This window comes from Procambarus clarkii, unplaced genomic scaffold, assembly GCF_040958095.1.
Source record: "Procambarus clarkii isolate CNS0578487 unplaced genomic scaffold, FALCON_Pclarkii_2.0 HiC_scaffold_99, whole genome shotgun sequence".
NCBI classification, from domain to species: Eukaryota; Metazoa; Arthropoda; class Malacostraca; order Decapoda; family Cambaridae; genus Procambarus; species Procambarus clarkii.
In genome coordinates, this window is record NW_027189132.1 from 4,288,916 (window position 1) to 4,361,004 (window position 72,089).

The window sequence follows — 72,089 nt, forward strand, 5'->3', positions numbered from 1 at the left end:
GCTCTTCCAGGCCGCTACACCATGAAGTCTTCCTTGAGCAACAATGGTGCTTCACCATTGGTATCACAAAAGCGTGTGAAACTTCATTCTACTACTCCTCTTCTCACAGCTTGAGGTTCTTTTCCTCACTATATGCCTGCTCTCCCACAGAGCTTAGTACCTTCCACAATCTTGGAGTCTCATCAACTACTCCCTCTCTGCTGGCTTCGACGTTCTCAGCAACTTCTTCCCTTGACAAACCTGCAACCCATTGACACGCCAATAAAAATGTTTCCCTATGAACACATAAACGAAATAAACCACACAATATGTTTACACCCAACATCTCTCTGCTCTCTTCATGCTGTGAGTGTGGACTGACGTTTGGGCTGGTCCATCCTCCGCCCGGCCCAGCGGCCCTCGAGGCAGCTGTCCTTCTCAGTTGCTCTCCAGTGGTCGGAGTGGACAAACATCGCTCCACCCTCCAGGATGTTCTTCCATCTTTACTCTCTTATTTTAGGTCTTCTGCATTAATAACTTATGCCTAATGTATCAATAAACATTCGTTACGACCGCTGGGCACACTATCAACTATAGGCAATCACTGTAAACTGGTTAAAATTATGCTTACCACAAAAAGGTCTCCTGCAGGGCGCTCCTCGATGGGGCGGCGGCACTTAGGGCGCCTCAGGCTACCCCCAGAACTGCTTTAACTGCTCCCTCAACACCTTCTGCAGTTCCTGACTTGAACTGACATGCCTCCGAACTTATTCCTCAGTCGAGACGTCTGTCCACTTCCTTCCTCTTGAAGGTATATCAAACAGGGGGTTTCTCTTTAACAAGGGGTTAAACGGAGCACGCCCTCCCCTCACGATTTCTTCAGCTCAAGTGAGCTCAAGCTCCTCTCAAAGCTTGACCGGTGCTGCCAGAGAGGCATACACCCAATTGTCACTGGAAGAGTGCCAGGATTATGCCACAGTGAAGAACAGCATATTGCGCTCATTTCAGTTGACCTCAGAAGCTTATAGGAAGCGCTTCAGAGAGATGATGAAAGTTGGAGCATGTACGTTTGCCGAGACAGCAAGGGATCTGGAAAGACTATATCAGAAATGGATTGAAGCTGACAGAGTTGGATCTTACACTGACCTGAAGCAATTGATGGTCATGGAAAAGTTCTTAGAAATGATGCATCCCAAGACAAAGTTCAAGATCCAAGAAGCAGGGATAAAGGAGTTGAGACATGCTGCAGATAGGGGGTATATGATTACGGAAGCATACAAGAGATTTAAGGGAAAACAGAGTGAAGAATGAGGTGAGACGCAGCAACGGCAGACCCAGTGCAGTTTGGGGAGGAAGAAGTTTTGGGGGACAGACAAGCAGATCAGCTAATTTTAAGCCCGAGGAAGGAAAATTGCCGAGTCTGCCTGCTGGAGGTAAGCAGAAAAATAAAAATGTGCAGGAGACAAGAGTCCAGTGAAGCTCCACAGAGTACGAGTAGTACGTCTGGCCCGAGGAACTCCAATATGAGTTGGCAGAGTCAGAGCCACTCAGGGGCGTATAGGAAAGATTTCTCCCAAATGAAGTGCTACAAGTGTAACAGATTAGGTCACATGATGCGACATTGTCGGCAGGGCAAGAGAGTCGTGATCCTGACCACGTGTGATCCCCCGGAAGAAGTACGTCGATGTACAACAAGACAAGCCACAGAAGGTAGATTTGATGAATGAGCATTATAGGCCGTTCATTTGCAAAGGATGCGTCGGTATAGAGGGTCAGCCTGAGGTGGAGGTTTGTACCCTCAGAGATACTAGAGCCAATCAGATTTTGATTCTGAGAGGTCTAATAGGAAACAATCGACTGTTAGCTGGCAGTAGGAGGATAAAGGTTCATGGGTTGTTGTCTATGAGTGACATGCTCGTGTGTGCTGTCCAGTTGAAGTTAGATTATTTGTCGGCGGAGGTGATGTTGGGAGTGTACCCCAACATACCTGTTCCTTAGGTCCAAGTGATCCTGGGGAATGACTTGTGTGGGTCCAAGGTGTTGCCAGAGCTGATAGTAAAAGCTGTGCTGGAGGAGTACCAGAATGTCTGCGGTACTTGTCCTAGTCAGCATCCTCGAAGATGAAGCAGAGGACAGTCAAGTCATTGTATATCCGGCCTCAGTAGTGACAGAGTCGGATGTAGCCGCCGAGGATGACACTGGAGATGATGTAGCAGTGTCGACTCCACCAAGGGAGGTCAACGTGGACATGTCTGGGTTGTTCGGTGAAGGTCCAGCTCAGAAAAAGGAAGGTTTGAGGAGACAGGAAGTGAAGATGACCCTACCTGAACGGTTCAGCGTGAACTGAGCGGACCTGATTAGGGGACAGAAAGAGGGGTTTATAGATCTAATCAGGGAGGCGAAAGGGGGAAACTCATGTCCGAAGTCACCCGTGTTCTACTACTTAGACAATGACGTACTAATGAGGAAGTGGCGACCCGACAAAGCTGGCGCAGATAAGGTATGGTTAGAGAAGCACCAAGTGTTAGTGCCAAAGGAGTTCAGGACGGCAGTGCTAGAACTAGCCCACTCCGTAGATATGGCAGGGCACTTAGGGGTGAAGAAGACCTTAAATAAGGTGCAGAAGCATTTCTATTGGCCGAACGTGTGGAAGGATATAAAGAGGTTTTATAGGACATGTTAGGCATGCCAATATGCAGGTAAGTCGGCTCCAGCTATACCGAAGGCACCTTTAAAGCCCATACCGGCGTTTGGTGAGCCTTTTGAGAGGGTCTTGATAGACTGTGTAGGTCCGTTGCCAAGAACCAGAAAAGGCTACGAGTATTTACTGACCATAATGTGCACAGCCACCCGTTTCCCCGATGCGATCCCCCTGAGAAGAGTGACGTCACGAGCCGTTCTGAATAGACTACAGAACTACATTGCGTGGGTAGGCATGCCCAAGGTAATCCAGACGGACCAGTGGAGCGTCTTCCAGTAGAAGTTGTTTAGGGAAACTGTGAAAGGATGGAGGGTATAGCAAGTGCGCTCGTCACCGCATCACCCTTAGTCGCAGGGAGCGTTGGAGCATTTCCATGGAACGCTAAAAAGTTTGTTGAGGGTATACTGCGCAGAAGAAGGGAGTAAGTGAGACGTGGCATTACCATCCGTGTTGTTTGCCATCAGGGATGCGGTAGTGGAACCACTGGGATTCACCCCATTTCATTTGGTGTACGGACACTCAGTGAGGAGCCCAATGGGTGCACTGAAGGAGCAGCTCACCGAAGATAGGCAGAAGGTGGATGTGGGACAATATGAAAAGACTTTTAGAGAGTGACTCTCTAGGGCCAGAGATTTGGCCAAGGAAAATCTGACAACGTCCAAAGCGGAGATGGTCAGATATCACGACAGGAAGGCAAAGGACAGGAGATTTCAGGAAGGAGATCAGGTGTTAGTCCTCCTGCCGGCGAAAGGAAGTATATAGGAGTTGATATTTTGTGAAAGCAAAATCGTATACCATCCAGAAGGCGCTAGGGGATGTGAATTATGTAATACATATGCCAGATCGTCCGAGGAAGTCACAGGTTTGCCACGTGAACATGATAAAGAAGTACTATGACAGAGATAACCTCTAGGCAAAGATGAACAGATGGAAACCCCATTGCAGACGACTGTGCTTTGTGTGGGAGACGGCAAAGGAATAGAGGAGGATAATGGTAAGTTAGAGAGGGCCGATGGCGCGAAGATATCGAATACGGAAAGCCTGGCCAAGATTAGTGAGCATCTGGGTCATTTGGAGGATGACCAATGCCAGGAACTAGTGGAGATCCTCCGGAGGAATAAATCGTTATTCACGGACGTGCCCAGAAAACACCGCGGAACGGTGCATGAAGTAAATGTATGGAGTGCTGACCCCATCAAGCAGCACCCTTACAGAGTTAACCCGGAGAAAGCAGCGGCGATGAGAGCAGAAGTAAAGTATTTGCTAGATAACGACTAGGCAGAGGTTAGCGACAGTGACTGGGGTTCACCGTGCCTCCTCGTAAAGAAGAGTGATGGTTATCTTGTGGTTATCTTGTGATGATTTCGGGGCTTTAGTGTCCCCGCGGCCCGGTCCTCGACCAGGCCTCCACCCCCAGGAAGCAGCCCGTGACAGCTGACTAACACCCAGGTACCTATTTTACTTCTAGGTAACAGGGGCATAGGGTGAAAGAAACTCTGCCCAATGTTTCTCGCCAGCGCCTGGGATCGAACCCAGGACCACAGGATCACAAGTCCAGCGTGCTGTCCGCTCGGCCGACCGGCTCCCTTGTGGTACGTACTGGTTCTGCACCGATTACAGGAAAGTGAATGCAGTCAGTCACTGACTCGTTCCTGATACCACTCATAGATGATTGCCTAGATCGGATTGGGAGTGCGCGGTATGTCTCAAAAATAGACCTGCTGAAGGGATACTACCAGATTTCCCTGTCCTAGGAAGCCAAGAGGGTTTCAGCGTTCGCGACACCCGACGGCTTGTACCAGTATAAAGTGGTATCGTTCGGAATGAAGAATAGTGGCTGTTGTTTCCAACGAGTAATGAATTAGGTATTACAAAGGATGTGCAGTGTACATCGATGATATCATAGTGATCGCTGATTCCTGGAAGGATCACGTGGATTGACCTTTAAATTTGTTCGATCGATTGGACAAGGCCAACATGACGATCAACTTAGCAAAAAGAGAGTTTGGAAGAGCCCGCCTGGAGTACCTTGGATATATAGTAGGGCAAGGCGAGGTTGCTCCGGTAAGAACAAAGGTGGAGGCAATCGACAACTTCCCAGTACCCAGGAGTAAGAAAGAATTGTTGAGATACCTTGTGCAAAAATTTCTCCACTGTAGCCGCTTATGACGAGTTTGCTATCAAAGAGCAAGAAGTGAGAGTGGAATGGAACAGCGCAAGAAGTGTTTGAAAAGACCAAAAGACTTTTGACCGAGGCGCCTGTACTAGTGTCGTCAGATTTTGGAGTGCCGTATACGTTATTTGTAGATGCCAGTGATATAGGGGCTGGAGCTGTACTGACGCAGCAGAGTGATGGAATTTATTGCCCCGTGTCCTTTTTCTCGAAGAAATTCGTTAAGCACCAGAGGTCGTACAGTACGGTCGAGAAAGAGACCTTGGCACTGGTGATGGCATTCAAACATTTTGAAGTGTATGTGAGGGGGGGCGGGAAGAGACCCAGTGACGGTGTATACAGACCATAATTCCCTAGTTTTCCTGAGAAAAGTGAAGCATGCGAACCAGAGGTTAACCAGGTGGTTTTTATTGCTCCAAGAGCACCTGATGATAAAGCACATAAGAGGACGAGACAATGTAATGGCTGATGCGTTATCTCGAGCCTAGCCACTGGGATAATTCTCAAAAACAAGGGGGAGGGAGTGTTATGATCCTAGGTAGCCGAAAAACGAGTCTCCCCTTTGAAAATTATTCTATTAGGCCTGACCTGACTAGAAGGTCAAAGAAATATAGACATGAAGGTTCATATGTAAAATAATTGGTTGGATTTGATAGATAATTTAAGAATGTGGACAGTGAATAAGAAAATAAGTAAACGACTTGATATAAGATGTGGCGAGTTTGCTGGAGGCGTTAGGCTCGCTTGAGAGGAGCTTGAGCTCACTTGAGCTGAAGAAATCGTGAGGGGAGGGCGTGCTCCGTTTAACCCCTTGTTAGAGAGAAACCCCCTGTTTGATATACCTTCAAGAGGAAGGAAGTGGACAGACGTCTCGACTGAGGAATAAGTTCGGAGGCATGTCAGTTCAAGTCAGGAACTGCAGAAGGTGTTGAGGGAGCAGTTAAAGCAGTTCTGGGGGTAGCCTGAGGCGCCCTCAGTGTCCCGCCCCATCGAGGAGCGCCCTGCAGGAGACCTTTTTGTGGTAAGCATAATTTTAACCAGTTTACAGTGATTGCCTATAGTTGATAGTGTGCCCAGCGGTCGTAACGAATGTTTATTGATACATTAGGCATAAGTTATTAAGGCAGAAGACCTAAAATAAGAGAGTAAAGATGGAAGAACATCCTGGAGGGTGGAGCGATGTTTGTCCACTCCGACCACTGGAGAGCAACTGAGAAGGACAGCTGCCTCGAGGGCCGCTGGGCCGGGCGGAGGATGGACCAGCCCAAACGTCAGTCCACACTCACAGCATGAAGAGAGCAGAGAGATGTTGGGTGTAAACATATTGTGTGGTTTATTTCGTTTATGTGTTCATAAGGAAACATTTTTATTGGCGTGTCAATGGGTTGCAGGTTTGTCTAGGGAAGAAGTTGCTGAGAACGTCGAAGCCAGCAGAGAGGGAGTAGTTGATGAGACTCCAAGATTGTGGAAGGTACTAAGCTCTGTGGGAGAGCAGGCATATAGTGAGGAAAAGAACCTCAAGCTGTGAGAAGAGGAGTAGTAGAATGAAGTTTCACACGCTTTTGTGATACCAATGGTGAAGCACCATTGTTGCTCAAGGAAGACTTCATGGTGTAGCGGCCTGGAAGAGCTGCGGAGGATCCTGGAAGATAAACCCGGAAGAACCTGGTGATGTCAGGGTAGTGAACTTCCAGATGTGGACGGGAAGTTCTAGTTGAATAATTGTAGGGAGTTGGTAGAGTGTTCGGTTGCCATTAGCGTGCAAGACGCAGTGAAAGGTATATGATTGATTACTATTTTTGTGCCAAGAAGTACTTTTACTTAAATATAGTGTTATGACCGAAGGCTGGATTACCTGCAGTGACATACATGTGTTCTAGGACTGATAGGGTGATTGATTGATCATTGTTGTTTATCAGGGAATATTTATGTTGATGATTATAAAATTATAGCCATAGGCTGAATTGCCTGCAGATATTTATATGTTCCAGAGTTGGTAGCACCATATCATATTGTACTGCATGATTTACCCACTTGGTGAGGCTGATAGTGCAATATTGTCTTATAAGACTTGACCTACTTGATGAGGTTGGTATTATTAGGTGGTGAGTCAGGAGTTAGGATACCACTTGATAAGCAGATGATAGAGTCCTGGTGGTATTGGAGTGCAACCTGACTACAATAGTTTAGAGTGTTGGAGATATATATTATTATATGTGTATATGAATTGTCCATGTGCCTTGTCCAGTAAATGTATTCAAATTTGCTGGTGTTTGCCCTTGTCCATCAGAATCTGCCACCAAATCTCACTATGCTGGAGTTGCGAAAGTCGCAGAGGGAGGATCCCTCATTAACACCATTATTCTTCCAGGCCGAGACTCAATCTGATAGTATTCCTGGGTTCTTTATAGAGAACCAATTGCTCTACCGGAGGTACCGACCCAGTAAACTAAAGGAGGATGACGATTGGGCTAATGTCGACCAACTAGTAGTTCCCACCAGCCTACGGCCCGATATTCTACACCTGGCCCATGGAGCGCTTTCTCACTACGGTTTTAATAAAACCTATCACGCCATCAGACAAGATTATTACTGGCCAGGTATGATTCAGGATGTAAAAACTTATGTACAACAGTGTCATACATGTCAGATGGCACGAAAACCCAACATCTCTTTTCCCAAGGCTCCCTTGATTCCTATCCCGGTGCCTTCGGAACCCTTTCGCAGACTCATCATAGACTGTGTTGGTCCTTTACCCCGGACCAGTTCTGGCAACGCTTATATACTAACTATCCTGTGTCCAAATACCAGATTCCCCATAGCAGTTCCTGTAAAGAACATTACGGCTGCTACTGTGGTGAAGCAACTGTTGAAGATCTTAACACAATATGGTTTCCCTCGGGAGATTCAAAGTGACTGTACCACCAACTTCACCAGTGATCTCTTCAAGAAGACACTGGAAGAATTCAACATTACTCAGGTATTGTCCAGCCCCTATCATCCTGCTTCACAGGGTTCTCTTGAGCGTAGTCACCAAACTATAAAATCACTCCTTAAGAAATTTTGCAATGAAACTATGAAAGACTGAAAAGATAATCAACTCGACATCATCATGTGTATTTTCAGAAGTCTCCCAAATGAGTCTCTAGGAGTGTCTCCTTATGAGATGCTCTACGGACGTAAGTGCCGTACTCCTCTTAAAGCTTTTAAAGACTCTCTACTTAATGCCACCTTCAGTGACCCTCAGTATGTGCCCCAGTTTCTTCAAAACTTAAAGCACATTCTAGAGCGAGTGCATAAGTTTGCCAAGGATAATTTATTTAAAGCTCAAGATAGAATGAAGACTCATTTTGACAAACATAGTAAAATCAGGAAATTTAAAGCAGGAGACATCGTTTTAGCATATTTTCCGATCCCTGGTTCTCCATTGCAAAATAAGTTTTCAGGACCTTACCGCATCAAGGAGTGCAGAAACAACCACAACTACGTTCTTGAGACTCCAGATAGGCGGCGGAGGACCCAGTTGTGCCAGGTCAATCTTTTGAAGAAGTATAAAGGTACACCCCCACTGTATTAGTATCTCTCTCCACCTTTCAAGATCCATACCTCCACAGTGAGACCTTCCCTGCTTCTCCTCCTGGAATTACTAACTCTGAGTTAGTACCTTCCAACTCGGAAATTCTTACAGATCTTCCTAAATATTTGCAGGACTGTAACAGTGCTCCTCTCATCAGAGTATTCCAAGAACATCAGAAGTTGTTCAGTGATGATCCCAGGAATGTAATGTGGTTCAACACGACATCCAGCTACTTTCCTGATACCCGGCCGATTCGTCAACCCTTCTACCGCATCAGCCCGTACAAAAAGGAAGTTATGCGTGCTGAGGTACAGTACCTTCTGAATCATGGGCTGGCCACCCCTTGTGAGTCCCCTTTGGCCTCACCCTGCATCTTGGTGCCGAAACCTCACGGTAAAGTACGATTATGTACAGACTATAAGAAACTGAACCTCGTGACCGTCAAGGATGCTTACCCTTTACCTCGTATAGATGATATCCTTGACGCCGTAGGTAATGCTACTTATCTTTCCCAGATTGACTTGTTAAAGGGCTACTATCAGATTAGTCTCACAGAGCGGGCTAAGGAAATATCTGCCTTCACCACTCCTTTTGGCCTGTACAGATATGAACGCCTTCCTTTTGGACTGTGTAATGCCCCGGCCACCTTCCAGCGAGCTGTCAACTGCGTCATCCATGGCCTAGATCACACCTACGCCTACTTGGATGACATCATTGTGGCAACTGACACCTGGAACGAACATCTGCTCCAGCTGAAACGATTGTTCTCCAAGCTCCTGACAGCCGGCCTTACCATCAACTTGGGCAAGTCCGCCTTTGCTAAAGGTAATGTGCGTTATCTTGGTCATGTGATAGGAAATAGCAGCCTAGCTCCTTTAGACATTCATACTCAAGCTATCCAGCATTACCAACAACCTTCAACCAGGAAGCAGCTCCTGCGATTCCTTTGCCTTGCATCTTACTATCGTAGGTTTGTAAAAAGTTTCAGTACGGTAGCGACACCACTGATTAATCTGACAAGCCCCAAGCAACGGTATCATTGGACCATTCAACAGACCGTTGCCTTTGAACAACTAAAGTCTCTGCTATGTTCTAATCCCATTTTCGCCTCTCCAGATATTACGAAGCCCTTCATCATCAATGTCGGCGCAAGTAGCACGGGCATCAGAGGTGCTCTAATGCCACAGAGTGGTGAAGAGGTTCTTCCTCTCAGCTACAAATTGAAGCCTCATCAGAGGAACTATAGCACCATAGAAAAAGAACTCCTCTCCATCGTACTGAACCTTCAACATTTCGAACCTTACCTACAAGGTAATCGGTCCATTACCATCTATCCAGACCACAATCCCTTACAATTTCTGCAACAAGTCCAATTCAGCAATCAACGTCTTCTACGCTGGACTCTGTACCTACAGAACTTTAATACTAAATATTAAATATACTGCAGGTATGTTGACGACATTTTTACACAGGTACCTGATGTCAGACATCTGCAGGAGTTGAAGGAGGCATTTGAGCAGAGTTCCGTGCTGCGTTTCATTTACGAGATGGAAAAGGATAGGAAGCTGCCCTTTCTAGATGTAACAGTCATTGAAAAGAGCGGAGGTTTCCACACTGCAGTCTACACTAAGGAAACGAACATAGGAATGTGCCAAAATTGCCAACAGCGACTGCCCAGACAGGTACAAGAGGAGTGTTGTTAACGCATATGTCGACCGTGCTCTCAGCCACAGCTCAGAATGGAAGCAAGTCGACGAAGAACTCTGTAGGGTAAGGCAGGTCCTAGTCAACAACGGCTTCTTCAATGGTTTCGTCGAAGACATCATAAGAAGGAAAGTGAAACGCCATGCAACCTCTAAAGAGACAACTAACACAACACCTATACCCCCTATTAGACTATTTTACAGAAACTTCTTTTCCACAGCTCATAAAACGGAGGAAAGGGTCCTGAAAGATATTGTTAATAGAAACGTTATCCCTACAGACAAAAATCAGAGGATACAACTGACGATTTACTATAAAACCAGAAAAACGGCCAGCCTACTCATGAGAAACTCTCCAGACACAAAGCAGAACGCTTTAAAAGAGACCAACGTCGTCTTTGCCTTCAAATGCCCTCTTGGGGACTGTAAGCTCCAAAAAAAACAGTATATAGGCAAGACAACAACATCTCTTTCTAGGCGTTTAACGATGCATAAGCAACACGGCTCCATTAAGGAACATATAATCTCTTCCCACAACCAAACCATCGCCAGAGAAATCCTAGTAAACAACACAGAAATCATCAATAGATACAGCGATAGCAGGCGGCTTGACGTTTGCGAGGCACTACACATTAAGAAGTCAACACCAGGAATCAACAGCCAATTAATGCACAACTATATTCTACCCACTTCAAGACTCCGCTCCAATATAGAAGCATCAATAAATATGGACCAATAGGCTTTCTACAATCACTTCCATTCAATACCCATTGTTTCGTGTTCTGTCTTGTGTTGATGAATTTAATACCCTATTAATACCACCTCTTGTTCTGTCTTGTGTTGATGAAATTAATACCCTATTAATGCCACCTCACCCCATCCACCTCACTCAAATGTAGATATAAAATCGGAGATGCGTAAGTTCTATTCAGTTGTGTATTTGTAAACTAAAGTCTTTGAAAATGTAATAAGTTTTACGAAACGCGCTCGTGTCGCGTCAGACTTGAAATAAAATTGAATTTTGGAGAATTGATTTTTTATTTACCTCCAACAGTGAAAAGAAATGTACGAAAGATTGAGAAAATTCGTGTTAGAATTATTAATCTTACTTTTTTGGTCATATTTAATAATATATGTCTACAGGAAAGACTGCTACCAAAATATACTAATATATATATATATATATATATATATATATATATATATATATATATATATATATATATATATATATATATATATATATATATATATATATATATATATGTGTGTGTGTGTGTGTGTATCACGAAAATAAACACGTGATTAAGAATGTGACAAAGTCAGACCACGGAGGAAAAATGAAACAGGAATTTCCTTAAGTACTTTCGTATATTAAATACATCTTCAGAAGGTCAAAAAGAAGATCTTCACCTTCTGAAGATGTATTTAATATACGAAGGTACTTAAGGAAATTCCTGTTTCATTTTTCCTCCGTGGTCTGACATTGTCATATATATATATATATATATATGGTGACCCCCGCAGCAATGATCGTGTAGACGATCATTGGTGCAGGGGGTCACGGTACTGTGTACATTTAGGGGTGATCCTGGACGGCATGGGTTTGAATCCTGGCCGGGTTAAAGGAGTTCTTAGTGATACATGGCTTGCGCGGTCATGCAGCTTTCTCATATATATATATATATATATATATATATATATATATATATATATATATATATATATATATATATATACATATATATATATATATATATATATATATATATATATACATATATATATATATATATATATATATATATATATATATATATATTTATATATATATATATTTATATATATATATATATATATATATATTTATATATATATATTTATTTATATACATATATATATATATATATATATATATATATATATATATATATATATATATATATATATATATATATATATATATATATATATATATATATATATATTATATATTGTGACGGTAACGCGTTGGTGTTCGGCTGTTTCAAAAGCTAGGGGTATGGCCTCGTCACATTAAGAAACAAAAAAGAGAAAATCTGGAACTTCGTCTGTGGTAAGGTAAAGGGAAGACACACAAAACACAAGTAAATTTAACAATGAGATTTTAATTACGTTAAAAAAGCAAAACATGAATAAAATGGACGTAAAATTCGTATCATAAAATCAATCAATCAAAATAATAAGAATAATCAATGACAAAATGAAAAGTTACGTTAAGACAAGTGAGTAATAACAAGTGAACAATATACAATGCAAAATATGGGTGCAGGAATATTGGCTTTAAGCTGCCACCTCTCTTAGTACACGTAAGCCAGAGCTTAGTCTACCAACGAGACGTGTTAACTTGTGGAAAGCACTGGATATTCTGAGGGCTGTAGGTCGTGGTGGCCCCAGACATCAGGTAGTGTGGCGGGTGGAGGAAGCAGGTGCGACTGACCACCAGCCAATCAGCGATGAGCAGGCGACGGACAGTTAGTTTGGTGGTTCGAGTGGCGGAGGGGGGAGCAGGTGTTCCTGGTGCTGAATACGTTTGCTCTCTGGCAAACCTTGGTGTTGTATTTGTTGGATATTTCTTCCATATTAGTTGTATAGGGATGTATAGCGACGAACTTAGGAGGGAAGAGCAGGCTCAATCTCTCTTGAAGGAGATTATCGTCACAACTCTCCCCCGAAGCCTGCGGTTCTGGAAGAAGTACGTCGTTATGTGGTGGAGTAATAGATGGTGTTGCTTCTACTTCATAAACTCTGGAGAGGGCATCGGCTATAATGTTGTCAGAACCCTTGATATAGCGGATCTCCAGGTTGAAATCTTGTAAATACAAAGCCCATCGTAGAAGACGCTGGTTAGTGAATTGGGCTTGATGTAGGAAGCTAAGAGGGTTGTGGTCTGAGAAGATGGTTGTAGACCTGGCGCCTTGTAGGTACGGAGCGAAGTGTTGGAGGTTCAGGACGATGGATAGTAGCTCCTTTTCAATAGTGCTGTAGTTCCTCTGGTGTGGTTTCAATTTGTAGCTGTAGTAGCTGACAGGTAGAACCTCCTCGCCTCGTTGTTGCATCAGGACACCACCAACGCCGGTACCACTGGCGTCGACATGAAGGACGAAAGGCTTGGTGATATCTGACGAGGCGAGAATGGGATTAGAACAGAGGAGGAATTTGAGTTGTTCGAAAGCAACGGTTTGCTGCATGGACCACTTATACCGTTGCTTGGGACTGGTTAATAGGATTAGAGGTGTGGCGACTGTACTGAAATTTCTCACAAACCTACGGTAGTAGGAGGCAAGACCAAGGAAGCGCAGGAGCTGCTTCCTGGTGGTAGGCTGTGGATACTGTTGGATGGCTTGAGTGAGTGAGTCTAACGGAGCTAGGCTGCCACTCCCAATAACATGACCTATATAACGCACTTTACCTTTCGCGAAGGTTGACTTGCCCAGGTTGATGGTGAGGCCGGCTGTCAGGAGCTTGGAGAACAGACATCGCAGCTGGAGCAGATGTTCACTCCAGGTGTTGGATGCTACGACGATATCATCCAGCAACCCGTTCTCGCAAATTCGTAAAGTCAATATTGGCTTATTAAATAAGTGCATAGGTGACATACTAAACATAATAGATACCCTTAAAAAGCTTCATAGAAAACACCGACCTTACCTAACCTTGTTAGTATCTTAAGATAAGCATCTTATAGCTTCGTAATTACAATTGTTACTTAACCTATTATAGGTATAGGTTAAGTAATAATTGTAATTACAAAGCAATAAGATTCTTATCTTAACATACTAACAAGGTTAGGTAAGGTCGGTGTTTTCTATGAAGCTTTTTAAGGGTATCTATTATGTTTAGTATGTCACCTATGCACGTAGTTAATAAGCCAATATTGACTTTACGAATTTGCGAGAACGGGTTGCATCCAGGTAGGCGTATGTGTTATCCAAGCCCTGGATGACACGGTTGACAGCTCTCTGAAAGGTGGCCGGGGCATTACATAGTCCGAAAGGAAGGCATTCATATCTGAAAAGTCCAAAAGGAGTGATAAAGGCAGATATCTCTTTAGCTCGCTCCGTTAGACACACTTGATAGTACCCCTTCAGCAAGTCCACTTGGGACAAGTACTGGGCATTACCAATGGCGTCAAGGATGTCATCTATCCTTGGCAAGGGGTTAGCATCCTTGACTGTTACGTTATTCAATTTACGATAGTCAGTACATAACCGCACCTTACCTTGGGGTTTGGGCACCAAGATACAGGGTGAGGCCCAGGGGGACTCACAAGGTGTAGCCAGTCCATGATCCAAGAAGTACTGCACCTCAGCATGCATGACTTCCTTCTTGCTAGGGCTGATTCGATAGAAGGGTTGACGAATCGGCCGTGTGTCGGGGAGCAGTTGGATGTCGTGCTGGGTAACATTACACTCTTGGGGGTCATCTCGGAACAACTCCTGATGTTCTCTGAAGATCTTGACAAGAGGTGCACTATGATTATCCTGAAAGTATTTGGGAAGATCATTAAGGATTTCGGAATTAGAAAGCGCTGACTCCTTGTCAGTGCTTTCGGGAGGAGAAGCTGGGAAGGTCTCACTGTGGATGTAGGGTTCTGTGAAGGTGGAATAGTTTATCATGACAGTGGGAGGAGTACCATTATATTGCTTCAGGAGGTTGACGTGGCACAGCTGGGTCTTCCGCCGCCTATCTGGAGTCTCGAGAACGTAGTTATGGTTGTTTCTGCACTCCTTGATGCGGTAGGGTCCTGAAAACCTGTTTTGTAAAGGAGAACCTGGGATAGGGAAGTATGCTAGCACGAAGTCTCCCGGCTTAAATTTTCTTACTTTGCTGGTCTGGTCGTAATGAGTCTTCATCCTCTCCTGGGCTTTCAATAGATTATCATGGGCAAAATGGTGGACTCTCTCTAGAATGTGTTGAAGGTTTTGAAGAAACTGGGGCACATTCTGATGCTCACTGAAGGTGGCATCTCTTAGAGAGTCTTTGAAAGCCTTGAGGGGAGTACGGCACTTACGGCCGTAGAGCATCTCATAAGGAGATACTCCTAGGGACTCATTGGGAAGACTTCTGTAAATGCACATTATCAAATCAATTTGCTTATCCCAATCCTTAGAGGTTTCACTACAAAACTTTTTCAAGAGTGCTTTGATAGTCTGATGACTACGCTCAAGAGAACCCTGTGAAGCAGGATGATAGGGGCTGGACAATACCTGTTTGATGTTGAACTCCTCCAGTGTCCTTTTGAAGAGATCACTGGTGAAGTTGGTACCACAGTCGCTCTGAATCTTCCTGGGAAATCCGTATTGAGTGAAGATCTTCAATAGATGCTTTACAACCGTAGCAGCCGTGATGTTCTTCACTGGAACTGCTATGGGAAATCTGGTGGTAGGACACAAGATGGTTAAGATATAGGCGTTACCTGAACTGGTCCGAGGTAAAGGACCAACACAGTCTATTATAAGTCTGTGGAAAGGTTCCGCAGGCACCTGTATGGGAATCAGTGGCGCTCTGGGAATGGAGATGTTCGGTTTGCCTGCCATCTGACATGTATGACACTGTTTTACGTACTGTTTGACACTATTTACCATACCTATCCAGTAGTAGTCTTGACGAATTCCATGGTAAGTCTTGTTGAGTCCGTAGTGGGAGAGTGCTCCGTGGGCCAGGTGTAGAATAGTGGGCCGCAGGCTGGTAGGAATTACAAGTTGTTCGATGTTGGCCCAATCGTCCTCCTCCTTCAGTTTACTGGGTCTATATCTGCGGTAGAGCAAGTCGTTCTCTAGGAAGAACCCAGGAATACTGTCGGGTTGAGTCTCAGCCTGGAAAAACAATGGTGTTAAGGTAAGATCTTCCCTCTGCAACTTACGGAACTCCAACTTGGTCAGATTCGGAGGTAGTTTCTGAGGGTCTTGAGGAACAGCGGTAGCAGTAGAGTCAGCTGGCTGTGGACGTGCGGCTTGTGCACGGGTGGTCACTAGAACCGGAGGAGAAACCTCATCACTCTCTTGAACCTCTGCTGGAACATACTCAAGTATAGGGTTAATTGGCACAGAGGTACACACCTGGGGTTTGTCCATGACAATCAGGTTGGTCGGTTGCAGGTCTTCTGCCAAGTTTTTGTCTAGGAGAAGTTGCACTCCAGGCATGGGAAAAGGCTTTTCCCTGACGGCGACTTGGACTTCTCCGTTCACGTAGGGACAATCCAGGTGGACTCTGGCGAGAGGATAAGGAGTGGTAGCAGTGAGGTCAGTGATGAAGACGGTTTCTCCGGTGTAGGCGATGTTGGGCACAGCCGACTTCAAGATGATCGATTGAAGAGACGCTGTGTCCCTCAAGATCTTCAATTTGAAACGTCCCTACGGATTTGAACCGTTGGCAGAGACAGTTCCAGTATACAGGTGGTTACTGAAAAGAGAAAGATCATTAACATTAACACCAACATTCATCACAGGCTTACCGGACTTAGGAGGAGTTGGTTTGGGTTTCTGTGTGTCAGTGGTTCCTTTGTATTGAGACTTACCACACTTGTCTATGGTATGTCCATAGAGTCTACAATACTTGCAGTACAATTGCGAGCCAGCTTGATCGGTACTCGCCTTCTCGTAACTGTACCACGACTTCTTACTGAAGGATGGTTCGGGTGTCAGCCGGTGGATGAGGCTGTAAGTGTCAGCCGACTTAGCACACTTCAGGTAGTCGGTTTCTTCTTTATCTGCTAAGTATAGACGGACAGGAGGCGGCACACGCCTCAAGAATTCTTCAACTAGCATCAGGTTGACGAGTTCTGTAAAAGTAGAGACATGTGCTGCTTCCAGCCATTTCATAAAATATCTCCGTTTTGTGTTAGCAAACTCGAGGAAGGTAGTAGTACTTGCCTTCAGGTGGTCACGGAATTTCCTTCGATAACTTTCTGTGGAGAGGAGGTAGGCGTCCAACACTGCTTGTTTCAGAGTCTGGTAGTCATTCTCAGACGCCAGAGTACTGAGTGTGACTGCAGCTCTACCTGTAAGATGGACTCTGAGAAGTGTGGCCCATTGGTCGACAGGCCAACTGAGTTGATTACCAAGGGTTTCAAAGGTGGTAAAAAACACATCAACTTCTGCTTCTACAAAGGATGGCATTAACTTACTTGCATGTGATATATTAAAACTGACGGGAAGATTGGCAGTAGCTTGCTGGCGTTGATCGAGGTGTCAAGTTTCCAACGTGAATTCTCGTTGACGACACTCTAGAGCCAGAGTCGCTTGTTGCTGGTCATGTTCGCGTTGCATCTCCAACTCGCGTCGTTTTGTTTCAAGCTGTACTCGTTCCCGCTCACGGAGTATTGCAACCTCACGTTCCTGGAGGGCGATGTCACGTTCGTGTTCTTCTTTCTTCAAGACAGCTTCACGTTCTTTGAGGGCGATTTCACGTTCTTGTTCTTCTCTCCTCAAAGCAGCCTCACGTTCTTGTTCTTCCCTTCGTATGGCAGCTACTCGTTCTTGTTGTTCGAGGGCTTCCCTTTGCTGCTCGCGTTCAATCTTGGCCAGCTCTATTTTGAGTTTCATCGTTGCCAAATCAGTTTTATCTGCAATATAGTAAGTTTCATGAGTTTCAGAGTCTATCTTACCTTGCTCTAAGAAATGATCCAGCAACAGGTTGTGTATTTCACTCTTGTTGGCTTGGTAGGGAACTGTTAGTTGATACTCATGTGCAAGAGTTTGTAATTCAGCTCTCTTGGCATGACTTAAAGTCCCTATTGCACCTGCTGGATCTGCACGGAAAGCTTGGAGACGAAACATGGTGAAATTAGCAAATAAATGTACAACGAATATACCGTTATATAGTGAATGTCAGAAACAGGACAACGTGGCAACTGGTACCTATCCTGTGGGATCTCTAACAATTAAAGTTAAGTACAAGATGCTAAATGATTAATTTAAATCAAGGGTGCAGGAAATCTTGTACCCGGTACTCATGTAAGAGGATAAGGGCAAGAAAATCCTACTAAACAAATGAAACTGAGTTTCGAAAACAAATGAAACAGTTAATTGCCTCAAAAGTAAAATTGGTAGTCCAAGGATGTAGGCATACCTTGCAGAGTCTCTATAGGACATACACAAGTTTTTCCTACTGAAATTAATATGATACTTACAGAATTAGCGAACTTTTGTGCTCTGAAAAAGTAAGCTAATTCCCTACCGTTGTATGTATCATCATCTCTGACTGACGTGTAGGGGTGCGAGGTGTCAACTGGTGACGAGAACTGCTGCTGAGGTCCCAATTCAGCAACTATAGTTCGAGCTAGAGGAACTATGGCCCTCTTTGTCCTCCTACAGTCAGATTGCAGAAGATTAGGTGCACTTGACCTGGGGCAGACCACAGTACCAGGGTACCAATATGATGATCTGTCAAAAATATGAGAAATATCCAAGGGACAAAAGTTGGTAAACACGAGTAATAACACGGAGGGAGAGATGACCAATTAAGAGTATGACTGAGGCCTACAGTCACCACGTAATCCAAAGTTGTCTCACCTTCACCATATGCTACTCTCGTAATGCACAATACACTCCGCACCATATAGAAATGAAATTGAATATGAAAAATAATAAAAGCTACGTTACCAAAGTTAAATACGCTTACCATTAATTACTAATTGGCACCAGTACCTGTGTGAAGCTCCTAGGACAGGCCCCCACTAAATATGTGACGGTAACGCGTTGGTGTTCGGCTGTTTCAAAAGCTAGGGGTATGGCCTCGTCACATAAAGAAACAAAAAAGAGAAAATCTGGAACTTCGTCTGTGGTAAGGTAAAGGGAAGACACACAAAACACAAGTAAATTTAACAATGAGATTTTAATTACGTTAGAAAAGCAAAACATGAATAAAATGGACATAAAATTCGTATCATAAAATCAATCAATCAAAATAATAAGAATAATCAATGACAAAATGAAAAGTTACGTTAAGACAAGTGAGTAATAACAAGTGAACAATATACAATGCAAAATATGGGTGCAGGAATATTGGCTTTAAGCTGCCACCTCTCTTAGTACACGTAAGCCAGAGCTTAGTCTACCAACGAGACGTGTTAACTTGTGGAAAGCACTGGATATTCTGAGGGCTGTAGGTCGTGGTGGCCCCAGACAACAGGTAGTGTGGCGGGTGGAGGAAGCAGGTGCGACTGACCACCAGCCAATCAGCGATGAGCAGGCGACAGACAGGTAGTTTGGTGGTTCGAGTGGCGGAGGGGGGAGCAGGTGTTCCTGGTGCTGAATACGTTTGCTCTCTGGCAAACCTTGGTGCTGTATTTGTTGGATATTTCTTCCATATTAGTTGTATAGGGATGTATAGCGACGAACTTAGAAGGGAAGAGCAGGCTCAATCTCTCTTGAAGGAGATTATCGTCACTATATATATATATATATATATATATATATATATATATATATATATATATATATATATATATATATATATATGTCGTACCTAGTAGCCAGAACACACTTCTCACCCTACTATGCAAGGCCCGATTTGCCTAATAAGCCAAGTTTTCATGAATTAATTGTTTTTCAACTACCTAACCTACCTAACCTAACCTATCCTAGCTTTTTCGGCTACCTAACCTAACCTAACCCATAAAGATAGGTTAGGTTAGGTTAGGTAGGGTTGGTTAGGTTCGGTCATATATCTACGTTAATTTTAACTCCAATAAAAAAACATTGACCTCATACATAATGAAATGGGTAGCTTTATCATTTCATAAGAAAAAAATTTGAGAAAATATATTAATTCAGGAAAACTTGGCTTATTAGGCAAATCGGGCCCTGAATTGTAGGCTGAGAAGTGCGTTCTGGCTACTAGGTACGACATATATATATATATATATATATATATATATATATATATATATATATATATATTAGTATATTTTGGTAGCAGTCTTTCCTGTAGACATATATTATTAAATAAGACCGAAAAAGTAAGATTAATAATTCTAACACGAATTTTCTCGATCTTTCGTACATTTCTTTTCACTGTTGGTGGTAATTAAAAAATCAATTCTCCAAAATTCATGTTTATTTCTAGTCTGACGCGACACTTGAGCGCTGTTGCATAGTAGGCTCAGAAGTACGTTCTGGCTACTAGGTACGACATATATATATATATATATATATATATATATATATATATATATATATATATATATATATATATATATATATATATATATATATATATATATATATATATATATATATATATATATGCGAACAAGCCTGAATGGTCCCCAGGACAATATGCAACTGAAAACTCACACCCCAGAAGTGACTCGAACCCATACTCCCAGGAGCCACGCAACTGGTATGTACAAGACGCCTTAATCCACTTGACCATCACGACCGGACAAAATGAGGTGATAGCCGAGGCTATTTGAACCACCCCACCGCCGGCACTCGGATAGTAATCTTGGGCATTATTTATAATCTTGATAGCATTTTACCAAATCACCTCATTCTTTGGGGCACACGTGAGGAACACAAATGCGAACAAGCCTGAATGGTCCCCAGGACAATATGCAACTGAAAACTCACACCCCAGAAGTGACTCGAACCCATACTCCCAGGAGCCACGCAACTGGTATGTACAAGACGCCTTAATCCACTTGACCATCACGACCGGACAAAATGAGGTGATAGCCGAGGCTATTTGAACCACCCCACCGCCGGCACTCGGATAGTAATCTTGGGCATAGCATTTTACCAAATCACCTCATTCTTTGGGGCACACGTGAGGAACACAAATGCGAACAAGCCTGAATGGTCCCCAGGACAATATGCAACTGAAAACTCACACCCCAGATGTGACTCGAACCCATACTCCCAGGAGCCACGCAACTGGTATGTACAAGACGCCTTAATCCACTTGACCATCACGACCGGACAAAATGAGGTGATAGCCGAGGCTATTTGAACCACCCCACCGCCGGCACTCGGATAGTAATCTTGGGCATAGCATTTTACCAAATCACCTCATTCTTTGGGGCACACGTGAGGAACACAAATGCGAACAAGCCTGAATGGTCCCCAGGACAATATGCAACTGAAAACTCACACCCCAGAAGTGACTCAAACCCATACTCCCAGGAGCCACGCAACTGGTATGTACAAGACGCCTTAATCCACTTGACCATCACGACCGGAAAAAATGAGGTGATAGCCGAGGCTATTTGAACCACCCCACCGCCGGCACTCGGATAGTAATCTTGGGCATAGCATTTTACCAAATAACCTCATTCTTTGGGGCACATGTGAGGAACACAAATGCGAACAAGCCTGAATGGTCCCCAGGACAATATGCAACTGAAAACTCACACCCCAGAAGTGACTCGAACCCATACTCCCAGGAGCCACGCAACTGGTATGTACAAGACGCCTTAATCCACTTGACCATCACGACCGGACAAAATGAGGTGATAGCCGAGGCTATTTGAACCACCCCACCGCCGGCACTCGGATAGTAATCTTGGGCATTATTTATAATCTTGATAGCATTTTACCAAATCACCTCATTCTTTGGGGCACACGTGAGGAACACAAATGCGAACAAGCCTGAATGGTCCCCAGGACAATATGCAACTGAAAACTCACACCCCAGAAGTGACTCGAACCCATACTCCCAGGAGCCACGCAACTGGTATGTACAAGACGCCTTAATCCACTTGACCATCACGACCGGACAAAATGAGGTGATAGCCGAGGCTATTTGAACCACCCCACCGCCGGCACTCGGATAGTAATCTTGGGCATAGCATTTTACCAAATCACCTCATTCTTTGGGGCACACATGAGGAACACAAATGCGAACAAGCCTGAATGGTCCCCAGGACAATATGCAACTGAAAACTCACACCCCAGATGTGACTCGAACCCATACTCCCAGGAGCCACGCAACTGGTATGTACAAGACGCCTTAATCCACTTGACCATCACGACCGGACAAAATGAGGTGATAGCCGAGGCTATTTGAACCACCCCACCGCCGGCACTCGGATAGTAATCTTGGGCATAGCATTTTACCAAATCACCTCATTCTTTGGGGCACACGTGAGGAACACAAATGCGAACAAGCCTGAATGGTCCCCAGGACAATATGCAACTGAAAACTCACACCCCAGAAGAGACTCAAACCCATACTCCCAGGAGCCACGCAACTGGTATATACAAGACGCCTTAATCCACTTGACCATCACGACCGGACAAAATGAGGTGATAGCCGAGGCTATTTGAACCACCCCACCGCCGGCACTCGGATAGTAATCTTGGGCATAGCATTTTACCAAATAACCTCATTCTTTGGGGCACATGTGAGGAACACAAATGCGAACAAGCCTGAATGGTCCCCAGGACAATATGCAACTGAAAACTCACACCCCAGAAGTGACTCGAACCCATACTCCCAGGAGCCACGCAACTGGTATGTACAAGACGCCTTAATCCACTTGACCATCACGACCGGACAAAATGAGGTGATAGCCGAGGCTATTTGAACCACCCCACCGCCGGCACTCGGATAGTAATCTTGGGCATAGCATTTTACCAAATCACCTCATTCTTTGGGGCACACGTGAGGAACACAAATGCGAACAAGCCTGAATGGTCCCCAGGACAATATGCAACTGAAAACTCACACCCCAGAAGAGACTCGAACCCATACTCCCAGGAGCCACGCAACTGGTATGTACAAGACGCCTTAATCCACTTGACCATCACGACCGGACAAAATGAGGTGATAGCCGAGGCTATTTGAACCACCCCACCGCCGGCACTCGGATAGTAATCTTGGGCATAGCATTTTACCAAATCACCTCATTCTTTGGGGCACACGTGAGGAACACAAATGCGAACAAGCCTAAATGGTCCCCAGGACAATATGCAACTGAAAACTCACACCCCAGAAGTGACTCGAACCCATACTCCCAGGAGCCACGCAACTGGTATGTACAAGACGCCTTAATCCACTTGACCATCACGACCGGACAAAATGAGGTGATAGCCGAGGCTATTTGAACCACCCCACCGCCGGCACTCGGATAGTAATCTTGGGCATAGCATTTTACCAAATCACCTCATTCTTTGGGGCACACGTGAGGAACACAAATGCGAACAAGCCTGAATGGTCCCCAGGACAATATGCAACTGAAAACTCACACCCCAGAAGTGACTCGAACCCATACTCCCAGGAGCCACGCAACTGGTATGTACAAGACGCCTTAATCCACTTGACCATCACGACCGGACAAAATGAGGTGATAGCCGAGGCTATTTGAACCACCCCACCGCCGGCACTCGGATAGTAATCTTGGGCATAGCATTTTACCAAATCACCTCATTCTTTGGGGCACACGTGAGGAACACAAATGCGAACAAGCCTGAATGGTCCCCAGGACAATATGCAACTGAAAACTCACACCCCAGAAGTGACTCGAACCCATACTCCCAGGAGCCACGCAACTGGTATGTACAAGACGCCTTAATCCACTTGACCATCATGACCGGACAAAATGAGGTGATAGCCGAGGCTATTTGAACCACCCCACCGCCGGCACTCGGATAGTAATCTTGGGCATAGCATTTTACCAAATCACCTCATTCTTTGGGGCACACGTGAGGAACACAAATGCGAACAAGCCTGAATGGTCCCCAGGACAATATGCAACTGAAAACTCACACCCCAGAAGTGACTCGAACCCATACTCCCAGGAGCCACGCAACTGGTATGTACAAGACGCCTTAATCCACTTGACCATCACGACCGGACAAAATGAGGTGATAGCCGAGGCTATTTGAACCACCCCACCGCCGGCACTCGGATAGTAATCTTGGGCATAGCATTTTACCAAATCACCTCATTCTTTGGGGCAAACGTGAGGAACACAAATGCGAACAAGCCTGAATGGTCCCCAGGACAATATGCAACTGAAAACTCACACCCCAGAAGTGACTCGAACCCATACTCCCAGGAGCCACGCAACTGGTATGTACAAGACGCCTTAATCCACTTGACCATCATGACCGGACAAAATGAGGTGATAGCCGAGGCTATTTGAACCACCCCACCGCCGGCACTCGGATAGTAATCTTGGGCATAGCATTTTACCAAATCACCTCATTCTTTGGGGCACACGTGAGGAACACAAATGCGAACAAGCCTGAATGGTCCCCAGGACAATATGCAACTGAAAACTCACACCCCAGAAGTGACTCGAACCCATACTCCCAGGAGCCACGCAACTGGTATGTACAAGACGCCTTAATCCACTTGACCATCACGACCGGACAAAATGAGGTGATAGCCGAGGCTATTTGAACCACCCCACCGCCGGCACTCGGATAGTAATCTTGGGCATAGCATTTTACCAAATCACCTCATTCTTTGGGGCACACGTGAGGAACACAAATGCGAACAAGCCTGAATGGTCCCCAGGACAATATGCAACTGAAAACTCACACCCCAGAAGTGACTCGAACCCATACTCCCAGGAGCCACGCAACTGGTATGTACAAGACGCCTTAATCCACTTGACCATCACGACCGGACAAAATGAGGTGATAGCCGAGGCTATTTGAACCACCCCACCGCCGGCACTCGGATAGTAATCTTGGGCATAGCATTTTACCAAATCACCTCATTCTTTGGGGCACACGTGAGGAACACAAATGCGAACAAGCCTGAATGGTCCCCAGGACAATATGCAACTGAAAACTCACACCCCAGACGTGACTCGAACCCATACTCCCAGGAGCCATGCAACTGGTATGTACAAGACGCCTTAATTCACTTGACCATCATGACCGGACAAAATGAGGTGATAGCCGAGGCTATTTGAACCACCCCACCGCCGGCACTCGGATAGTAATCTTGGGCATAGCATTTTACCAAATCACCTCATTCTTTGGGGCACACGTGAGGAACACAAATGCGAACAAGCCTGAATGGTCCTCAGGACAATATGCAACTGAAAACTCACACCCCAGAAGTGACTCGAACCCATACTCCCAGGAGCCACGCAACTGGTATGTACAAGACGCCTTAATCCACTTGACCATCACGACCGGACAAAATGAGGTGATAGCCGAGGCTATTTGAACCACCCCACCGCCGGCACTCGGATAGTAATCTTGGGCATAGCATTTTACCAAATCACCTCATTCTTTGGGGCACACGTGAGGAACACAAATGCGAACAAGCCTGAATGGTCCCCAGGACAATATGCAACTGAAAACTCACACCCCAGAAGTGACTCGAACCCATACTCCCAGGAGCCACGCAACTGGTATGTACAAGACGCCTTAATTCACTTGACCATCATGACCGGACAAAATGAGGTGATAGCCGAGGCTATTTGAACCACCCCACCGCCGGCACTCGGATAGTAATCTTGGGCATAGCATTTTACCAAATCACCTCATTCTTTGGGGCACACGTGAGGAACACAAATGCGAACAAGCCTGAATGGTCCCCAGGACAATATGCAACTGAAAACTCACACCCCAGAAGTGACTCGAACCCATACTCCCAGGAGCCACGCAACTGGTATGTACAAGACGCCGTAATCCACTTGACCATCACGACCGGACAAAATGAGGTGATAGCCGAGGCTATTTGAACCACCCCACCGCCGGCACTCGGATAGTAATCTTGGGCATAGCATTTTACCAAATCACCTCATTCTTTGGGGCACACGTGAGGAACACAAATGCGAACAAGCCTGAATGGTCCCCAGGACAATATGCAACTGAAAACTCACACCCCAGAAGTGACTCGAACCCATACTCCCAGGAGCCACGCAACTGGTATGTACAAGACGCCTTAATTCACTTGACCATCATGACCGGACAAAATGAGGTGATAGCCGAGGCTATTTGAACCACCCCACCGCCGGCACTCGGATAGTAATCTTGGGCATAGCATTTTACCAAATCACCTCATTCTTTGGGGCACACGTGAGGAACACAAATGCGAACAAGCCTGAATGGTCCCCAGGACAATATGCAACTGAAAAGTCACACCCCAGAAGTGACTCGAACCCATACTCCCAGGAGCCACGCAACTGGTATGTACAAGACGCCTTAATCCACTTGACCATCACGACCGGACAAAATGAGGTGATAGCCGAGGCTATTTGAACCACCCCACCGCCGGCACTCGGATAGTAATCTTGGGCATAGCATTTTACCAAATCACCTCATTCTTTGGGGCACACGTGAGGAACACAAATGCGAACAAGCCTGAATGGTCCCCAGGACAATATGCAACTGAAAACTCACACCCCAGAAGTGACTCAAACCCATACTCCCAGGAGCCACGCAACTCGTATGTACAAGACGCCTTAATCCACTTGACCATCACGACCGGACAAAATGAGGTGATAGCCGAGGCTATTTGAACCACCCCACTGCCGGCACTCGGATAGTAATCTTGGGCATAGCATTTTACCAAATAACCTCATTCTTTGGGGCACACGTGAGGAACACAAATGCGAACAAGCCTGAATGGTCCCCAGGACAATATGCAACTGAAAACTCACACCCCAGAAGTGACTCGAACCCATACTCCCAGGAGCCACGCAACTCGTATGTACAAGACGCCTTAATCCACTTGACCATCACGACCGGACAAAATGAGGTGATAGCCGAGGCTATTTGAACCACCCCACCGCCGGCACTCGGATAGTAATCTAAAACCAAAGAATGAGGTGATTTGGTAAAATGCTATGCCCAAGATTACTATCCGAGTGCCGGCGGTGGGGTGGTTCAAATAGCCTCGGCTATCACCTCATTTTGTCCGGTCGTGATGGTCAAGTGGATTAAGGCGTCTTGTACATACCAGTTGCGTGGCTCCTGGGAGTATGGGTTCGAGTCACTTCTGGGGTGTGAGTTTTCAGTTGCATATTGTCCTGGGGACCATTCAGGCTTGTTCGCATTTGTGTTCCTCACGTGTGCCCCAAAGAATGAGGTGATTTGGTAAAATGCTATGCCCAAGATTACTATCCGAGTGCCGGCGGTGGGGTGGTTCAAATAGCCTCGGCTATCACCTCATTTTGTCCGGTCGTGATGGTCAAGTGGATTATGGCGTCTTGTACATACCAGTTGCGTGGCTCCTGGGAGTATGGGTTCGAGTCACTTCTGGGGTGTGAGTTTTCAGTTGCATATTGTCCTGGGGACCATTCAGGCTTGTTCGCATTTGTGTTCCTCACGTGTGCCCCAAAGAATGAGGTGATTCGGTAAAATGCTATGCCCAAGATTACTATCCGAGTGCCGGCGGTGGGGTGGTTCAAATAGCCTCGGCTATCACCTCATTTTGTCCGGTCGTGATGGTCAAGTGGATTAAGGCGTCTTGTACATACCAGTTGCGTGGCTCCTGGGAGTATGGGTTCGAGTCACTTCTGGGGTGTGAGTTTTCAGTTGCATATTGTCCTGGGGACCATTCAGGCTTGTTCGCATTTGTGTTCCTCACGTGTGCCCCAAAGAATGAGGTGATTTGGTAAAATGCTATGCCCAAGATTACTATCCGAGTGCCGGCGGTGGGGTGGTTCAAATAGCCTCGGCTATCACCTCATTTTGTCCGGTCGTGATGGTCAAGTGGATTAAGGCGTCTTGTACATACCAGTTGCGTGGCTCCTGGGAGTATGGGTTCGAGTCACTTCTGGGGTGTGAGTTTTCAGTTGCATATTGTCCTGGGGACCATTCAGGCTTGTTCGCATTTGTGTTCCTCACGTGTGCCCCAAAGAATGAGGTGATTTGGTAAAAATGCTATGCCCAAGATTACTATCCGAGTGCCGGCGGTGGGGTGGTTCAAATAGCCTCGGCTATCACCTCATTTTGTCCGGTCGTGATGGTCAAGTGGATTAAGGCGTCTTGTACATACCAGTTGCGTGGCTCCTGGGAGTATGGGTTCGAGTCACTTCTGGGGTGTGAGTTTTCAGTTGCATATTGTCCTGGGGACCATTCAGGCTTGTTCGCATTTGTGTTCCTCACGTGTGCCCCAAAGAATGAGGTGATTTGGTAAAAATGCTATGCCCAAGATTACTATCCGAGTGCCGGCGGTGGGGTGGTTCAAATAGCCTCGGCTATCACCTCATTTTGTCCGGTCGTGATGGTCAAGTGGATTAAGGCGTCTTGTACATACCAGTTGCGTGGCTCCTGGGAGTATGGGTTCGAGTCACTTCTGGGGTGTGAGTTCTCAGTTGCATATTGTCCTGGGGACCATTCAGGCTTGTTCGCATTTGTGTTCCTCACGTGTGCCCCAAAGAATGAGGTGATTTGGTAAAATGCTATGCCCAAGATTACTATCCGAGTGCCGGCGGTGGGGTGGTTCAAATAGCCTCGGCTATCACCTCATTTGGTCCGGTCGTGATGGTCAAGTGGATTAAGGCGTCTTGTACATACCAGTTGCGTGGCTCCTGGGAGTATGGGTTCGAGTCACTTCTGGGGTGTGAGTTTTCAGTTATATATATATATATATATATATATATATATATATATATATATATATATATATATATATATATATATATATATATATATATATATATATATATATATATATATATATGTTACGGCCCTATTGGGTCGCAACTGGGTTCTTTCTCTTGTAACACCTAGGACCCCCCCCCCTCCCTTAGAGTTCACACCCAGGGAAGCCTTCTCCAGGAGGTCATCCCAGATGACCTCCAGTTTATCTTGTATATTAATTAAAAATTCCTGGGTTAGTCTTAGTCAGCATTGTTTCAAGTATGTAATATTTCAGGCAAGGGAATTAGACTCCAGATTCTTATGTGTAAACATCCCTGGATCTCCCCCTTTTGGCCAGGTCAGAGGTCAGTCACACATGTAATTAATAACTCCTCTCTTGAAGAGTGTATGGTGAATGTCAAACAAACTTATTGAAATATTTTTTGAGTGTTTGTACACCTGTGGCCGAGCTTTTTTTACGTTCTTGACCTGGGTAGCAACAGCAGATCTCCCCCTCCCCCCTGTGGGGGTTGTATATAGAGGTCCTGTAGGGACTTAGTAAGGACAAAGTGCCGGACACCGGGGTCTAGAGAGGGCTGTGAAGAACATCTCAGCCAGGGAGAGACAGAGGTCTTAAGGTAACGTGTGTGATCTCTGAGGTTTTGTTCTATGTCCAAATTACTTAAATTTTTGCCAGTGTTAGAGTAGGATTTATAAGTGGTGATTGACATAATTTTGGTCTCAATAAAACTCATGTTAAATTTCCCATCTGTGTCAATTGTTGAATCCTCTTAGCCTTTTGGATATAGTGGCTGACAACCGTTTCCATAATTAATGACAGTCATAGAAAGTACTCTCCAAGTCAAGCAATGTTTCTTGCCTCGTTGCTTGATATAGTCTCAATGGTCAAAGGCAGATGGTGGCAGCGTATTTCATCCTGTGTTAGCATCTCCTTGTTGGCAGTGTACTTTGTAGTCCCTGTGTAACCATCATATGTCAGCCCATAACAGTGTTACCAAGTGCAACCAATGGGGAAGTGTTACACAGGATAAGTAGTGTTTACATTATTAGTTTAGTAACCATTATAGTGGTGTTCCATTATAGTGGTACACTTTAGAGTGGTAGTACAATTGGTGGTGTTACAATGGTGCTAGCGGTGGTCCAATAAATTGTGGGTGTGTTCACATTTTATTGGAGTCCTGCGCGCCGGCTGCTCAGTTGGCCACGTCGTTGTTTGTTAGTTTAGGCGGGCTCGCGATTTCGTTGCTCGAAGCCACACGTATTTTAAGTGTTATGATTAGTGCGACATACGGGAAACTAGATGAAAATTTGGGGTATGCGCTTCGCTCTGAAATCTATGGACAGAAAATAGTTCTCGTTTCTCTTCATAGCTTCCAGGGGTGTACAACCCAGTTATAGGTTGTACAGCAATCTGTTCGGCAGGTTGTCATGGAAATTATCAGTGAAGGACGCTTACTGATACATTTCTGAGGTACATGGAGTTGCCTCGAGTTCTAGATCTTAACGATAAGGCCGCAGACGGTGCTCCGTCACCTAGAGGGTAGCTGAGTTATCATCGCATAGGGGGTCATGTTGGCAGCGAGACTGACCTCAAACATTCTAGTCGTGAATTGTGTCTTAGGGAGGACGGCTGCTAGTGTTGGATGTTTTTCCCCAAGGCCGGGTCAGACGTAGTTAACAGGCATAGCTTACCGAGGAACAATCGTAGTTTTAATCACCACGAGAGTCGTCTTACAATTAGTTAAGGTAATTCATAATTACTTATATTATAACTTTTGGTTTTATTATTTTACTCTGATTTTTTCATAAGTGTAAGGAATTTCAGTGTCGATATGGTAGGATGTACACCTGACCGCCTCTTGTGTGCACATATGTGTACATGTGTTTCTCGTGCGACGATCTGAGAGATTGTTTATACTAAGTTATCAACACCTGTTTCATCTTGGGCGCGCGGTCATAACTCTTGTCCACTCAGGAAGGGTACTGTCGTATGTCCCCGCCTCTTTCTGCAGACGCTCCGCGTGGTGTATATTGTGTTTACAGCGGGTGTGCGTTTGTTGTGACTTACTTTTTAACGTTCAATCGTTGCAAGTAATATTGTGTTAAAATTTCATCGTGTTGTCTTGCTTGGTCAAGGTTTTACGGGATTGCCGGTAAGTTGTATGTTGACCAGAGCGAGGTCTCAACGTGGGGTGACTCCGGTCTTGCATTTAGGGGATAACGAATTCTCTGTGCTTCCGGGTACTGTGGCCATGGCGGACCCAGATCATTCGCCGGCACCTGGAATCATCCATGGGCTAGGTAGCCAGTCTACAGAAGACGCTACACCCCCACCGGCAGGGGGTGAGGATTTACTGGGGCAGGGTCCCGTGGTGCCACAAGCCTCCCCCAGCCATTCGTCCTCCCTGCTGTCACAAGGGCCCCTGCAACAACAAACACTGTCTACCCCTCAGGTACAGCCCACACCTTCCCCCGCGTCCCCACCTATACCGGCGGTTGCGCCATCCATTCAGTTGTGTTCCCCACAACTTCAGCCACAACAACAGGCACTTGGTACAACATCTCAGGTACAACAACAGGCACTTGGTACAACACCTCAGATACAACTTCAGCCACAACAACAGGCATTTGGTACAACACCTCAGGTACAACTTCAGCCACAACAACAGGCACTTGGTACAACATCTCAGGTACAACAACAGGCACTGGGTACAACATCGCAGGTACAACAACAGGCACTTGGTACAACACCTCAGATACAACTTCAGCCACAACAACAGGCACTTGGTACAACATCTCAGGTACAACAACAGGCACTGGGTACAACATCGCAGGTACAACAACAGGCACTGGGTACAACATCGCAGGTACAACAACAGGCACTTGGTACAACACCTCAGGTACAACTTCAGCCACAACAACAGGCACTTGGTACAACATCTCAGGTACAACAACAGGCACTGGGTACAACATCGCAGGTACAACAACAGGCACTTGGTACAACACCTCAGGTACAACTTCAGCCACAACAACAGGCATTTGGTACAACACCTCAGGTACAACTTCAGCCACAACAACAGGCATTTGGTACAACACCTCAGGTACAACTTCAGCCACAACAACAGGCATTTGGTACAACATCTCAGGTACAACTTCAGCCACAACAGCAGGCATTTGGTACAACACCTCAGGTACAACTTCAGCCACAACAACAGGCACTTGGTACACCATCGCAACTAACCATGGCGCACCCACATCAACAACACCAATGGAATTCACAACCCTCCGTTACCCCTCAAACACCCTATACCCCCCAGGCCTATCAACCAGCCACCTCCCTGGCTCCTCCCAACACCCCCACCCATACCACTCATCCAACCACCCCTGTTACCCCTTTCCCCCTACCTGGCCTAACGCCCACATACCAGGCGCATCCCCACATGCACGGCTCCCCTCCTCACCCCTCCCACTCAACACCAAACCCCCCTCCTTTCATTCATTCCCCTTCCTACCCTCCTCCCCCCACCTCCCCTATGTCCCCGCCCAGTATTCCCCCTCCTCCGCGCCCCTCCCTGGTGGGTCTCCTCCTTTGCCAGCCTTGTTGGGGTTGCTACCCAAGCCGGTCGTGCCTAAATTGATTTGCAATGACCTATCGCGAGATAAGGTGGAGCGCAACAGAGCAGTAGAGGACTGGCTCTGGCAGGTGGATTCTGCCTTAGCATCGGCGCCCAGCGATCCTGTGAAGATCCATCTGGCCGCCGGGTTTTGCGTGGATCCGAGCGGCCCTCTTATGAAACTCGAGACGTTTAGACGTTTGGGCACATGGCCAGAGTTCGTACATGCGATAAAACAACGTTACAAGGAGCGAATCACGGAGGAAGAGGCTTACAGATATTTGTCAAATCTTCGTCGCAACCCGAAAGTTACAGTCAAAGCGTTCGGTACTGTTGTGTTGAGTAGGGTCAGTGACCACAGACAGGAACTGGGGTATGACACAGCGGCGGTTGAGAGCTTGGCGAAACAGCTCTTTTGCAGATCTTTACCTCCCACCATTGGCCCGTTTATTGCAACAGAGGGTCTCCATATGAGCTTTGATAGATTATTAGAACACGCATCCTGGTTCTGTGACGTGGAACTGACCGCATCTCGGGTCAGCACCCAGCCGACCCCTTATGTTAATGCTATTGCCGAACCTACAACAGTGCAGGTCGACAAGGGATCAGGGGACATCCCACGACCACAGACCATTACGAATAGGGGGACGGGGCCTCCCTCTCGGCGGGTACACACAAACAATATTACGTGTTATAATTGTGGGGGTAGAGGACATATGCAGCGTGCCTGCCCTAGCGGGGTGTTTGAAGCCTGAGATAAGGTTCCCTTTCATGATGGTCGACCTACATTTGAGGTCAAGGTTGAGGGCGAGAGGTTGATTGCTTTCATGGACACCGGTAGCCAAGCAACGCTCATTAAGAGTTCAGCCTTCAGCAAATTCAAACATGCACGGCTTAAATGTAGTAGTAAACAGCTCACAGCAGTTAATGGGGGACAAATTGACATCTTGGGTCAGGCCACAATTAATTTTGAAATAGGTCATGATGGGTCGTACCCTCACACTTGTACGGTGGTTCAGAATCTTGCTTATCCGGGTGATATCTTGATTGGCATGGATTTCTTACACAGGTTTTCATATTCTCTGTCTGCTGAGAAAGGAGCGAGACTTTGCCGGTTGAAATTAGGAACTGTATCCTATCCGGTGACATTGACTGACCATCCCCCGGTTGTAGCTTCCATCCAGCGGAAGCAGAAACATCATGCCAATTACGCGAAATTTTTGTTTCAGTCTCCTCCAGATAATATTAAGAAGTCGTGTATTTTACATGCTTTTGACAAGCAGACTTGCCCACCACGATCATTTAGGTTCCTTAGGGTGGCCGTGGGTCGTCATATCCAGCCTGGTACTGCCCTTCTGGTGGCCGGCAGGTTTGATAAACTATTAATTCCCCACCACTTAATTGTTGTCCTGGACAAAGGTGCTCTCATACCTGTAGTCAATCTCTCACACAAGACCTACCGCTTCAGAGTGGGTGATCGAGTGTCTCAGGGTATTATCTTAGAGGAGACATCGATCTTTCAATCAGATCCATCGGAAACTATTACAGACACTAAACAATGTGGCGCTCTTAATGTTACAGACACTAGTAAGACTGCGGAGCACGGCACAACGGTGCTCACGCCACCTTGCAATACCAACAATTTGAATAAATTAATATCAGCACTAGACTTACAGCACATTCCACAGTTAGAGAGGAAACGGGTGCGGGAAGTTTTGCGTATGTTCCCCAAATTATTTGCAACGGACGACGATCAAATTGGGTTGTTAGACAGAATTGAGCACACCATTCCAACAGGTGATCACGAGCCCGTGTATACGAGACAGTGGAGGCTCCCTGAACAGGCTAAGAAAACTATCAGAGAGGAGTGTCAGAAGATGTTAAGACAGGGAGTTATAGAACCAAGCACTTCACCATGGTTGTCTCAGGTGGTGCTGGTGCGCAAACCGGATGGTAGTTACCGGTTTTGTGTCGACTATCGGAAAGTTAATGAAATAACAAAGGGGGACGTGTACCCCTTACCTCGGATTCAGGAAATTATAGATCAGTTCGCGGCAGCCAAGTATTTCTCCCCTCTGGAAGCTAAGTCAGCATATTGGGCCATTCTGGTGGCAGTTAAGACCGTGAGAAAACAGCATTCTCTGATGGGGTTCACCAGTTTCAGTTTAAGCGCATGCCTTTTGGGCTCAAGACAGCCCCTTCCTCATTTCAGAGGGCTATTAACTACATCCTCAGCCCTGTGCTAGGTAGGCATTCATTAGCATACCTGGATGACGTGGTTATCTATTCCAGGTCATTTGATGAGCACCTGAGGGACTTGACTGAGACACTTTCATTGTTAGACAAGGCAGGGTTCAAATTAAATATCGACAAGGGCACCCTGGCATCTCAGAAATTCAAATTTCTGGGGTTCCAGGTGAGCACAGATGGCATCCGCCCTGACCCAGACTCATGCCGCGCCATTGCTGAGATGCCCAGACCTAGGTCAGCAAGGGATGTGCGCCGGTTTCTGGGAGCAGCCGGATACTTCCGCCGCCATATTGAGGGATTTGCTAGTATAACAGCGCCTTTAACTGACCTTGTAAAGAAGAATGATAAGTTTATGTGGACCTTAGAACACGATGAGGCTTATACTAGGCTCAAAAGTCAATTAATTACCGCCCCAGTATTAGCTGTGCCTGACTTTGATAAGGAGTGGGAGGTGCATACAGACGCTAGTGGTATTGCCATAGGAGGGTGCTTAATGCAGCGTGATTCAGAGAACTATCCTCACCCTGTGGCGTATTTCAGCAGAAAAGTGAAGGGACCTGAAGTTAGATACTCAGCAACAGACAAGGAAGCGCTTGCTGTGGTTGAAAGTGTTCGTTATTTTGAGCCTTACCTATTCCAACGTCATTTTGTTATTTTCACAGATCACAGAGCCCTCACATATATATTTAAACAGAAAACAAAGTGTCCCCGGATGTCCCGTTGGTCTCATGAGTTGTCAGCTCACTCGTTTCAGATCCTTTATAAGCCTGGACCATCTCATGTTGTGCCAGACACGTTGAGTAGGAACGTCGCGTCAGTTAACGTAAATGTCAACATTGAAACTATTGCCAGTGATAAAATGAGAGAATTTCAAATGGGAGAACAGCGATGGAAGGAAATAATTGAATATTTGGAGGGTGGTAAATACCCTATGAAGAAAGGTAACTTTCCCCTGCAGAAGGGTGTCCTATATTATGTTAACGACATGAAAGATCGTGCAGTTTACCAGTTAGTCATCCCCGACGTGTTAAGATCCTCAGCCGTGAAACTTGCACATGCATCTAAGATCGCTGGTCACCCTGGGGTCTTTAAGACCTATATGAGAGCTAAAACTTTATTCTATTTTCCTAGGATGTTATCTTATATCACTAAGTTTGTCAGATCGTGTCCGAATTGTCAAAGGAGAAAAGGTACCCCTAAGGTACAGGCGCCACTACAAGAGTTCCCTGACATTTTTGAGCTTTTAGATCGAGTGGGAGCGGATTTGATTAATTTACACAGTAGTCATTCTGGTAATCGCTACGTGTTGGTGCTAGTGGACCATCTGTCCCGGTTCACTACCTAGGTTGCTCTTCCTCGTAAGGACCCCCAGACGGTTGCAGTCGCTTTTTTAAGTAAATTTGTCACTGTGTTTGGACCACCTAAAGTATTAGTATCTGACAGAGGTCAAGAATTCGTTGGTAACACTTTTAAAGAGGTTTGAAAAATTTTAGAAACAACAACAGCCCTCACGACTGCTTACCATCCGCAAGCAAACGGTATGACTGAAAGAACCAATCGTACAATTAAGGATATGCTAGCAATTCTTGCAGAGAAAGATGCTGCCACCTGGGACGAACAACTCCCCTATGTTCAACTAGCCTTGAACACTGCCATTCATCAGTCAATTAACACACAACCACTGCTGCTTTTCACGGGGCGCTCATGTAACTTCCCATCAGGTCTGCTTAACAGACACGAGGTTGTGTACGGTGAGGATTATCCTTCAGAAATCCTCTCTAAAATGAGAAATGCTTGGAGGATTGCTGCTGAGGCTTCTAAGACCGCGAGGAGCCGGTATGCGCACTATTATGATAAGAGGGTTCAACCGTTCACACTTAGAGAGGGAAGCTTGGTTATGAGGTTTAATGAAAAGGCTCCTGCCAATCAAAGTAGGAAGCTAGCATCTAGATGGCGTGGACCATATAGAGTAATTAAGAAGCTTGGACCAGTTAATTTTCTGATCAGGGGAATCTTTGATGACCAGAGTGACACAACTATTCATGTCAACAAATTAAAGTGTTACGTTGCCAGGGAGGAACTGGAACTGCCTTCAGCGATTCCCACTCCTGACCCTTCTGAGTTGACTGACTCAGCTGGGCTTGTCCAGGATGGAGAGGAGGACCTTCTGTCAACTCTCATTGGCACCCAGGGTCAGCCTTGTCACCCTATGTTAACGAGGTCACGGGCGAGGCAGGGAGAGTTTCAGTAAACTGTCTCGTCCCTTAGTAGTTGTTTTTTTTATCAGAGTTTTTAAACTGGCAATTGTTTTGAGATTTTGTCATGGAATGTATTCAGAGAACATGCCTTACCTACCCTTGGGCTGTAACCCTGTCACCAAAGCCCAGGGGAGAGTCCTTGCTTCCGCCAGTCGGAGTGTTATCCTGTCTTCCCCAGGTCTGCTTGTCCACACCGCTCTGTCCCCGGTACCAGCTACTCGTGAACCAACATTGAGGCCAGAGGGGTCACCCCTCTGGTACAGTGGAGAGGGGGTTACGTTACACCCCACCCCCTCCCAACACTCCCGGTAACCCCACCACTCGGTTACCTGGGACGGTGATAATGACACCATTCACCCAGCCGACACCTCCCACCACACGAGGTTATCCAAGCCAGAGTTCCTGCCAGCAGAGCACAGCTGTCCAGATGTCAACGTACCATGGTGGGCCCCAGTCTTGCAGTTCATCATCAGAGGCACCCACCTGCCTGCTGCGACACACCGTGCAGGCACACCGGAAGTGGAGGCGCGAGGTCAACAAGCGGGTACGCCAGCAGCAGTCACCTACCAGTTCCCCCTCGACCTTGGGGATGCCACATCACTGACTCCACCAAGATGCGCAACGAGGCGGTCACATTCCAACGGCACCTCCCTACTGAGTGTGCTTGACTCGCCAATAGGGTGCACGTTTCGCACCATCGGCCCAAGGTCAGGCACATTAGGGCATGCGCGATAAGGCGTACCGGCTCAGTAGAATGTGACACAAGCGACGCCTGTATAGTGATGGGTCCCAGGAGCTGAAGTCGGGATCCACCTGGCCTGCCGCCACGACACCCACGCCCCAACACCTGCACCTGCTACCTTCTATTGGCAAGACGTCGTTGACGCCACACTCTCTGCCCTGCTGTCACGACTCCTGCTATGTAGCTGCTGTCACTCATCATCGACCGTCAGCTTCAAGCAACTGGAGGTGAGATGTGCCTCCATACATCTCTCCTAACACCGTTCACCTGTGACCGGCCAAGTCCCCGGCCGCTGTCACTTGCCGCTGCTCTTCACACCACCACCTTCGAGCAGTTGGGCAGCTTGACGAGGGGTCTGTCACCAGTAGACTCGCTCTGTCACCAGACGTACCCCCAGAGCTGTTACAAGAAGATCTCAGGGTATATGCAGGCATCATCGACGGGCAGACGCTGGACCAACATCAGGTCTTCTACATCGGGTCTCCAACATCGTTTCCAACATCGTCACCAACATCAGATCTTCAACATCGGGTCTCCAACTTCAGGCCACCACGCGAGAGTATAACGGATGCACGATAGAAAATGCGTATATCAACACGAACATTGATGTGTCAAGATTTACGAATGATGGTTCAGAGAAATTGACTATTATTAACGGTGTCAAATAGTTTTGTCTAATCGGGTTAAAAGTGTAACATTTATGGGGATGTAAAGTCACTAGGCCTAGAAAAAGTGGTCATAGACAGTGTTCTTAGCTAGATGACTTGGGTCTCTAGCACCTACTTTTCTTGAAATCTCTTATTATTTTATTTCATGTATGTGTCTATGTGATAAGTCTGTCCTGGTGATGAGTGTCCAGGTTCCCTCTTTGGTACCAGTGTATGGGTACATAATTTTTTATATTTACATACCTTTTTATTTCATTAAAATTGTGTGATGTTAAGTAATGTTTCTGTTGTGGTAAGAGGTAGTCTTACTATCAGTGTGTGCAGGGTGCATGGAGATTGACCCTGGCACTATTGTCTTGTGCGGTATATGGATTGGCCCACAAGTGTTCTGTTAATTTACGGTTCTGTTGATGAGTTTTCATGTCAGTTGTTGTTGTATTTTTACCATGTTTTCTAACTTGTATAACGCTTAGGTTTGGCTGTGGGTCATGAGGTACCCAGCAGATGTTTGGGGTATGCCCCACTTAGGTATAATGTTTCCTGTTATTTTTAATTACTTAGATTTAAATGTTAGAGTAGGAATATTACATATATATTTTTTTCATGTTGGTGATCATTTTATTTTGTATGTTTTGTTCTTCAGACCTTCTGAGGAAGACTTGCTAACCTGCCTAGTGTGCAGGCAGGATATGTCATTGTTTCATAGTAGTCTTTATTGTCATATGTTGTAATTCAAGGTTGTATTATGTAGCCTTGTGTCATTACTTGTATTTTGACATTATATTATTTTTAGTTACTTGTAATTTTCCTGTTCCATTAGGAATTGTTCTTAAATTTTTTTTATGTCATGTTTGTTTTAAGGCGATTTTTGTTTTGGCCTTCCAGCCTTCTGAGGGAGCCTTGCTGGACTGCCTTGGTGCAGTCGGGATTTGTTTTTTTTCATTGATACTTTATTGTCATGTTAGGATATCGGAATCGTATCAGGTGTGACGGTATCATTGCTGGTTCTCTTGCCAGGATTTTTTTTTGTACTTTTGTGTCTTTCATTATACATTTATATGTTGTTCTTACTGAAGTGTAACTGTACAATATACTTTGCATCGTGTTAATTTAGTTAGTTTACTTTTATCAATATGTCACTGGCAATTTTTTTTTTCTTTTAGGGTTAGTTGTGGTATTTTGGATGAGTTAGGATAAGACAAAATTGGGCTTAATTATCATACACCCGATTTTGTCTTAACTCCGGGGAAAGGGAGCTGTAACACCCAGGACCCCCCCACCCCCTTAGAGTTCACACCCAGGGAAGCCTTCTCCAGGAGGTCAGCCCAGATGACCTCCGGTTTATCTTGTATATTGATCAAAAATTCCTGGGTTAGTCTTAGTCAGCATAGTTTCAAGTATGTAATATTTCAGGCAAGGGAATTAGACTCCAGATTCTTATGTGTAAACATCCCTGGATCTCCCCCTTTTGGCCAGGTCAGAGGTCAGTCACACATGTAATTAATAACTCCTCTCTTGAAGAGTGTATGGTGAATGTCAAACAAGCTTATTGAAATATTTTTTGAGTGTTTGTACACCTGTGGCCAAGCTTTTTTTACGTTCTTGACCTGGGTAGCAACAGCAGATCTCCCCCTTCCCCCTGTGGGGGTTGTATATAGAGGTCCTGTAGGGACTTAGTAAGGACAGAGTGCCGGACACCGGGGTCCAGAGAGGGCTGTGAAGAACATCTCAGCCAGGGAGAGACAGAGGTCTTAAGGGAATGTGTGTGATCTCTGAGGTTTTGTTCCATGTCCAAATTACTTAAATTTTTGCCAGTGTTAGAGTAGGATTTATAAGTGGTGATTGACATAATTTTGGTCTCAATAAAACTTATGTTAAATTTCCCGTCTGTGTCAATTGTTGAATCCTCTTAGCCTTTTGGATATAGTGGCTGACAACCGTTTCCATAATTAATGACAGTCATAGAAAGTACTCTCCAAGTCAAGCAATGTTTCTTGCCTCGTTGCTTGATATAGTCTCAATGGTCAAAGGCAGATGGTGGCAGCGTATTTTATCCTGTGTTAGCATCTCCTTGTTGGCAGTGTACTGTGTAGTCCCGGTGTAACCATCATATGTCAGCCCATAACAGTGTTACCAAGTGCAACCAATGGGGAAGTGTTACTCAGGATAAGTAGTGTTTACATTATTAGTTTAGTAACCATTATAGTGGTGTTCCATTATAGTGGTACACTTTAGAGTGGTGGTACAATTGGTGGTGTTACACTCTAATGTTATTAGAGTTAGGATATCCGGCCCCAAGCTAGTAGTGGCTTTCAAGGGGTGTGTTTCGTAACGCAAGTAAATTAAAGGGGAAGGGATACAAATTCTCTAAATTAAATATATAATTACCATCACCAATAAATAAATATATAAATTATCACACGGGGGGTATAAACACTATATTGTACAATATGGTCTTCCTCTGAAGATGCGGAGTGTTCCACGGTGCTCAACGATGCTTAGCCCTTGGTCCTCTTTTTGTGGCCTCACGATGAATCCGTAGATTCTCTAGACGAGTCTACCCCAGCCACAGGTCAGCCAAATCACGGTCCCACTAGGTGCACCGTCGTGGAGGCCTTCAACCACAAATCCAGCCTGTAGCTGGCAGCTTCCAATCAGCTACGCTGCATAGGCCATTCCACGACCGATACTAGGGTTGTGAGCCATAGGCAGGAGCCTCGTATAATTCTACAGATCACTCTCCTCACCACAACACCCCAGTGGCTAGTCTTCTCCGCCAGTCAGCCCCGGGTACGACAATCCCTGGTTCTGCCACCTCACAGGCAGGCTAACACAACAGTGTTCATCCGGGGGGTGCCTCACAGCTTCTGTAGCAAATGCGTGAAGATACTACGGCTGCCTTGGGTAGACTGATCCACCGTCCAATCCAGCAGTCCCAGGTCGACTCTGTAATCAGACACTTCATCAGTACTAGGGACACTCTAGGGCACCTAACTTACAGGCTTAGACGCAAACGACCACCTAACCACTCCATAGATGGCGTTGCTGTCTAAGCGTCACCTCACCAGATGTCAACAGCGGCTATGTCACGTTACAGCCCTATTGGGTCGCAAAGGGTTCTTTCTCTGATGTTATTAGAGTTTGGGTATCCGGCCCCAAGTTAGTAGTGGCTTTCAAGGGGTGTGTTCCGTAACGCAAGTAAATTAAAGGGGAAGGGATAAAACTGCACTGAATTAAATATATAATTACACCACCACTATAAATAAGTATATAAACAGTCACACGCAATTACTATTACTACACTTCTTATTTACAATAATTCTTCTTCCTCCGAAGACACGGGATGCTCCACGGTGCTCAACGATGCTTAGCCCTTGGTCCTCTTCTCGTGGCCTCACGATGAATCCTTAGATTCTCTAGACGAGTCTACCCCGGCCACAGGCCAGCCAAATCACAGTCCCACTGGGTGCACCGTCGTGGAGGCCTTCAACCACAAATCCAGCCTGTAGCTGGCAGGTTCCAATCAGCTATGCTGCGTAGGCCACTCCACGACCGATACTAGGGTTGCGAGCCCTAGGCAGGAGCCTCGTGTGATTCCACAGATCACTCTCCTCACTACAACACCCCAGTGGCTAGTCTTCTCCACCAGTCAGACCCGGGTACGACAATTCCTGGTTCTGCCACCTCACAGGCAGGCTAGCACAACAGTGTTCATCCGGGGGGGTGCCTCACAGCTTCTGCAGCAAATGCGTGAAGATACTACGGCTGCCTTGGGTAGACTGATCCACCGTCCAATCCAGTAGTCCCAAGTCGACTCTGTAATCAGACACGTCATCAGTACTAGGGACACTCTAGGGCACCTCACTTACAGGCTTAGACGCAAACGCCCACCTAACCACTCCATAGATGGCGTTGCTGTCTAAGCGTCACCTCACCAGAGGTCAACAGCGACTATGTCACGAGCCGATTAAGACGGGAAACCAGCCCTTGTGGCCGGTATATCCTGTCCTCACTAGATGGCGTCGTCCATTTGGAAGGGGTTTCGGGAGCTGACCCACAGATGACGCGGTCATCACTGCTCCGTGCTCGGACGCTGGGCTCGGGTCCGTAACAATATATATATATATATATATATATATATATATATATATATATATATATATATATATATATATATATATATATATAAAATATTTATGATCGATGTTCCCTTCGGGAATCTTGATTTTAAGATGAATAGGAAAACCAGGGATATACTGAACATCTTGTTTCCGATTCTTTACTTTAAAATGCATAACGTTTCGAATACTTCGCGTATTCATCATCAGATCTAAAGGAAAAAACAGAAATCACAATCAAATAACGGGTAAACAAAGAACTCATATTGAATATAATTGCCTATCAAAGAAAGGAAAATGCTTAAAAAACAAAACACTTAAGCGTACTTAAAGTGATCAATAAAAATAAAACTTATTAACTGTCACATATATTAAAGCTAATTTAAAAATCCATTAAACTACAAGATGAATTTTATAACTACTAAAACAAACCATTCTATTAAACTTACGTGAAGTGATCAGAAGTGAAACTTGATACCCAACACATAGATACTAAACACTATAACAAATAATTATATAATGACTACAAATCTACAAAAAATGTATGTAAAATACAAACAGAATAAACGACAATTATAAAGTACTAACCAAAATCTTATAAAAAACTCAAATATTAAATACCAAAAAATGTATTATATATCCTAAATAAAAGATTATATTAATGTACAATGTCAAGACTTGAAATAAGTAAGAAAGGGCAAAGACATGGTAAACTAAACAAAATTATAATAAAATTAAACTACCAAAATGAACTATAAATCAAATTACATGGCCTACTGTGCACTATACAGTGTACAATTGAACAGCTGAAAGGTTGCTATTTAACAGAGGCCGCAGCTCCTTTATATATAAGGATTCCATTACTCACAAATCTGACTGGCCATTCATACAAGTGTCCAGAATTTTAAAATCAGATTCCAGCAGAGAATGATCAAACTGATAACAATGGTTTCTAATCTCCGAAAATGCTGGTTTAGACAATGGTAATCCAGTCCTAAAAGATAATCCCCGGTGCTCAAGTATCCTAATCTTAAAGTTCCGAATGGAACTCCCGATATATCCAGCATTACAGCTGGAACAATTATACATATATACGACATTTGAGCACAAGGGGGTAGGCACATTATCTTTAAATTTAAAATAAGAGCCTATGGTATTTGTGTTGACAAAAATAAATCTAAAGTCTACTTGAGGATAACACTGCTGCAACAGTCTCCTCAAACGACTCCTTACAGAAAAGCTAATAGCGCCATAAAATGGTAATTTAATATATTTAAGATCCCTTTCCACTGCAGTAATCCTACACGATGGGTGAAACTTGTTATTTAAGAAATTCCTTATAAAGGTAAAAACCATATGCAAAGGATAACCATTATTTGAAAAAAAATTCACAAGAAAATTAATTTCTTGATCAAAGTTATTCCAATTAGAACATAAAACAAAGGCCCTACTCAGTAGAGTGTTAATTGAATTTTTCTTAAAAATATCAGGAACAAAAGAATTAAAATTTAAACCTAAACCAGTAAAGGTTGGTTTCCTAAAAACATTAGTGTTGAACCCATTAAGATTATTCACTTCTACATCAAGAAACGACAATGAATTATCAACTTCACACTCTGCAGTAAAACGTATATTACTATGTTGTGCATTAAGATACTCTCTAAATTTCTCAATATGACATTGGTCCTTAAATAACAAAAAAGTGTCATCTACATATCTCCTGTACAAGACTGGTTTAAAGGCCGAAGGACAATTATCAAGCCAATTTATTTCATGAAAACTCAAAAAAGCATTAGCCAGTGCAGGACCTAAAGGAGACCCCATTGCTACTCCATCAATTTGTTTATAATATTTATTATTAAACATAAAGATGGAGTCTTTAACTGCTATTTCTAACAGCCGTCTGAATATTTTACTACAAAATCCAGACACTAAGTTAGTGTCAGCAAATAATTGGTTTACACAGATATCAATGGTTTCCAACAAAGGAATATTAGTAAAAAGTGATTCAACATCGAAACTGGCCATTATAGTTGGAAACTCAAAATTTAAAGAGGAAAGTTCTTTTACAAAATCCTGAGAATTTCTCACAGTAAATTCATTATGCGTTAATGGTTCTAATAATGGAACCAGAAACTTTGCCAGTTTATAATTAAAAGTGCCAATCGCTGATAAAATAGGACGAATCGGTATACCTGTTTTATGAACTTTAGGTAACCCATATAAGATGCCTGGCTTAGAGCCAGTTGCAAGTAATTTAGTATAATCAAAAGGAGAGTCTTTCAGACATCTTAAAACTCTATTCAGTTTATCCTCATTATTTACGTTGGTTGATATAGACCCTTTCTCGTATAATTTGAAATGTGAGGATAAACTGAATAGAGTTTTAAGAAGTCTGAAAGACTCTCTTTTTGATTATACTAAATAACCCATACTCCCAGGAGCAACGAAACTGGTAACTACAGGGCGCCTTAATCCACTTGACCATCACGCCCTGTAGTTACCAGTTGCGTTGCTCCTGGGAGTATGGGTTCGAGTCACTTCTGGGGTGTGAGTTTTCATTCGCATATGTCCTGGGGACCATTCAGGCTTGTTCGCATTTGTGTTCCTCACGTGTGCCCCAAAGAATGAGGTGATTTGGTAAAATGCTATGCCCAAGATAACTATCCGAGTGCCGGCGGTGGGGTGGTTCATATAGCCTCGGCTATCACCTCATTATGTCCGGTCGTGATGGTCAAGTGGATTAAGGCGTCTTGTACATACCAGTTGCGTTGCTTCTGGGAGTATGGGTTCGAGTCACTTCTGGGGTGTGAGTTTTCAGTTGCATATGTCCTGGGGACCATTCAGGCTTGTTCGCATTTGTGTTCCTCACGTGTGCCCCAAAGAATGAGGTGATTTGGTAAAATGCTATGCCCAAGATAACTATCCGAGTGCCGGCGGTGGGGTGGTTCATATAGCCTCGGCTATCACCTCATTATGTCCGGTCGTGATGGTCAAGTGGATTAAGGCGTCTTGTACATACCAGTTGCGTTGCTTCTGGGAGTATGGGTTCGAGTCACTTCTGGGGTGTGAGTTTTCAGTTGCATATGTCCTGGGGACCATTCAGGCTTGTTCGCATTTGTGTTCCTCACGTGTGCCCCAAAGAATGAGGTGATTTGGTAAAATGCTATGCCCAAGATAACTATCCGAGTGCCGGCGGTGGGGTGGTTCATATAGCCTCGGCTATCACCTCATTATGTCCGGTCGTGATGGTCAAGTGGATTAAGGCGTCTTGTACATACCAGTTGCGTTGCTTCTGGGAGTATGGGTTCGAGTCACTTCTGGGGTGTGAGTTTTCAGTTGCATATGTCCTGGGGACCATTCAGGCTTGTTCGCATTTGTGTTCCTCACGTGTGCCCCAAAGAATGAGGTGATTTGGTAAAATGCTATGCCCAAGATAACTATCCGAGTGCCGGCGGTGGGGTGGTTCATATAGCCTCGGCTATCACCTCATTATGTCCGGTCGTGATGGTCAAGTGGCTTAAGGCGTCTTGTACATACCAGTTGCGTTGCTTCTGGGAGTATGGGTTCGAGTCACTTCTGGGGTGTGAGTTTTCAGTTGCATATGTCCTGGGGACCATTCAGGCTTGTTCGCATTTGTGTTCCTCACGTGTGCCCCAAAGAATGAGGTGATTTGGTAAAATGCTATGCCCAAGATAACTATCCGAGTGCCGGCGGTGGGGTGGTTCATATAGCCTCGGCTATCACCTCATTATGTCCGGTCGTGATGGTCAAGTGGATTAAGGCGTCTTGTACATACCAGTTGCGTTGCTTCTGGGAGTATGGGTTCGAGTCACTTCTGGGGTGTGAGTTTTCAGTTGCATATGTCCTGGGGACCATTCAGGCTTGTTCGCATTTGTGTTCCTCACGTGTGCCCCAAAGAATGAGGTGATTTGGTAAAATGCTATGCCCAAGATAACTATCCGAGTGCCGGCGGTGGGGTGGTTCATATAGCCTCGGCTATCACCTCATTATGTCCGGTCGTGATGGTCAAGTGGATTAAGGCGTCTTGTACATACCAGTTGCGTTGCTTCTGGGAGTATGGGTTCGAGTCACTTCTGGGGTGTGAGTTTTCAGTTGCATATGTCCTGGGGACCATTCAGGCTTGTTCGCATTTGTGTTCCTCACGTGTGCCCCAAAGAATGAGGTGATTTGGTAAAATGCTATGCCCAAGATAACTATCCGAGTGCCGGCGGTGGGGTGGTTCATATAGCCTCGGCTATCACCTCATTATGTCCGGTCGTGATGGTCAAGTGGATTAAGGCGTCTTGTACATACCAGTTGCGTTGCTTCTGGGAGTATGGGTTCGAGTCACTTCTGGGGTGTGAGTTTTCAGTTGCATATGTCCTGGGGACCATTCAGGCTTGTTCGCATTTGTGTTCCTCACGTGTGCCCCAAAGAATGAGGTGATTTGGTAAAATGCTATGCCCAAGATAACTATCCGAGTGCCGGCGGTGGGGTGGTTCATATAGCCTCGGCTATCACCTCATTATGTCCGGTCGTGATGGTCAAGTGGATTAAGGCGTCTTGTACATACCAGTTGCGTTGCTTCTGGGAGTATGGGTTCGAGTCACTTCTGGGGTGTGAGTTTTCAGTTGCATATGTCCTGGGGACCATTCAGGCTTGTTCGCATTTGTGTTCCTCACGTGTGCCCCAAAGAATGAGGTGATTTGGTAAAATGCTATGCCCAAGATAACTAACCGAGTGCCGGCGGTGGGGTGGTTCATATAGCCTCGGCTATCACCTCATTATGTCCGGTCGTGATGGTCAAGTGGATTAAGGCGTCTTGTACATACCAGTTGCGTTGCTTCTGGGAGTATGGGTTCGAGTCACTTTTGGGGTGTGAGTTTTCAGTTGCATATGTCCTGGGGATCATTCAGGCTTGTTCGTATTTGTGTTCCTCACGTGTGCCCCAAAGAATGAGGTGATTTGGTAAAATGCTATGCCCAAGATAACTATCCGAGTGCCGGCGGTGGGGTGGTTCATATAGCCTCGGCTATCACCTCATTATGTCCGGTCGTGATGGTCAAGTGGATTAAGGCGTCTTGTACATACCAGTTGCGTTGCTTCTGGGAGTATGGGTTCGAGTCACTTCTGGGGTGTGAGTTTTCAGTTGCATATGTCCTGGGGACCATTCAGGCTTGTTCGCATTTGTGTTCCTCACGTGTGCCCCAAAGAATGAGGTGATTTGGTAAAATGCTATGCCCAAGATAACTATCCGAGTGCCGGCGGTGGGGTGGTTCATATAGCCTCGGCTATCACCTCATTATGTCCGGTCGTGATGGTCAAGTGGCTTAAGGCGTCTTGTACATACCAGTTGCGTTGCTTCTGGGAGTATGGGTTCGAGTCACTTCTGGGGTGTGAGTTTTCAGTTGCATATGTCCTGGGGACCATTCAGGCTTGTTCGCATTTGTGTTCCTCACGTGTGCCCCAAAGAATGAGGTGATTTGGTAAAATGCTATGCCCAAGATAACTATCCGAGTGCCGGCGGTGGGGTGGTTCATATAGCCTCGGCTATCACCTCATTATGTCCGGTCGTGATGGTCAAGTGGCTTAAGGCGTCTTGTACATACCAGTTGCGTTGCTTCTGGGAGTATGGGTTCGAGTCACTTCTGGGGTGTGAGTTTTCAGTTGCATATGTCCTGGGGACCATTCAGGCTTGTTCGCATTTGTGTTCCTCACGTGTGCCCCAAAGAATGAGGTGATTTGGTAAAATGCTATGCCCAAGATAACTATCTGAGTGCCGGCGGTGGGGTGGTTCATATAGCCTCGGCTATCACCTCATTATGTCCGGTCGTGATGGTCAAGTGGATTAAGGCGTCTTGTACATACCAGTTGCGTTGCTTCTGGGAGTATGGGTTCGAGTCACTTCTGGGGTGTGAGTTTTCAGTTGCATATGTCCTGGGGACCATTCAGGCTTGTTCGCATTTGTGTTCCTCACGTGTGCCCCAAAGAATGAGGTGATTTGGTAAAATGCTATGCCCAAGATAACTATCCGAGTGCCGGCGGTGGGGTGGTTCATATAGCCTCGGCTATCACCTCATTATGTCCGGTCGTGATGGTCAAGTGGCTTAAGGCGTCTTGTACATACCAGTTGCGTTGCTTCTGGGAGTATGGGTTCGAGTCACTTCTGGGGTGTGAGTTTTCAGTTGCATATGTCCTGGGGACCATTCAGGCTTGTTCGCATTTGTGTTCCTCACGTGTGCCCCAAAGAATGAGGTGATTTGGTAAAATGCTATGCCCAAGATAACTATCCGAGTGCCGGCGGTGGGGTGGTTCATATAGCCTCGGCTATCACCTCATTATGTCCGGTCGTGATGGTCAAGTGGATTAAGGCGTCTTGTACATACCAGTTGCGTTGCTTCTGGGAGTATGGGTTCGAGTCACTTCTGGGGTGTGAGTTTTCAGTTGCATATGTCCTGGGGACCATTCAGGCTTGTTCGCATTTGTGTTCCTCACGTGTGCCCCAAAGAATGAGGTGATTTGGTAAAATGCTATGCCCAAGATAACTATCTGAGTGCCGGCGGTGGGGTGGTTCATATAGCTTCGGCTATCACCTCATTATGTCCGGTCGTGATGGTCAAGTGGATTAAGGCGTCTTGTACATACCAGTTGCGTTGCTTCTGGGAGTATGGGTTCGAGTCACTTCTGGGGTGTGAGTTTTCAGTTGCATATGTCCTGGGGACCATTCAGGCTTGTTCGCATTTGTGTTCCTCACGTGTGCCCCAAAGAATGAGGTGATTTGGTAAAATGCTATGCCCAAGATAACTATCCGAGTGCCGGCGGTGGGGTGGTTCATATAGCCTCGGCTATCACCTCATTATGTCCGGTCGTGATGGTCAAGTGGCTTAAGGCGTCTTGTACATACCAGTTGCGTTGCTTCTGGGAGTATGGGTTCGAGTCACTTCTGGGGTGTGAGTTTTCAGTTGCATATGTCCTGGGGACCATTCAGGCTTGTTCGCATTTGTGTTCCTCACGTGTGCCCCAAAGAATGAGGTGATTTGGTAAAATGCTATGCCCAAGATAACTATCCGAGTGCCGGCAGTGGGGTGGTTCATATAGCCTCGGCTATCACCTCATTATGTCCGGTCGTGATGGTCAAGTGGATTAAGGCGTCTTGTACATACCAGTTGCGTTGCTTCTGGGAGTATGGGTTCGAGTCACTTCTGGGGTGTGAGTTTTCAGTTGCATATGTCCTGGGGACCATTCAGGCTTGTTCGCATATATATATATATATATATATATATATATATATATATATATATATATATATATATATATATATATATATATATATATATATATTTATATATATATATATATTTATATATATATATATATATATATATATATATATATTATATATATACATATATATATATATATATATATATATATATATATATATATATATATATATATATATATATATATATATATATGTATATATATATATATATATATATATATATATATATATATATATATATATATATATATATATATATGTATATATATGTATATATATGTATATATTAGTATATTTTATTAGTATATTTTTATAAACCTGGATATACGCATATCCAGGTTTATATTCCCCAATGATCTTTGGCAGGTGGAGTCCGGATTCCTTGGCGTTCACAGTTTCGATCAGTTTGTTGACCTTTGCTTTTAATTCGGCTGTAGTGTCCTTCGTTACCCTTTGGAACTTAGTTTGGTCAGAGAGTATGATGTTCATTTTCGCCAGATATTCGTCTTTTTTAAGAATGACATATATTGGCGACTTGTCACCTCTCCTGACAACTATCTCCTTGTTCTCACGAAGGCTTTTAGCTGCCGCTTTAAGCTCGGGGGACAGTATGGTGCTTCTGTAGTTGCCTCGATTCTTTCCTCCTTCTGCAATAAGTTCTGCTTGTAAGGTATCTTTGGTAGTGACCTTCTTTTGTGTCTCGAGGTCGAATATGTCGTCCAACAGAATTTCCAACTCTACTTTCCGGGCCATTTCACTCGGTCTGGACATAACATGACAGTTTATGCCCAGATTTAAGAGAGTGACTTGGTCCTCAGTGAGGTTAATTCCTGCAAGGTTCAGGAAGCCATCTCTTAGTCGTGGAATTGCCATAGGTCCTCCATATAATGTTGTTAGTTTCTTGATAATCCTTGTTTCAGTGCTGAGGTGATGTTGGTCTGTGAGGATGTCGAGGTGTTGTTCAATGCGGGTACGGATACTATGGTCGATGTTGCTATTTCTCCACTCGTTTGTAGCATGAAGTAGTTGCGTTTTGTTGTCTTTGATTTCATTCTCTGCCTTGTATATCTGATCACGAATCAGATCCTGGCGATATTTTATCGTGAAGGCTTGATTCCTTGCTGCTGGGTCGTGCACTTTAATATTAGTATATTTTGGTAGCAGTCTTTCCTGTAGACATATATTATTAAATATGACCGAAAAAGTAAGATTAATAATTCTAACACGAATTTTCTCAATCTTTCGTACATTACGCTTCACTGTTGGAGGTAAATCAAAAATCACTTCTCCAAAATTCATTTTTATTTCTAGTCTGATGCGACACGGGCGCGTTTCGTAAAACTTATTACATTTTCAAAGACTTCACAAATACACAACTGATTAGAACTTACGTATCTCTGATTTTATATCTACATTTGAGTGAGGTGGGAGGGGTGATGTGGCATTAACACAAGACAGAACAAGAGGGGATATTAGTAGGGTATTAAAAGTATCAACACAAGACAGAACAGAAACAATGGGTATTGAATAGAAGTGTTTGTAGAAAGCCTATTGGTCCATATTTCTTGATGCTTCTATATTGGAGCGGAGTCTTGAGGTGGGTAGAATATAGTTGTGCAATAATTGGCTGTTGATTGCTGGTGTTGACTTCTTGATGTGTAGTGCCTCGCAAACGTCAAGCCGCCTGCTATCGCTGTATCTATCGATGATTTCTGTGTTGTTTACTAGGATTTCTCTGGCGATGGTTTGGTTATGGGAAGAGATTATATGTTCCTTAATGGAGCCCTGTTGCTTATGCATCGTTAAACGCCTAGAAAGAGATGTTGTTGTCTTGCCTATATACTGGGTTTTTTGGAGCTTACAGTCCCCAAGTGGGCATTTGAAGGCATAGACGACGTTAGTCTCTTTTAAAGCGTTCTGTTTTGTGTCTGGAGAGTTTCTCATGAGTAGGCTGGCCGTTTTTCTGGTTTTATAGTAAATCGTCAGTTGTATCCTCTGATTTTTGTCTGTAGGGATAACGTTTCTATTAACAATATCTTTCAGGACCCTTTCCTCCGTTTTATGAGCTGTGGAAAAGAAGTTCCTGTAAAATAGTCTAATAGGGGGTATAGGTGTTGTGTTAGTTGTCTCTTCAGAGGTTGCATGGCTTTTCACTTTCCTTCTTATGATGTCTTCGATGAAACCATTGGAGAAGCCGTTATTGACTAGGACCTGCCTTACCCTACAGAGTTCTTCGTCGACTTGCTTCCATTCTGAGCTGTGGCTGAGAGCACGGTCGACGTATGCGTTAACAACACTCCTCTTGTACCTGTCAGGGCAGTCGCTGTTGGCATTTAGGCACATTCCTATGTTTGTTTCCTTAGTGTAGACTGCAGTGTGGAAACCTCCGCCCTTTTCCATGACTGTTACATCTAGAAAAGGCAGCTTCCCATCCTTTTCCGTCTCGTAAGTGAAACGCAGCACGGAACTCTGCTCAAATGCCTCCTTCAGCTCCTGCAGATGTCTGACATCAGGTACCTGTGTAAAAATGTCGTCAACATACCTGCAGTATATGGCCGGTTTCAAGTTCATGTCGACTAAGACTTTTTGCTCGTTGGTATCCATGTAGAAGTTTGCAAACAGGACACCTAGGGGAGAACCCATGGCGACCCCATCTACTTGCTTATACATGTGCCCATCCGGGCTCAAGAAGGGTGCCTCTTTAGTACAAGCTTGGAGTAGTTTCCTCAGAATACTTTCTGGCATGTCAAGAGGAGTACAGGCTGGATCACGATACACTCTGTCGGCTATCATTCCGATTGTCTCGTCCACAGGTACGTTGGTAAACAGCGATTCTACGTCCAACAAGGCTCTTATCCCTGTGGCCCGTGTGCCCCGCAGTAAGTCCACAAATTCCTTTGGAGACTTCAGGCTGAAGGCGCAAGGAACATAAGGAGTCAGCAGGCCGTTGAGTCGCTTCGCCAGTCTGTACGTGGGTGTGGGTATCTGGCTAATGAATGGCCGAAGTGGGTTTCCAGGCTTGTGCGTCTTGACATTTCCATACGCATATCCAGGTTTATATTCCCCCAATGATCTTTGGCAGGTGGAGTCCGGATTTCTTGGCGTTCACAGTTTCGATCAGTTTGCTGACTTTTGCTTTTAATTCGGCTGTAGTGTCCTTCGTTACCCTTTGGAACTTAGTTTGGTCAGAGAGTATGATGTTCATTTTCGCCAGATATTCGTCTTTTTTAAGAATGACATATATTGGCGACTTGTCACCTCTCCTGACAACTATCTCCTTGTTCTCACGAAGGCTTTTAGCTGCCGCTTTAAGCTCGGGGGACAGTATGGTGCTTCTGTAGTTGCCTCGATTCTTTCCTCCTTCTGCAATAAGTTCTGCTTGTAAGGTATCTTTGGTAGTGACCTTCTTTTGTGTCTCGAGGTCGAATATGTCGTCCAACAGAATTTCCAACTCTACTTTCCGGGCCATTTCACTCGGTCTGGACATAACATGACAGTTTATGCCCAGATTTAGGAGAGTGACTTGGTCCTCAGTGAGGTTAATTCCTGCAAGGTTCAGGAAGCCATCTCTTGGTCGTGGAATTGCCATAGATCCTCCATATAATGTTGTTAGTTTCTTGATAATCCTTGTTTCAGTGCTGAGGTGATGTTGGTCTGTGAGGATGTCGAGGTGTTGTTCAATGCGGGTACGGATACTATGGTCGATGTTGCTATTTCTCCACTCGTTTGTAGCATGAAGTAGTTGCGTTTTGTTGTCTTTGATGTCATTCTCTGCCTTGTATATCTGATCACGAATCAGATCCTGGCGATATTTTATCGTGAAGGCTTGATTCCTTGCTGCTGGGTCGTGCACTTTAATATTAGTATATTTTGGTAGCAGTCTTTCCTGTAGACATATATTATTAAATATGACCGAAAAAGTAAGATTAATAATTCTAACACGAATTTTCTCAATCTTTCGTACATTACGCTTCACTGTTGGAGGTAAATCAAAAATCACTTCTCCAAAATTCATTTTTATTTCTAGTCTGACGCGACACGGGCGCGTTTCGTAAAACTTATTACATTTTCAATGACTTCACAAATACACAACTGATTAGAACTTACGTATCTCTGATTTTATATCTACATTTGAGTGAGGTGGGAGGGGTGATGTGGCATTAACACAAGACAGAACAAAAGGGGATATTAATAGGGTATTAAAAGTATCAACACAAGACAGAACAGAAACAATGGGTATTGAATAGAAGTGTTTGTAGAAAGCCTATTGGTCCATATTTCTTGATGCTTCTATATTGGAGCGGAGTCTTGAGGTGGGTAGAATATAGTTGTGCAATAATTGGCTGTTGATTGCTGGTGTTGACTTCTTGATGTGTAGTGCCTCGCAAACGTCAAGCCGCCTGCTATCGCTGTATCTATCGATGATTTCTGTGTTGTTTACTAGGATTTCTCTGGCGATGGTTTGGTTATGGGAAGAGATTATATGTTCCTTAATGGAGCCCTGTTGCTTATGCATCGTTAAACGCCTAGAAAGAGATGTTGTTGTCTTGCCTATATACTGGGTTTTTTGGAGCTTACAGTCCCCAAGTGGGCATTTGAAGGCATAGACGACGTTAGTCTCTTTTAAAGCGTTCTGTTTTGTGTCTGGAGAGTTTCTCATGAGTAGGCTGGCCGTTTTTCTGGTTTTATAGTAAATCGTCAGTTGTATCCTCTGATTTTTGTCTGTAGGGATTACGTTTCTATTAACAATATCTTTCAGGACCCTTTCCTCCGTTTTATGAGCTGTGGAAAAGAAGTTCCTGTAAAATAGTCTAATAGGGGGTATAGGTGTTGTGTTAGTTGTCTCTTCAGAGGTTGCATGGCTTTTCACTTTCCTTCTTATGATGTCTTCGATGAAACCATTGGAGAAGCCGTTATTGACTAGGACCTGCCTTACCCTACAGAGTTCTTCGTCGACTTGCTTCCATTCTGAGCTGTGGCTGAGAGCACGGTCGACGTATGCGTTAACAACACTCCTCTTGTACCTGTCAGGGCAGTCGCTGTTGGCATTTAGGCACATTCCTATGTTTGTTTCCTTAGTGTAGACTGCAGTGTGGAAACCTCCGCCCTTTTCCATGACTGTTACATCTAGAAAAGGCAGCTTCCCATCCTTTTCCGTCTCGTAAGTGAAACGCAGCACGGAACTCTGCTCAAATGCCTCCTTCAGCTCCTGCAGATGTCTGACATCAGGTACCTGTGTAAAAATGTCGTCAACATACCTGCAGTATATGGCCGGTTTCAAGTTCATGTCGACTAAGACTTTTTGCTCGATGGTACCCATGTAGAAGTTTGCAAACAGGACACCTAGGGGAGAACCCATGGCGACCCCATCTACTTGCTTATACATGTGCCCATCCGGGCTCAAGAAGGGTGCCTCTTTAGTACAAGCTTGGAGTAGTTTCCTCAGAATACTTTCTGGCATGTCAAGAGGAGTACAGGCTGGATCACGATACACTCTGTCGGCTATCATTCCGATTGTCTCGTCCACAGGTACATTGGTAAACAGCGATTCTACGTCCAACGAGGCTCTTATCCCTGTGGCCCGTGTGCCCCGCAGTAAGTCCACAAATTCCTTTGGAGACTTCAGGCTGAAGGCGCAAGGAACATAAGGAGTCAGCAGGCCGTTGAGTCGCTTCGCCAGTCTGTACGTGGGTGTGGGTATCTGGCTAATGATTGGCCGAAGTGGGTTTCCAGGGTTGTGCGTCTTGACATTTCCATACGCATATCCAGGTTTATATTCCCCAATGATCTTTGGCAGGTGGAGTCCGGATTTCTTGGCGTTCACAGTTTCGATCAGTTTGTTGACCTTTGCTTTTAATTCGGCTGTAGTGTCCTTCGTTACCCTTTGGAACTTAGTTTGGTCAGAGAGTATGATGTTCATTTTCGCCAGATATTCGTCTTTTTTAAGAATGACATATATTGGCGACTTGTCACCTCTCCTGACAACTATCTCCTTGTTCTCACGAAGGCTTTTAGCTGCCGCTTTAAGCTCGGGGGACAGTATGGTGCTTCTGTAGTTGCCTCGATTCTTTCCTCCTTCTGCAATAAGTTCTGCTTGTAAGGTATCTTTGGTAGTGACCTTCTTTTGTGTCTCGAGGTCGAATATGTCGTCCAACAGAATTTCCAACTCTACTTTCCGGGCCATTTCACTCGGTCTGGACATAACATGACAGTTTATGCCCAGATTTAGGAGAGTGACTTGGTCCTCAGTGAGGTTAATTCCTGCAAGGTTCAGGAAGCCATCTCTTGGTCGTGGAATTGCCATAGGTCCTCCATATAATGTTGTTAGTTTCTTGATAATCCTTGTTTCAGTGCTGAGGTGATGTTGGTCTGTGAGGATGTCGAGGTGTTGTTCAATGCGGGTACGGATACTATGGTCGATGTTGCTATTTCTCCACTCGTTTGTAGCATGAAGTAGTTGCGTTTTGTTGTCTTTGATTTCATTCTCTGCCTTGTATATCTGATCACGAATCAGATCCTGGCGATATTTTATCGTGAAGGCTTGATTCCTTGCTGCTGGGTCGTGCACTTTAATATTAGTATATTTTGGTAGCAGTCTTTCCTGTAGACATATATTATTAAATATGACCGAAAAAGTAAGATTAATAATTCTAACACGAATTTTCTCAATCTTTCGTACATTACGCTTCACTGTTGGAGGTAAATCAAAAATCACTTCTCCAAAATTCATTTTTATTTCTAGTCTGACGCGACACGGGCGCGTTTCGTAAAACTTATTACATTTTCAAAGACTTCACAAATACACAACTGATTAGAACTTACGTATCTCTGATTTTATATCTACATTTGAGTGAGGTGGGAGGGGTGATGTGGCATTAACACAAGACAGAACAAAAGGGGATATTAATAGGGTATTAAAAGTATCAACACAAGACAGAACAGAAACAATGGGTATTGAATAGAAGTGTTTGTAGAAAGCCTATTGGTCCATATTTCTTGATGCTTCTATATTGGAGCGGAGTCTTGAGGTGGGTAGAATATAGTTGTGCAATAATTGGCTGTTGATTGTTGGTGTTGACTTCTTGATGTGTAGTGCCTCGCAAACGTCAAGCCGCCTGCTATCGCTGTATCTATCGATGATTTCTGTGTTGTTTACTAGGATTTCTCTGGCGATGGTTTGGTTATGGGAAGAGATTATATGTTCCTTAATGGAGCCCTGTTGCTTATGCATCGTTAAACGCCTAGAAAGAGATGTTGTTGTCTTGCCTATATACTGGGTTTTTTGGAGCTTACAGTCCCCAAGTGGGCATTTGAAGGCATAGACGACGTTAGTCTCTTTTAAAGCGTTCTGTTTTGTGTCTGGAGAGTTTCTCATGAGTAGGCTGGCCGTTTTTCTGGTTTTATAGTAAATCGTCAGTTGTATCCTCTGATTTTTGTCTGTAGGGATAACGTTTCTATTAACAATATCTTTCAGGACCCTTTCCTCCGTTTTATGAGCTGTGGAAAAGAAGTTCCTGTAAAATAGTCTAATAGGGGGTATAGGTGTTGTGTTAGTTGTCTCTTCAGAGGTTGCATGGCTTTTCACTTTCCTTCTTATGATGTCTTCGATGAAACCATTGGAGAAGCCGTTATTGACTAGGACCTGCCTTACCCTACAGAGTTCTTCGTCGACTTGCTTCCATTCTGAGCTGTGGCTGAGAGCACGGTCGACGTATGCGTTAACAACACTCCTCTTGTACCTGTCAGGGCAGTCGCTGTTGGCATTTAGGCACATTCCTATGTTTGTTTCCTTAGTGTAGACTGCAGTGTGGAAACCTCCGCCCTTTTCCATGACTGTTACATCTAGGAAAGGCAGCTTCCCATCCTTTTCCGTCTCGTAAGTGAAACGCAGCACGGAACTCTGCTCAAATGCCTCCTTCAGCTCCTGCAGATGTCTGACATCAGGTACCTGTGTAAAAATGTCGTCAACATACCTGCAGTATATGGCCGGTTTCAAGTTCATGTCGACTAAGACTTTTTGCTCGATGGTACCCATGTAGAAGTTTGCAAACAGGACACCTAGGGGAGAACCCATGGCGACCCCATCTACTTGCTTATACATGTGCCCATCCGGGCTCAAGAAGGGTGCCTCTTTAGTACAAGTTTGGAGTAGTTTCCTCAGAATACTTTCTGGCATGTCAAGAGGAGTACAGGCTGGATCACGATACACTCTGTCGGCTATCATTCCGATTGTCTCGTCCACAGGTACGTTGGTAAACAGCGATTCTACGTCCAACGAGGCTCTTATCCCTGTGGCTCGTGTGCCCCGCAGTAAGTCCACAAATTCCTTTGGAGACTTCAGGCTGAAGGCGCAAGGAACATAAGGAGTCAGCAGGCCGTTGAGTCGCTTCGCCAGTCTGTACGTGGGTGTGGGTATCTGGCTAATGATTGGCCGAAGAGGGTTTCCAGGGTTGTGCGTCTTGACATTTCCATACGCATATCCAGGTTTATATTCCCCAATGATCTTTGGCAGGTGGAGTCCGGATTTCTTGGCGTTCACAGTTTCGATCAGTTTGTTGACCTTTGCTTTTAATTCGGCTGTAGTGTCCTTCGTTACCCTTTGGAACTTAGTTTGGTCAGAGAGTATGATGTTCATTTTCGCCAGATATTCGTCTTTTTTAAGAATGACATATATTGGCGACTTGTCACCTCTCCTGACAACTATCTCCTTGTTCTCACGAAGGCTTTTAGCTGCCGCTTTAAGCTCGGGGGACAGTATGGTGCTTCTGTAGTTGCCTCGATTCTTTCCTCCTTCTGCAATAAGTTCTGCTTGTAAGGTATCTTTGGTAGTGACCTTCTTTTGTGTCTCGAGGTCGAATATGTCGTCCAACAGAATTTCCAACTCTACTTTCCGGGCCATTTCACTCGGTCTGGACATAACATGACAGTTTATGCCCAGATTTAGGAGAGTGACTTGGTCCTCAGTGAGGTTAATTCCTGCAAGGTTCAGGAAGCCATCTCTTGGTCGTGGAATTGCCATAGGTCCTCCATATAATGTTGTTAGTTTCTTGATAATCCTTGTTTCAGTGCTGAGGTGATGTTGGTCTGTGAGGATGTCGAGGTGTTGTTCAATGCGGGTACGGATACTATGGTCGATGTTGCTATTTCTCCACTCGTTTGTAGCATGAAGTAGTTGCGTTTTGTTGTCTTTGATTTCATTCTCTGCCTTGTATATCTGATCACGAATCAGATCCTGGCGATATTTTATCGTGAAGGCTTGATTCCTTGCTGCTGGGTCGTGCACTTTAATATTAGTATATATTGGTAGCAGTCTTTCCTGTAGACATATATTATTAAATATGACCGAAAAAGTAAGATTAATAATTCTAACACGAATTTTCTCAATCTTTCGTACATTACGCTTCACTGTTGGAGGTAAATCAAAAATCACTTCTCCAAAATTCATTTTTATTTCTAGTCTGACGCGACACGGGCGCGTTTCGTAAAACTTATTACATTTTCAAAAACTTCACAAATACACAACTGATTAGAACTTACGTATCTCTGATTTTATATCTACATTTGAGTGAGGTGGGAGGGGTGATGTGGCATTAACACAAGACAGAACAAGAGGGGATATTAATAGGGTATTAAAAGTATCAACACAAGACAGAACAGAAACAAGGGGTATTGAATAGAAGTGTTTGTAGAAAGCCTATTGGTCAATATTTCTTGATGCTTCTATATTGGAGCGGAGTCTTGAGGTGGGTAGAATATAGTTGTGCAATAATTGGCTGTTGATTGCTGGTGTTGACTTCTTGATGTGTAGTGCCTCGCAAACGTCAAGCCGCTTGCTATCGCTGTATCTATCGATGATTTCTGTGTTGTTTACTAGGATTTCTCTGGCGATGGTTTGGTTATGGGAAGAGATTATATGTTCCTTAATGGAGCCCTGTTGCTTATGCATCGTTAAACACCTAGAAAGAGATGTTGTTGTCTTGCCTATATACTGGGTTTTTTGGAGCTTACAGTCCCCAAGTGGGCATTTGAAGGCATAGACGACGTTAGTCTCTTTTAAAGCGTTCTGTTTTGTGTCTGGAGAGTTTCTCATGAGTAGGCTGGCCGTTTTTCTGGTTTTATAGTAAATCGTCAGTTGTATCCTCTGATTTTTGTCTGTAGGGATAACGTTTCTATTAACAATATCTTTCAGGACCCTTTCCTCCGTTTTATGAGCTGTGGAAAAGAAGTTCCTGTAAAATAGTCTAATAGGGGGTATAGGTGTTGTGTTAGTTGTCTCTTCAGAGGTTGCATGGCTTTTCACTTTCCTTCTTATGATGTCTTCGATGAAACCATTGGAGAAGCCGTTATTGACTAGGACCTGCCTTACCCTACAGAGTTCTTCATCGACTTGCTTCCATTCTGAGCTGTGGCTGAGAGCACGGTCGACGTATGCGTTAACAACACTCCTCTTGTACCTGTCAGGGCAGTCGCTGTTGGCATTTAGGCACATTCCTATGTTTGTTTCCTTAGTGTAGACTGCAGTGTGGAAACCTCCGCCCTTTTCCATGACTGTTACATCTAGAAAAGGCAGCTTCCCATCCTTTTCCGTCTCGTAAGTGAAACGCAGCACGGAACTCTGCTCAAATGCCTCCTTCAGCTCCTGCAGATGTCTGACATCAGGTACCTGTGTAAAAATGTCGTCAACATACCTGCAGTATATGGCCGGTATCAAGTTCATGTCGACTAAGACTTTTTGCTCGATGGTACCCATGTAGAAGTTTGCAAACAGGACACCTAGGGGAGAACCCATCGCGTCCCTATCTACTTGCCTATACATGTGCCCATCCGGGCTCAAGAAGGGTGCCTCTTTAGTACAAGCTTGGAGTAGTTTCCTTAGAATGTTTTCTGGTATGTCAAGAGGAGTGCAGGCCGGATCACGATACACTCTGTCGGCTATCATCCCGATTGTCTCGTCCACAGGTACGTTGGTAAACAGTGATTCTACGTCCAACGAGGCTCTTATCCCTGTGGCCCGTGTGCCCCGCAGTGAAGTCTCCAAAGGAATTTGTTGACTAATAGGCCGAGTGATTTTCTAGTGAACAGCCCTAGTGAACATATATATATATATATATATATATATATATATATATATATATATATATATATATATATATATATATATATATATATATATATATATATATATATATATATATATATATATATATATATATATATATATATATATATATATATATATATATATGTTTCATTGAATATGACCGCATATTCTGTATTTATTATTTTCTGGTTTAGGGCTTCTATCCCTCTAACTATTTTCTTAGCATCAGGGCTTAATTGAAATAGGAGTTCTCCAAAACTCATTTTCGTACTTTTAAGGTGAAGAAAAGAAGTGATTTACTATAGAGTGTATTACACTTATTTGTATAATTTGCACGACGTTTCGAACCTCCATGGTTCATTCTCAAGTGAACAGATCTTACAATACTAGTTGATTTTATACCCGCATTAGGTCAGGTGATAATACAATGAAGGTGAAAACATGGGGGGATACATAAGGGATAAACATAGGGGCTGCAGAAGGCTTATTGGCCCATACGAGGCATCTCCTATCTAAACACAAAGATTAATCCAGTGTAATTGGCCTGTTATGTTGGACATTGTCTTCTGTGTTGGCATCAATATGTTCTTGTCTTGTCCTTACTCTCATGGTGGGTAGAGTAAATAGTTCCGTGATTTGGGTGTTCATGGTAGGTCGCTCTATTCTTATGTGAATTGCCTCAAGAATTTGTAATCTTCTTGAATCTTGGGTTTTGTCTATTATGCAAGTATTTTTGTTCAACATTTCTCTTGTTAGAGTAATGTCATGGGCTTGTCTCATGTGATTCCTAGGGGCACCAGATTGAAGATGGCATGTCAAACGCCTCGTCAGCTTGGCTTGGCTAAGCTATCAGCCTTAGCTATTCACTGCAGCCTTAGCTACAAGGCGTCGGAGGGTGTTGCCAACGGCAATGGGCCTGATACCCCTATCCTTCTTCTTTAGAGCACAGAGTGCTGCTCCATAAAAGACAGGCCTGATGTCCTCAGGGATGCCGCCACCCAAACACATGTTGGAGAATCTGGTAAGTTCCACTAGAAGGTCCTTTGCAGCATCTCCAAGCACCGGGTTCAGCATTTGTTTGATGTGCTGGGGTCTTAGGCCTGTAAAGCCCCCTGCTGAACCTGTTGGGAAAGACATGGCTGCTTTGTACACCTCAGATTCTCGAACAGTCAAGGGTTCTATGCCAGCATTGTTTTCCTGGGGATCCCTGCTGCTGTCGGGGGCTCTGGGTGGGTGTTTGTCTTGAAGAGCTTCTGCTGTCGTGGCATTCCTGGGGGCAATAGTGTCATCGCTGGTCATGATTCTGATGGCACCTGTGGTATTGCCCTCTTCTATTTTCCTGGTGATCTGTGCTCTCATTTTGTGGTTCTCAGATGAGTTATTGTTGGTCGTCCTGCAGCTGGTGTTCTTGGCACGAGGGGGGAGGCGGACCAGGTTGTCTGCTCTGGGGAATTCATTAAGTGCCCTGATTACAGAGGTTGCTAATGACTTGTCTCTCCTGGGCGGTAATGCTAGGCATGCATTCCCAAATAGAAGGAGATTGTGCCACGATCCAGAGGTTCTGGGAGCATTGTTGACCTTTGTCAGCAGACTGGTGAGTTTGGCTGCTGCTTGATGACGGGCAGCCTTGATGACGGGCAGCTTGATGACGAGCCGGCAGGAGGGAGTGTGGAGTGGAGCAAGTTTAGGGTACGTTTTACCCCCTGGTCAAAACGTTTTGTGCTACTGGTATACGTATCTTAAAGTTAGCATCTTCTTGTGGTATATTTATATGAGTAACTTTATGTAGGGAAGAGCAGGCTCAATCTCTCTTGAAAGAGATTATCGTCACAATATATTTATATATATATATATATATATATATATATATATATATATATATATATATATATATATATATATATATATATATTTATATATATATATATATATATATATATATATATGCATATATATATATATGTATATATATATATATATATATATATATATATATATATATATATATATATATATATATATATATATATATATATATATATATATAACATTATATTGTGTAACTAGCTTCAAAAGATTGTTACTTGCTTAGCAGTATGAACTATGGGTTCAGTTTCTGAATCGATTATATGCCTATGTAACCCTTTCCACAATCGCCCAAGGGACGGGTATGGGGTGCATAATAAAGAAATAAATGAATGAGACGCAGATGTAATTATAGCTTGAGAGTCCATTAACATTGTTGGGATATTGTAACACAAGAAAGAGTTTTAGTAGCTAATATTAATATGAAAATATTTAAATGAGTAAATTAATGATTAGTTGAAAATTAAGAAAGTTATGTTGACCAAACCACACACAACAGAAATTGAAGAGACGAAGACGTTTCACGGTCGTCACAATCGATTTGATAATAGTTCTGGACGGACCGAAATGTCATCGTCTCTTCAATTTATAGTATGTTGTTTGGTCAACCTTTCTCAGCCACGTTGTTGTGACTCTTCATCTGCAGATTGACAAATTTTAAGTTCCAGGTTTATAGAGTTTTGTGAAATTGAGTCTAGGTAGTAACATAAATTGGTAAATCATAAATATTGTAAGTTGAGAATCTGATGCATATGTACTCACCTATTTGTGCTTGCTGGGGTTGAGCTCTGGCTCTTTGGTCCCGCCTCTCAAGTGTCAATCAACTAGTGTACAGGTTCCTGATCCTACTGGGTTCTATCATATCTACACTTGAAACTGTGTATGGAGTCTGCTTCCACCACATCATTTCCTAATCCATTCCATTTGTCAACTACTCTGACACTAATAAAAGTTTGTAACGTCTCAATGGCTCATTTGGGGCACTCAATTTCCACCTGTGTCCCCTAGTGCATGTACCCCTTATGTTAAATAGTCTGTCTTTATCTACCCTATCAATTCCTCTGAGAATCTTGTATGTGGTGATCAAGTCCCCTCTAACTCTTCTGTCTCCCAGTGACGTGTAGGTTTAATTCCCGAAGTCTCCTCTCGTAGCTCATACCCCTCAGTTTGAATACTAGTCTGGTGGAAAACCGTTGAACCTTTTCCAGTTTAGTCTTATGCTTGACTAGATTTGGACGCCATGCTGGAGCTGCATACTCCAAGATTGGTCTGACATATGTGGTTTACAAAGTTCTGAAAGATTCCTTACACAAGTTTCTAAAGGCCATTCTTATGTTAGCCAACCTGGCATATGCCGTTGTATGTGTGTGTGTGTGTGTGTGTACTCACCTAGTTGTACTCACCTAGTTGTGTTTGCGGGGGTTGAGCTCTGGCTCTTTGGTCCCGCCTCTCAACCGTCAATCAACAGGTGTACAGATTCATGAGCCTATCGGGCTCTGTCATATCTACACTTGAAACTGTGTATGGAGTCAGCCTCCACCACATCACTTCCTAATGCATTCCATTTGTCAACCACTCTGACACTAAAAAAGTTCTTTCTAATATCTCTGTGGCTCATTTGGGCACTCAGTTTCCACCTGTGTCCCCTTGTGCGTGTTCCCCTTGTGTTAAATAGTCTGTCTTTATCTACCCTATCAATCCCCTTCAGAATCTTGAATGTGGTGATCATGTCCCCCCTAACTCTTCTGTGTGTGTGTGTGTGTGTGTGTATGGGATACCCTTGGTAAGTGAGAGTGGCAGATAACCATAGACGTTGTGTGGTCAACTTGTGGGGGGGGGGTTAAACCCACCCTCCAACATGTGGGCTGAACATCACCCCAATCATCAACACTCCCCCAGCCTCCAGCTGGTGCTTGTAGATGCCCCATCTAACACATGTCTCCCATAAGCCTACAGTTTCTGAGATATTTAAACTCCTCATGACAGTGGCGTCGCACCAATATAAACTGTATTGGATTTTATCCAGGAATAATAATAATATACTGATTAAATGTATATTTACGTATGTATGCATGAATGTACTCCCAATCACGCCAAAGACAGCTCCTCTCTCATCTAGTTTAAGATAAAAACAACTAAGTACTACATAATCAACTCCATGTAACCTATCTTACCTACTATCAACTTACATAATTTAAATTCATGCTGTTGATCTTAGTTAGTCTTGTCTTAGATTTTAAGTATTTCCTGAACCTGTCCTCTTACAAATTACGTTTGAATTTGACCGTTTGCCCGTATGGCCGAAAATGGACGTAATTTTAAAATGAAAAATAATTGAAAATAAATTTTGGAGATTTTTCTTCCAAAACAGTAAGTTAAGGGTCCTCTGGAAGGTTAATAGGGCAGGAAGTTCTCCAAAGGTTACAAAACGTCATGAAAACAGTTAACTGAAAGTTTCCTCTCCTAACCTTACCGAGTAAGCCGGAGGACTCACAAGTGAAAACGTGATAGTACATCACTTTCGTGAGCCAATTAAATGTCATATTACGTTTATTTTGGCCATAGCGCGCATACGGGTGAAAAGCAACGTAATTTTATGAGGACAGGTTGGCCGCCAATGGTGTGGGTATTAGCAGCTTTAAGGATAGTATATACTAGCTATATCTAGAAATCCAACATGCTAATTGTAACTCAAAATGTTTGTATGTACTTTTATCTACATAAACTATTTATTTATTCATATTTATTTTAAGCATGTACCTGACATGGGTGATGGAGGCATCACCCATCACCCATGACATCAATGGATGTCATGGTGATGGAAACCATTTAGGACCCCAACCCGTGAGCTGAAGCTGACCCCATACCCCAACCAGTGAGCTGAAGCTGACCCCATACCCCAATCTGTGATCTGTAGTGCACCCCCCATACCCAACCCTGAGCTGTAATGGACCCCATACCGCAACCCGTGAGCTGTAGTTGACCCCATACCCCAACCCGTGACAGTAGTTGACCTCCATACCAAAACCCATGAGCTGTAGTTGACCTCATAACCCAACCCGTGAGCTGAAGTTGACCCCATACCCCAAGCCATGAGCTGTAGTGGACCACATACCCCAACCCGTGGGCTGTAGTTGACCCCATACCCCAACCCGTGAGCTGTAGCTGACCCCATACCCCAACCCGTGAGCTGTAGCTGACCCCATACCCCAATCCATGAACTGCAGTTGACGCCATCACACAATCTATGAGCTGTAATATACCCCATACCCCCAACCCATGAGCTGTAGTTGACCGCATACCCCCATTCCAAAAGCTGTAGTTGACCCCATACCCCAATCTGTGAGCTATAGTTGACACCATACCCCAACTCATGTGCAGTAGTGGACCCCATACCCCAACCTGTGAGCTGTAGTTGATCCCATACACTAACCCATGAGCTGTAGTGGACTCCCTATACCAAAACCAGTGACTATAGTTGACCCCATACCCCAACTCGTGAGCTGTAGTTGACCCCATACCCCAACCTGTGACAGTAGTTGACCCCATACCCCCAACCCGTGACCTGTAGTTGACCCCATACCCCAACCCATGAGCTGTAGAAGACCCCATACTACAACCTGTGACTGTAGGTGACCCCATACCCTAACCCGTGAACTATAGTTGAGCAAAACCCCATCCCATGAGCTGTAGTTGACACCATACCCCAACCCGTGAGCTGTAGTTGACCCCATACCCCAACCCGTGACCCGTAGTTCACCCCATACCCCAACCCGTGAGCTGTAGTTGACCCCATTCCCCAACCCGTGAGCTGAAGTGGACCCATACCTAAACATGTGACTGTAGTTGACCCCATACCCCAACCAATGAGCTTGATTTGACCCCATACCCCAACCCGTGAACTGTAGTGGACCCCATACCCCAACCCATGAGCTGTAGAGGACCCCATACCCCAACCCGTGAGCTGTAGTTGACCCCATACCCCAACCCATGAGCAATAGTGGACCTCATACCCCAACTCGTGAGCGGAAGTTGACCCCATATTCCAACCTGTTACAGTAGTTGACCCCATACCCCAACACGTGAGCTGTAGAGGACCCCATACCCCAACCCATGAGCAGTAGTAGACCCTATACCCCAACCCGTGAGCTGTAGTTGACCCCATACCCCAACCCGTGAGCTGTAGTTGACCCCATACCCCAACCCATGAGTTGTAGTTGGCCCCATACCCCAACCCGTGAGCTGTAGTTGACCCCATACCCCAACCCATGAGCTGTAGTTGGCCCCATACCCCAACCCGTGAGCTGTAGTTGACACCATACCCCAACCCGTGAGCTGTAGTTGACACTATACCCCAACCCGTGAGCTGTAGTTGACCCCATACTCCAACCCGTGAGCTGTAGTTGACCCCATACCCCAACCCGTGAGCAGTACTTGACCCCATACCCCAACCCATGAGCTGTAGTTGGCCCCATGCACCAACCCGTGAGCTGTAGTTGACCTCATTCCCCATCCTGTGTGCAGTAGTTGACCCAGTACCCATCCTGTGTGCAGTAATTGACCCAGTACCCATCCTGTGTGCAGTAGTTGACCCAGTACCCATTCTGTGGAGGGTAGAGGACGCCATACCCATCCTGTACTCACCTAATTGTGCTTTCATGTGTTGAGCTTTGGCTCTTTGGTCCCACCTAGAGCACCAGATCCCATAGGCACTACCGGATGGGTATGGGGCAGTACAGCACTTTTTAGCAATCCTCTGGGCAGTACTTGATCCTGTAGGCTGTAGTGGACCCCATACCCATCTTCAGGTGGTAGTGGACACCTGGGGGTCCCATCCCGGGGCGGTAGAGGACCCATTACCATTCTGTGGGCAGAAGTGAACTATTCACCCATCTTCCGGGCGGTAGTGTTCCCCCCATACCTATCATGTGGGCAGTATTGTAACCCATACTCCTTCTGAGGGCCTTAGGGGACCCCATACTCATCCTGTGGGCGGTACTGGGACACATACCCATCATGTGGGTGGTAGTGGCCCACATACTCATCCTCTGGGCGGTAGTGGACCCCATACCCATGCTTTGGGGTAGTGGACCCAATACCCACCCAACAGGTGATAGTGGACCCCATACCTATCCTTTTAGGTGGTAGTGGACTCATCGTGAGATTTGTTGTGGACCATAGATCTATCCTGTTTTCAGTAGTGTACCCCCATTTCAACTTAACTTCGGGTTGTTTTGCCTGAAACGCTATGCGTACTAGTGGCTTTAGGTATTGTATGTACTTGCTCTATCTATAAATCAATCAGAATGTTTGTAACTCTGCATGTATGTACTTTTCATAAATATAATATTATTATTATTATTATTATTATTATTATTATTATTATTATTATTATTATCATTTTCTGTTGACGTTCCTGCAATTCACTCTCTTTAGATTTCAAAGCACACACAATTGTATATTAAATTCATTTAGAGCTCCATAATAATATGTAATAATTTTTAATGCTTATTATAATTTATTTAAAACTACCAAGATTTCTCAAAACAAAACTACGAGCCTTCAATTGGATGTAGCGTATCTATGATACTCGAATAACATGGAAAATAGTACGTAAACTTCACATCAGAAGTTTTACTGGAAAAATACAAGCATCCATTAAAATTTGAGCAAACGGACCCTTATGCTCTTTACAGTAATGTGACGGGTACTATGAGACTATGGTACTTGAGGAAGGGTAGGTGCCTGGTGATAGGAAATAGCTGGAAATCTACCACAGATAAACTATGAACATTAGCATATAAGCCTTTGGCCACATATGTACTCTGTTATAGCCAGATCGGGTTGCAGTAACATAGAGGGAGCACAGAGTACACACAAACCGGTAGTGTGTGATAAATATCACCAGTAACATAGCAGATACTACAGAATTGTCTCATTAGTGTGGAAGATAATCTAGAAAGGAACCCATATTTTTGTCGCTTTTTGTCGCTCAACGTTCCGTCCGCCTTGATATAGATAAGCGTAGTGGTGACTTGTGTGCTCTTGTCTGGTGTTACCGTTGACGCCAGTGTAGTTGTCACTAGTGTACCGTTAACAGTTCTCGTGTTACCGTTGACGCCAGTGTAGTTGTCAGTAGTGTGCCGTTAACAGTTATCGTGTCACCGTTGACGCCAGTGTAGTTGTCAGTAGTGTACTGTTAACAGTTCTCGTGTCACCGTTGACGCCAGTGTAGTTGTCAGTAGTGTACTGTTAACAGTTCTCGTGTTACCGTTGACGCTAGTGTAGTTGTGAGTAGTGTACTGTTAACAGTTCTCGTGTGTCACCGTTGACGCCAGTGTAGTTGTGAGTAGTGTACTGTTAACAGTTCTCGTGTGTGTGAAGTGTCTTGCTTTTGGTTTTACCAGGATGTATTGATATTATCTGTTGTGAACACTGTTCATGGTGTCCCGGAGGTACTGACCATTGAGTGACCACAAGGCCTTGACCTGTGTGTGACACTTGGCCACATTCACAGTGTGTCCTGGTGTGATGTGATACGTGATTAAAGACAAACTTTCCTCAACAACTCTCCAGCCTACAGCATTTGGTCAACCAGCGAGCGTTAAGCTTTTGTTAAAGCAAGCAGCAAAAAGCGCTCGGTTAAAGAGGGAGTTTAGAGCTGGTGGCACTTCAGACATCCTCAGGTTATCATCGTCTACCAAAAAGAGGTTTGTGGTAATCTTAATTTTTGTTATTTCATAAAAGTATTTGTTTTAAAGTTCAACAAAAGATTAATAGTATTTCATTAATCAAGGAATAATAGAATGTAAACAATCAATACCATATCAAGAAGGTGGGAGATCCGCTAGCGTCTAAAATGTTAGTTTCTTGGGCCAATCGTTCACCCTTCTAAAACAAACTTTTTTTTTATTGAGGAAAACATGTCAAGTTGATGGTGACAGGCACCGAAGTCCTCAAAGTTTAAGTCTCCCCTCGAATGTTAAGATCGTTTTCTTTTGAAAAAGATGGAATCACTGACTGTGGGAATATTTCTTGAAGATCGGGAGATGCAGGAGAGGTTATGCTGTGAGCTCTTATGCTGCTTCTTGCTGGGCAGCTGAGTGTGATGCTGTTTAGAATTTACGTGTGGAAGTTTACAAATAATGTCTGTATTAAGTAATGAGTAAGTCTCATGGGACAAACGTGTCTCTACACTCATCTGAAGCCGTCGGCCACAGATACATAGTCTCCACAGTAGTGTCAAGTGTGTTAAATATAGTAAACACTAATGGTGTTCTCTGTGAGTGATGTTGAAGATCCACACTACAAACAATTAGAACCACATGTCTACCTCTACCTTGGCGTTGTAAGAACTACAGCCACTACGCAAACGTTCACGACCACAAGGTTCACCACGCCAGCATAAATGACCACAAGGTTCACCACGCCAGCATACATGACCACAAGGTTCACCACGCCAGCATACATGACCATAAGGTTCACCACACCATACATGACCATAAGGTTCACCACACCAGCATACATGACCACAAGGTTCACCACACCATACATGACCATAAGGTTCACCACAACAGCATACATGACCACAAGGTTCACCACACCAGCATACATGACCACAAGGTTCACCACACCAGCATACATGACCACAAGGTTCACCACGCCAGCATACATGACCACAAGGTTCACCACACCAGCATACATGACCACAAGGTTCACCACGCCACCATACATGACCACAAGGTTCACCACGCCAGCATACATGACCACAAGGTTCACCACGCCATACATGACCACAAGGTTCACCACACCAGCATACACGACCACAAGGTTCACCACGCCAGTATACATAACCACAAGGTTCACCACACCAGCATACATGACCACAAGGTTCACCACACCACCATACATGACCACAAGGTTCACCACGCCAGTATACATAACCACAAGGTTCACCACACCAGCATACATGACCACAAGGTTCACCACACCAGTATACATGACCACAAGGTTCACCACACCACCATACATGACCACAAGGTTCACCACACCAGCATACATGACCACAAGGTTCACCACACCACCATACATGACCACAAGGTTCACCACACCAGCAAACAAGACCACAAGGTTCACCACACCACCATACATGACCACAAGGTTCACCACACCAGCAAACAAGACCACAAGGTTCACTACGCCATACATGACCACAAGGTTCACCACACCATACATAACCACAAGGTTCACCACACTACCATACATGACCACAAGGTTCACCACACCACCATACATGACCACAAGGTTCACCACACCAGCATACATGACCACAAGGTTCACCACGCCACCATACATTACCACAAGGTTCACCACACCACCATACATGACCACAAGGTTCACCACACCACCATACATGACCACAAGGTTCACCACACCACCACACATGACCACAAGGTTCACCACACCATACATGACCACAAGGTTCACCACACCAGCATACATGACCACATGGTTCACCACACCACCATACATGACCACAAGGTTCACCACACCACCATACATGACCACAAGGTTCACCACACCAGCATACATGATCACAAGGTTCACCACACCATACATGACCACAAGGTTCACCACACCAGCATACTGTTACGGCCCTCTCAGGTCACAACCGGGTTCTTTCTCTGATGTTGTTAGAGGTAGGGTATCCAGCCCCAAGCTAGTAGTGGCTTTCAAGGTATGTGATCCGTAACACAAGTAAATTAAAGGGGAAGGGAAATAAAAGCAAAAACTTAATAATATAATTATTACCGTCACCATAAATAATATATAAAAGGTTACACAAGGGGGGGGGGGTAAACACTATTATACACAACGCAGTCTTCCTCTGAAGACTCTGGACGTTCACGGTGCTCAACAAGGCTAAGCTCTTTGTCCTCTTGTGGCCTTACGATGAATCCTTCGATTCATCGAAGAGTCTACCCTGGCCACAGGCCAGCCCAATCACAGTTCCACTGGGGGCACCGTCGTGGAGGCCGTCAACCACAAATCCAGCCGGTAGCTGGCAGGTTCCAATCAGCAACGCTGGTTAGGCCACTCCACGATCGATACTAAGGTCGCGCCCTAGTCAGGAGCCTCGTGTGATCCCACAGGTCACTCTCCTTTCCACAACACCCCAGTGGTTAAGCGTCTCCACCAGTCGGTCCCGGGTATGACAATCCCTCAACTGCCACTTCACAGGCAGGCTAACACCACAGTGTTCATCCGGGGGGCGACTCACAGCTGCTGCAGCAAATACTTGGAGACAAGACGGCTGCCTTGGGTAGACTGATCCAACTTCCATTACAGCAGTCCCAGGCCGACTCTGTAATCAGACACGTCATCAGTAATAGGGACACTCTAGGGCACCTTACTTACAGGCTTAGACACAAACGCCCGCCTATCCATTCCATAGATGGCGTTGCTGTCTAAGCGTCACCTCACCAGAGGTC

General features: G+C 44.7%; 1 protein-coding gene across 1 annotated transcript in view; it reads left to right on the forward strand.

Annotated features, from left to right (window-relative positions):
• The window catches only part of LOC138360185 (high mobility group nucleosome-binding domain-containing protein 5-like), a 23,293-nt gene extending 22,003 nt beyond the window's left edge, over window positions 1-1,290 (forward strand). The window contains exon 3 of the mRNA XM_069320131.1: window positions 988-1,290. Coding sequence (XP_069176232.1) covers window positions 988-1,290 — 303 coding nt within the window. The remainder of the gene's footprint in view (window positions 1-987) is intronic.
• Window positions 1,291-72,089: the final 70,799 nt, after the last annotated feature.